The following is a 71,733-nucleotide window of genomic DNA, read 5'->3' on the forward strand; positions in this document are numbered from 1 at the left end:
AGCCATCAGGGGAATGCAAATCACGATGACTCTAAGATAACATCTCACACCACTCAGAATGTCTAATATAAAGAACACCAATGATAGCTTATGCTGGAGAGGCTGCTCTGGTTATTATATATTTTACTTCTCCTTTTCTTTGGGGCCCCATGAGTCTTAAGAGGCGACATTAAAATAGATATCCCATTTAGCACTGAATGTTCCAAGATCTCACACTCTCTACATAATACCTGTGTAGGGGTCTCTGTATTTGTTTCCCTCTGTTTGCAGGAGGATGTTCCTCTGGTGATAGCAGAGGAAGGCACTCATCTATGAGTTTATAACAGAAGGTCTTTGTGAATCATTTTAATTCTACTTCTTTAAATAAGTATCATTTATTTGGTTTTACCCTAGGTCCCTGGGGTATCTAGTCTGTGATTCTTGGTCACCCAAGAACCAGCGATGTCTGGTAGGGATCCATATCATGGAATGATTCCTTAAGTCATATCAGATACTAATTGGTTACTTTCATAAGCTTTGTGCCACCATTGCCCTAGCATATTTTGAAGTTTAGAACAGCATTGTAGATCAAAGGTTTTGTGGATATCTTGGTGTTTACCTTTCTCTTTTGGTAGCTACCAGAGTACCTTCCTATAGCTAAGATGCTAGAATGCAAGAGTGAAGGCTCCACATAGGTGCCAGTTCAACTTCTCTATTTTAAAATTAATATGTAAGGTTGCTTGTTTGGGGGATGTGAGATAGGGGTTGTTTTCTGTTTGTTTTTAAGCAATGGGACCTTGCCATAAATAAATGGACAGTGAAGTATATTCTTGGTAATATACTGGACTATTCGGGGATTATATTTAGATAACTCAATTAGGTATAAACCAATCCTAACGGGAAGGTACATCTGGTGAAAGCTGGGACTGTTTCACCCATTATATGATGACTTCAATTATACTACCTTCATATATGTATATACTTTAGGAAGTGTCTATTGTATTAGGTTTTCATACTGTCCCTCAAATGATCCTTCATTCCAGCTGTCTTTTCTTGTATTCTCTCCCTTTGAAGGACACTAAAAAAGAAATCCCACACTAGTTCAGAATTTAGTATGGTAAAAGATTATCTATTTAGTGGTAGACCCACAGATCATAATCCTCTGCTGGAATATGGAACAGCAATTGAATCCCATCGCCAGAAAAGAGGCCTGACACATGCTTTATATTGGCATATAGTATAAGAGGTCACACCAAAGTGGGTGAATAACTTAAAGGCTACTGGCGGTAGGAATTCCTACAGCACCTATCCCTTTCACTTAAATAAGAAAGTTCTAAGCCTAATACAAAGTTATATAAAATAAGAACAAATATCAGGTATAAAAATTAGAGTTACAACCAGCATAAACATTATCAAGCAAGAAACATGTAATAAATGTTTCAATAATTATCTTATCCTAATGAGTTTAAGTCTTGTGTAGTAAATAACTTGGCCAAGTCATGAGAGGAAAGTAACTCCAACCTATCTAGTCTACAACCCCATCAAAGACCCGAGAAGTGAAATAATATTAATGTGTAAGCAGGAAGTGTAATTAAGCAATTACCAAAATGTCCAACAAATGACAGAGACAACTGGCTACCTGGGCAATCAACCAAAGTCTCATTTGCAACATTAGTGCAACCAACTTTGGCTTAGACCCATAGTAACTGACAGACCATTTTCAAAGGCAGGAAGTTTTCAAAACTGCCTTACCCTGTCTTGGCAAGATTTGACAGTCTTTTTTTCCTGTATCCTGCTTGTCCTGTCCAGTCAGCATGCATTTTGTCAGTGGTCAATGCATGGACAGTTCTTTGCCCAAAGTCCAGTTGTGCCAAGAAGAAAACAAGCTCCAAATGGAGTATCTTCAGTGCTCAACATTCTTATTGGAATAGATCAGTACTGCCTGGAGCAATTGTGTCTTACTTCAACAGAACCCTACGTTATTTAAATGCTATTTTTTACAGCACTTTGAAGTAATTGAAGATTGCCTATCTACGCAGAATACAATCTCTATGTATCTAAAGAACCTGATTAGTCTAACTATCAGAAACATAGATGACTTCATATTAGAATATTAAGCAATCTTTAAACAACTGTTCAACAAAAGAAGACAATTATCTCAAAAATGTAAACAATGTATGAGTATCTTGATTAGAGGTAGAAATGTATATTGCAATATGGTAAATACGATAAATATATCACAAAATTATATCAATATACAAAATGTCTTAAATAGAGGTAGAAGCAGGCTTGTATATAATATGACAAAATAATTTTGTCTAGATATACAAATATTATAGATGAAATAGGAACATATTCAATATAATTTAAGCTTGTATTAATGTACAAGGATCTATACCATTGCAAATTGCCTAAAAATTTTAGTTCGCAATTATTCAATCTATTACTCACTATTAATATGAATGTGAGTAAGCTCACAGTAATCTATTATCCCATCAAATTTACCTTTTTTTCTAAGAGATCCCCGATCCTACACAATTTCCCCTCAACCCCCAACCCTATACCAATTATAATCAACCCCTAAATGATGTCCCTAACCTTGAAGACAAACATTTTTGGAAAAGGGGACATCATCTTCTAGAATTCCTTCCAGCTGTCATGGGGGTGATGTTCTTTCTATGGGATCCTGTGAAAGTAAAATGATGGTTAAGTTTCAATATTACTGTTTGGTATAGTTGCAAATACTCTCTGAGTATTTGGTAGGGTTTTTCTGAGTTTCCTATTTGAAGTTCTGTCCAGAATGTTGTAAAAAAGCTCACCATTTCAGCTAACCAAGTTGGAGCCATCTTGAGCAACTGGTACCCAAAACAGGTCTTCCAGTAGCACTATCAGAATCACGACATCATATCAACCAGGTGGAGTTGTTGTTGTGAGGCCCCATTTTCTTCCTGGAAACTTCAAAGATTACTGCAGGAAAATTTATTGTTCATTGTGGAAAACTTAGATATTATTTATATAGACATATATATTCAAGGAAGGGTACACTAGAAATACAAATAGGTATGAAGAAAAGTAATTTTTTCTTTCTTCTTTCTATTGCATACCAGATGGCTCTTGACATGACACAGAAGTTCTGATTTTTTCTTTTAACAACATGCTTAGATTTAAAGAAGGACAGAGTCATTGTAGAACTCCAACCTCTCCCTCTCTCTCAGGTGATATTGATCACCTGTCCTTACAAGTCATATTCCTTTTTCTTGATGATATTTATTGGATAATTATTTTTCCTTCTATCTGCATCCAAATATCCAGGGTGTCTTGAATTTTTGAAGATGTGTATTTTCATGTAAAGACAAGAACAGAACCTGGCCACAACCCTATATGATTTCCTTACCATCTGTATGGTTGTCACCATTGTAGATGAGCTGTCATTTCTTTTTCTCAAGATACTTCTCTTTCTCAAAGCAAATCTTTATTATTTTTGATGGAATCCATAGTTTTTCTTCATTGTGGAAACAAGAGAAAAACCCCTTCCCCAACCTAGCACATCTCCTGGCTTCCATTGTGAGGTCAAACATCCTTGAAATATACCAGATGATTTAATTCAGAAGACTTTTATATTATCCAATGTCTCTTGGCTGCTTTTGTCCCTTTATAATTAGCATTAAAAATTCAAAGTTAATAAAGCATTATGTAATCTATTTGGGGGGTATTTTCCATTTATTTCTGTTTGTTTAACATATGTTTTACAGTTCAATTTGATCTTTCTACAACTGCCTGACCTATAGGATTGTGTGGTATTCCCGTAATGTGCTTTGTATTATAATAAGCAAAAAACTGTTTCATTTTCTTAGAGACATATGCTGAACCATTATCTGTCTTTATTTGTGCAGGTATACCCATGATGACCATAACCTCTAATAGATGTGTGATTCCTCAATCAGCCTTTTCTGAGCTTAAAGCAGTTGCCCACTGAAAACCTGAATAAGTGTCAGTGGTGTGATGTACATATTTAATTTTTCAAATTCTGCAAAGTAGAACATATCCATCTGCCAGATTTCATTCCTTTGAGTACTCTTTGGGTTAGTCCTTGCAGGTAGTGGTGTTTGGTTATAGAAAGAGCAAGTAGGATATCTCTTTATAATCTCCTTAGCTTGTTGCCATAAAATAGAGAAATGTTTCTTTAAACCTTTGCTATAGACATGATGTTTCTTATGGAATTCTGAGGCCTTCAACACACAATTATTAATCATTCAGTTTCTACATTACCTTGTGCTAGAGGACCTGCAGACCCGTATGAGATCAGATGTTTGTTATGTATATGGGACAAAGCCTATTTCTGATTATATCTTGAATCTGTATGAATAATGAAGTCAATTCTGTATTATCTGATATAAATTCAGAGGTTTCTATATGCAAAATAAATCTTTCTGTATATTGTGAATCAGTAGCTATATTAAAAGGTTCTTTAAAATCCCTTAGCACCATGAGAATAGCATATAATTCTGCCTTTTAGACAGAATTGTAAGGTCTTTGTTCAATCTTACTTAATTTTTCTAATTTTTAACCCGCCTTTCCTGATTTATTTGCATGCGGACGTGGGGCGGCAAGAGGCCAGCTTGCTCTGAGTGCTTGGAGCAAAGCACTGCCTGGCTGCCCTCGGTGGCCCCTGCCCAGGCCTGCGCGTGCGCCCCGCACCGAGCTAGTGAGTGGACGAGTGAAGATGGTGGGTGGCAACAATGCCATCGCCCCGGGCGTGTGTAGCGCCCTCTTCACCGGCTACTGCATCTACTTCGACCACAAAAGGCGGAGCTACCCCAACTTCAAGAACAAGCTCCGAGAACGAAGAAAGAACAGAAGCTTGCTAAGGAGAGAGCTGGACTTTCAAAGTTACCTGACTTAAAGGATGCTGAAGCTGTTCAGAAGTTCTTCCTTGAGGTTATACAGCTTGGTGAAGAGTTATTAGCACAAGGTGACTACAAGAATGGTGTAGACCACCTGCCAAATGTGATTGCTGTGTGTGGGCAGCCTCAGCAGCTGCTGCAAGCATTACAGCAGACTCTTCCACCTGCTGGAACCACACTGCTTCTCACCAAGCTTCCAACCATTAGTCAGAGAATTGTAAGTGCTCAGAGCTTGGCTGAAGATGGTGTGGAATGAGCCAAATATCAACACTATAAAATCTGTTAAAAATGATTTAACCTTTAGCTTGGAAGCTGCTCGGCTCTGGGGGAATAAGGGCAAATGTACTTGTCATGAACTGTCCTACACTGAAGTCTACCAAAGTGAATGTGTGCTTTTAGTAAATCCATTGTCTGTTCTATTTATTTTTTCCAGTGAAAAGTATTTTGATAGGATTTTTCATTTTATAAATATACTGAGTTAACCAAAATATCATGTTTTTTGTTTATTCTTATGACATGGAATTCAAATGTAAATATAGTAAGTACAGTATTACTGAGATTAAAACACCCGGTGATAAATTTAGAAAGATTGGAAGAGAGTAAGAAGGATAGATGAATAATGTCCATTTTTAAAGACTAGTACATTTTACTGTAAGTAATAAAATTGAATAGAAACACGTGTTTGTGAAAACTGAGCATTAAAATCTTACAGAGAAAAAAAATAAAGTGTACAGTCTCCAGTTATTGGAGCATCACGTATAATTCAGGGAGGAATACAAGAAGTTCTCCTTATAAGATTAAGTCTATTGTTTTGGGGATAATTGCTATTAATTTCTCACAAAAAGTTAGCACAAGCTCTTTGCCATTCCATAACTTTTTTTTATTTCATCAGTAGTAAAAGGCTCTATAATCTCTCCTGGGTCTATACCTGCTAATTGATGAAGTCTCAATTTACCTTTTATAATTAATTATCAGAGACATTTTCCAGATAAGTTTTTAATTTGTTACTTGGTTTATGTGGTAAAAAGATCCATTCAAAGATAATGTCATACCTCTGCATTAAAATTCCTGCAGGAGAAATTCTGGAAGGCAATATGACTACAATATAATTAAGATTTGGATTCACCCTATCCACATGTGCCTCCTATAATTTCTCAACAACTGTCAGTTCCTTTTCCACTTCAGCTGTTAATTCTCTGAGACTATTCAAGTCTTTATCACTGTCTAAGGTTTTGTTTAAATGAATTATTAGATCAGATGCTATCCCAACATCTGGTCGTAGACTGGAAATGTTTCCTAACAATCTTTGAAGTCATTAAGAGTATGCAACTGGTCTCTCCTAATTTGTGTGTTCTAATTTTCTGTAAACCTATTATATAAACTTAGCACCATGAGAATAGCATATAATTCTGCCTTTTGGACAGAATTATAAGGTCTTTGTTCAACCTCATTTAATTTTCTGATTTTTAACCTCCCTTTCCTTATTTATTTGCATGCAGATGCGGGGTGGCAAGCAGCCAGTGTGCTTTGAGTGCTCAGAGTGAAGCACTGCCTGGCGGCCCTCTGTAGCCACAGCACCAGCCCGCGCAGTTAAGAGCATTTACTGCTCTTCCAGAAGACCTGGGTTCAATTTCCAGCAACCACATAGTGGCTCACAGCCATATATAATGAGATCTGATGTCCTCTTCTGACATGCAAGCAAACATGCAGACAGAACACAGTATACATAATAAATAAATAAATTCATACATGAGTATATGCAACAATTGTTTATTAAAAATTTCTGCCTCCTCTCCACCTCCCATTTCCCTCCCCCTCCCCCCACTCCCTTCCCCCTCCCTCTCCAGTCCAAAGAGCAGTCAGGGTTCCCTGCCCTGTGGGAAATCCAAGGTCCTCCCCCCTCCCTCCAGGTCTAGGAAGGTGACCATCCAAACAGACTAGGCTCCCACAAAGCCAGTACATGCAGTAGGATCAAAACCCAGTGCCATTGTCCTTGGCTTCTCAGTCAGCCCTCATTGTCCGCCACGTTCAGAGAGTCCAGTTTGATACCATGCTTTTTCAGTCCCAGTCCAGCTGGCCTTGGTGAGTTCCCATTAGATCAGTCCCACTGTTTCAGTGGGTGCGTGCACCCCTCGCGGTCCTGACTTCCTTGCCCATGTTCTCCCTCCTTCTGCTCCTCATTTGGACCTTGGGAGCTCATTCCGGTGCTCCAATGTGGGACTCTGTCTCTATCTCCATCCATCGCCAGATAAAGGTTCTATGGTGATACGCAAGATATTCATCAGTATGGCTATAGGATTGGGCCATTTCAGGCTCCCTCTCCTCAGCTGCCCAAGGAAGAAGCTGGGGACATCTCCATGGACACCTGGGAACCTCTCTAGAGTCAAGTCTCTTGCCAACCCTAAAATGGCTCTCTTAATTAAGATATTTACTTCCCTGCTCCCATATCCACCCTTCCTCCATTCCAACCATCCCATTCCCCCAAGCTCCCCCCATCCTCCCCTTCTCACTTTTCTCTCCCCATCTCCCCTTACTCCCATCCCACCCCCACCCCAAAGTTCCCAATTTTTGCCTGGCAACCTTGTCGACTGCCAATATCTAGGAGGATAACTATATGTTTTTCTTTGGGTTCACCTTCTTATTTAGCTTCTCTAGGATCACAAATTATAGGCTCAATGTCCTTTGTTTATGACTAGAAACCAATTATGAGTGAGTACATCTCATGTTCATCTTTTTGGATCTGTGTTACCTCACTCAGGATAGTGTTTTCTATTTCCATCCATTTGCATGCAAAATTCAAGATGTCATTGTTTTTTTACCGCTGAGTAGTACTCTAATATGTATATATTCCACACTTTCTTTATCCATTCTTTCATTGAAGGGCATCTAGGTTGTTTCCAGGTTCTAGCTATTACAAATAATGCTGCTATGAGCAGAGCTGAACAAATGCTTTTGTAGTATGATTGGGCATCTCTTGGGTATATTCCCAAGAGTGGTATTGCTGGATCCTGGGGTAAGTTGATCCCACATTTCCTGAGAAACCGCCACACTGCTTTCCAAAGTGGTTGCACAAGTTTGCATTCCCACCAGCAATGGATGAGTGTACCCCTTACTCCACATCCTCTCCAGCAAAGGTTATCATTGGTGTTTTTGATTTTAGCCATTCTGACAGGTGTAAGATGATATCTCAAAGCTGTTTTGATTTGCATTTCCCTGATCGCTAAGGAGGTTGAGCATGACCTTAAGTGTCTTTTGGCCACACTGAACTGAACAGGGAATTCTCAACAGAAGAAGTTCAAATGGTAATAATTGTTTTTAATATTTAGAAAACGGAGCAAGAAAAATGACAAATATGATGTAACATGCATGGGGACCTGGCTTGTTTGTTGTTACAGCAACGGGTCTGTAGCATGAAGGCTGGCCAGGCTGCTTGTTGTGGTTTCTGTCTCGCCTGATACCCCACAACTGTTTAGCCCCAAAGAAAATCACACATAGGTCTCCATAAATTATAAGCTGATTGGCCCATTAGCTCTAGCCTCTCACTGGCTAACTCTCACATCTTGATTAACCCATTTTTCTGATCTATGTGAGCCATGTGACTCAGTACCTTTTTCAGTGGAGCAGATCACATCTTGCTGCTTTGGTGATCTGGGCAGGAGAGGGAGGAATCAACTTCCTCCTTTCCAGAATTCTCCTTTTCTCATTTATAACATGATTGACAGAATACAGACAATTCTCCCATACCTATATGATAATCAAGTAATTGTATTTTTTTTTTTTTTTTTTTTTTTTTTTTTTTTTTTTTTTTTTTTTTTGGTTTTTCGAGACAGGGTTTCTCTGTGGTTTTGGAGCCTGTCCTGGAACTAGCTCTAGTCTCGAACTCAGAGATCCGCCTGCCTCTGCCCCCCAAGTGCTGGGATTAAAGGCGTGCGCCACCACCGCCCAGTTCAAGTAATTGTAGTAAATCTATATTTCCAGTAGTCAATAATAAATAAGCTATTTACACACATGACACAAACACATGTCAAATTAGCTATTCAGACAAACAGAAGACAAAATGTACATAAACACTTGGTAGTCACGTTGACATATAACCTCTTGAAGAACATATATACAGTAAAATTCGTGGCTGCCTAGGAATTGAGTGAAGAGCATGAAGAAGGATATTGAGAAGAATCCTGAAGGTAAATTTAGAACTCTGAGGTATGATCAACATCACTGCTAGAGCGGCTTTACAGTATGCACACATATATCAAACTACACAGTATAGATCGAGTATGCTGATTATACTCCATAAAGCCTAAAAATAATTAAAATAATTTTCTAGACCACCTACTTCTACTGTAAAATCAAACAAGCGGATATTAATATAGTAATTCTACCATATCACTGCACATGCCTTAGGAATCCATCTCCCCAGTTGTAAGCAACAAAGGACATTTCCTCTATAACCAAGAATTCTGGCAACTCACAAAAGTTATGTTTTTGAATCATATCACTCTTCTCTTGGGGTTACTACCTATAAAGCAAAGACATTTGGCAAAGATCTCAGGAAGGCATAGGAATCCAGAAAAAAAAATCTATGTTGAATTAATAACCTTGGTTCTAAGTGGTACAGCACTTTATCCTGAAGAATTCTACAAATCTTCTTATCCTACACAGCTATCATGAATAGAACATTTAAGAATGTTCTTACCAAAAATAAAAATTCAAAAAAAGAATTTCCCCTGTAGTTAATTAAAATTAATCTGTAATTCCAAATATTCACATTCACTATTTCCATACTATTGTTTAGCAGCACTTTGGGTTATATATATGGTAGCATATATCCCAATCCTAACCCCAGAGAATACAGCCATATAGGTCTCCTCAATTGTGCAAGGAGATAGCACATACACCAGAAATGAGGCAAATGATGCATTCTGCTCTCAAGCACATGGCAAGTTTTTGCAAAACCAGTTTGTGTTCCTTCAAATAACTCTGAAATCCAGTCAAGTCAGATCCTCCAAATACTTGAAATTATTATCCATGAAGCTTTTTTCAACAATACAAGGTAACACCATAACTGGATTAAGAATTGCTCTCCAGTAACTCGCTGTCCTATTAAAATACAGGACTGTTTACCTCTTTAGTTTGTCAAATCCTAACTGTTTTCAATACACTCTACCCTCCCTAAGACTAAAAGTCACAATTCTAAGGCAATTTTCATTGGAAAGCAGAATAATAGGAGAAAAGTAATTGTTCTGGCTGGATAACATAAAAGATGGGAAAAAAATAGTACGTTACAAAGTTCATAAAGAGCTCGGGATAATGACACATGTCTAAACTCTCAGCTACTAAGAAACTGAGGAAAGGGAAGTTCAAGGCTAGCTTAGGCCAAATAACAGTACTGTCTCAAATCAACAAATAAAAATATTTCACACAAAAACATCCATGAAGTAAATTATCTTTGCAAGCCAAATAAAAGCACATCTCAGACCATCTTGGCTGAATCCATGTCTACCAGTCAGTTATGACAGAGAGGGAAATCTTACTGTTATCACGTGTGCTTCACAATTATCACAGGGACTGGGCTAAGTAAATAAGTTTTCTTTCCAGAGGATGTTGGAAAGACCAAGATGGAAGAGTTCAAGTGATTTCAGCCATATGCACTGAGTGAAAGAACGCTGGCAAGTTACTTGAGCTGGTCAGAAAGTATAACATAGCTCTATCTGAACACTGTGTAGCAAGCACTGCTACAGTCTCCCGGCTGCGTGGATCTTTTGGTGCCGATTCAGGTGGGAGCTTAAACTGTAGGCTTTCCCACACTCGCCGCACTCATATGGTCTTTCTCCAGAGTGAACTTTCTGGTGCCGAACAAGGTGGGAGGTTCGGATGAAATCTTTCCCACACTTGCTGCACACAAAAGGCCTTTCCCCAGTGTGAACCCTTTGGTGTACTATAAAATCAGAGCTTCTACTGAAAAGCTTCCCACATTCAGTGCATTCAAAAGGCTTTGTCTGGGTGTGAATTCTCTGATGTTTAATGAGGGTGTATCTGTGCCCAAAGGATTTCCCACAAGCACTGCAATCATAAGGGTTTTCTCCAGTGTGGATACTTGCATGCTGAACAAGTGTAGATTTGTGTCTGAATACTTTCCCACAATCACTGCACTTATAAGGCCTCAATTCACTGTGAACTCGCTGGTGTACTATGAGGTTGGAGTGATGGCTAAAGTATTTCCCACATTCAGTGCACCTGTACGGCATTTCTCCAGTGTGGATTCTCCTGTGCTGAGCGAGGTTGTCTTTGCGGCTGAAGGCTTTTCCACATTCACCACACTCATACGGTCTTTCTCCAGTGTGGATCCTCTGGTGCTGGACGAGTGTGGCTTTGCGGCTGAAGGCTTTCCCACATTCCCTGCACTCAAAAGGCTTTTCTCCACTGTGGATCCTCTGGTGCTGCACCAGGGTATCTTTGCGGTTAAAACCTTTCCCACACTCACTACACTTATAATGCATTTGTCCAACATGAAAGTTGTCTTCATTCTCATTGCTCCCTGCTATCTTCTGGCTATAGGTGACCTTTCGTTGGGGACCAAGCGGACTGTCCTGAAGGTCCCTCTGCTCCACCTCAAACGCAGAAGGCTTCTCTGAAGAGTAAGGCTCTACATGACCTTTGAAATTCTTAACTAATGAGGCTTCACCTTGATAATTTTGTGAAGAATTCTCTACAGTGTTATGCTTCAGGTTCTGGCAAAAGCTTTCACTTAACCAGAACTGTTTCTCACATGCCCTGCATGAACATGTTATAAGTGCAGTCTGTGTTCCTTCGTGTTCATCCACATCCAAAAGACCATTCAAAATGGGGCCACATACGTCACAAGGGTAAGTTGTCTGTGTGAAGAAAGAAGCTGCCTTTGGAGTGTTAACATATGGTGCTCCAAGAGAAATGCTTGGTTCAGGAAGTTCTTCTTCATCCTTCACTGCACACCAACAATCTGAGGGTGGAAAAAACAGTGAAATCTACAATGTCTTGGTCAGGATTGCTAATGCTGTGATGAACATCTGACCAAAAACAAGCTGGGGAGGAAAGGGTTTATTCAGCTTATTCTTCTACATCATTGTTCATTACCACAGGAAGCCAGGACAGGAACTGAAATGTCACAGGAACCTCGAGGCAGGAGCTGATTCAGAAGCCTTGGAGGGTGCTGCTTACTGGGTTGTTTGGCCCACTTTCTTATAGAACCCAGGACCATCAGTCAAGGGATGGCACTACCAATGAGCTGGCACGTACTCTATGATCACTAATTTAAAAAACTGTCTTACAGATAATTATTACGGAGGCATTTTCTCAATTGAGGTTCCCTTCTTTCAGATAACTTCAGCTTGTGTCATACTGACATAAAACTCGCCAGCACATAAGTCTAGGCTAAGTGTATAGGGAGGTTGACGAGACAAAAGTATAATCACTTTGATAGTACTCTATATAATGTTGGGATCCAGTGATTATAGAATAGAGAAGAGTGTCAGATAAGACACAAGAATGAGGTTAGTACAAGGAGAAAAACTAGTCTCCATAGTAGTTCTCTAAAAATGACTTCTAGAAAGGCTTTGACTGCTAGTAAAAGAGCAGAGTTATGTATAAGTGTATGTCCTGGCTTAGGAATTTTTTTAATGACTGGCTTATATTCAAGGACTATTAAAGGATTATATATGCATTATATGATATTAGTTTCGTCCAATGACCTTAGTTCAGCCGACCCTGGGAAGGACGCAGAGGGAACAACAGAGGAGACCTGCACTAGAGGTGTGGGGAGAAAAGCCCGGGGTCAGAAATTAGAACAGAAAAAAAAAAAAAAAGAAAAAAGAAATTAGAACAGAAATAACAAACGGAGTAGATGGAAAGGAAAAGACCACAAGGAGGCGTGTCCTCTGGCACTGGCATCAAACGGTAGTTTCTGATACTATCTGAAAAATATTTGAAAGCCATGCCCTCTTTTAGTTCTTACTTACTTGAGTTGATCCAAGTCTCTTCTGCTGTGCTTAGAGTCATCACCTCTCAGCCGAGTGCCCAGGACTCTCTTGTTGGCCATATTTCAGGAACCATAAAGGATCTGGAAGACAGAATCACCAGGAAAGGGTAGGTGAGTATAAAACCCACCCATGTAAGACTGGAAGGAAAATACAATAAAATAAAGCCTGCCTTGCAGGGACAGTCCAGTGAGTTCCCCAAACAACGACTATGATGACTGAAATCTTTATCTGCTGATCCAAGAAACACTAGATAAAGGAGACAGATCATGGATCCCTGAAGTGTGCTGCCTGTGGACAAAGTCCCATCGCCAGGGAGAATGCATCTAGGGTATGATCTACTGGGATAACCTTAAGGACCTCGATCCCCAAACATATCCTGGGTAGTCTTCAGACAGCAAGAACTGGGGAGCAAAGTGAGTGGTGGAGAAAAGTTGTTACGTCTGAGGCTTGGCACCCAGAGAACCTATGTGAGGGAATCAGGGAAGACAGTAGTGGCTATGGCCCAACTATGGTAAGGAAAAACCAAGCCCTATAGTTAAAAAAAATAAAAATAAAAAAGTAACAGTGCCAGCCCAGAAGCGTAGGACAGCTCTCCTATCCAGGGAGACAGGGAGACGGTAAGTATACTGCATAGAGTGCATCGTCCCACAATAGTAAAATGTCTCATCTTCATCTAGAAGCTCCCACCTCAAACAGGAAGAATACCTAAATTCATTCTCCTGCTAAGTCACATGATCCTCAGCCAAAAGGAAAATTGCCCTCAAGTTTCCTGTTTCTCCTCTTAAACACTACAAAAAACAATACCCATAATAACTCTCAACCTCAGCCAAATCTTTACTTCTCATGCCTCACCTTTCCCCAGGATGCTGGACCAGAATAGCTTGCCAGCTTTCCTGCTGGTTGTGCTGTGAGACACCTTGCATTTAGCATGTCCAAAACCAATTACTAATCCTTCTGAGAAACTTCATCACTGTAACCTACATTTCTAACCTTTCAGATGTTTATAGAATGGGGAAATGGGGAGGTAGTGAGACAGCTCATCACTCTGTGCTTTCACGACCACATCTGATAGAGCAGGACACTTTGATGGTTTCATCTCCGCACCGATCTCCAGAATTTAATGACTATCTAGAATCCATTTCATGCTTGCCCGACCCTGTGCTAGTCCAGTTACTACCAGAACATTCTAAAGTCAACTGCAATAGCTTCACGGACTGAGTCCCTGCTTCAGTCCTTATCATCCCAACCCCACAGAAGACTTATTTTTAAAATCTTTTTATGATCATCTCTCTCCATCATGCAAAATGCTCCTTAGTTCCCAAATGAGGACACAATTCATCGTAAGCATGTCACACAGGATAGGAACTACTGCTGCAATTTCTGCTGCGGACGGGGCTCAAAAAAGCTGGCATTTTTCGACGGTTCCATGCACGCTGTTCTGGTCGTGTTTTGTTTTGCCATCACATTACCCTTCATTCCACTGCCGGTCAGAAACCGCAGTTCTCCCACCCACACTGGTCACTTGCCTAGCAGCCACTTGCGGATTTGTGATTAGAGGATGACAGGAGATCTGAGAACCTAGGACCCACCTGCGCAGGATTCATGGCCACAGACCTCACCTGCCAGAGCAGCACCAAAGTGGGGCGAGCAGGGACTGCTGCTCGCCTGGCCCTGGAGACCCGATCTCCTAGCTCAGGTTCCAAAGTTTGGTCATAGAGCTGTCAAGATGCCTGACGCGAGGAAGATTCCGGAAGTCCCGCCTAAACGGAAATGCTCCCACAAGGAGCCCTGCATTGTAGGTAATGTAGTTCCTTCGCAGAAATTGCCTCAAAGGTCGCTGACTGCAGCATCAGTTGGGGCTTAAACACTGTGACTTGACTTAAAGTTCCCAGACCATCGCTGGGACAAGCGGGAACTCCTTTATTTGAGAAGGCCCGCACCCAGAGAACAAGGAGTGCAAATACTGAGACAAATTACTTCAGATGTTCCCCTAATGGACACACATATCAAAATCACTAAGGTTATTAACTGCCCACACTTATATTCTTCATTGTTAAAATAAGTAAAATATAAAGCTTTAAGTTAATTGTTCATGTTTCAACGGTGACCTCATGTGAGAGGCACACGCTGAAGAGGATGGATATGGAATTCTAAGCCAACCTGAGCTATCTATCAAGACTTTGTCCCTGCCCCCAACTAAAATTAAATTAAAAACATAAATACTACAGAAATGGATAATTCATGGAAATATTGAGTGTCGCCAGAACGGTGAATATGAAGAGAGTTGTTATACTATTGTGCTTCTTTATGCATCTAGCAAATGTTTGGTAAAGACCTGTATTGCAGGAACTGTCTTCTATGGGAGGAACAAACTTGAAAGTAATGAACCAAGAGGCAGCTCATGAAGGAAACTCCTATTCAAGAAAGAGGAAGAAATATGAAAAATACAATGTTGTATGGAATTCTGGAACGTGATAGGCAAAACAGGGAAGAAAGGAGATAAGTTGGGCATTATGATACACACCTATAAATTCTCTTCAACAGAAAGACGGAGCAAGGCCAGTCTCAGTTATACAGTGAGAGGCTGTCACACTTACTTCCTCTGAGCTGAAACATTACCCCCTAGAAGGAGGAGAGGGAAGAATTTTCATAAGTCTAGGGAGCTAACACAGTTTACAAAGCTCAGATCTGGAAGCTTGTATAAATAGTAAACTATTGCTGGTAAGAGGAGACTCTCTGGCTGTCTGAGCTGTCTGCATGCTGCGCCAGGACCTACAGGGATGAAGCATTTGTGAGTCGTCATCATACTGGGATGATCTTGGTGATGCAGCTGTCTTTGAGTCATGCTGCTCATGTAACCTCTCACCTAGTTCCTGAAATAACCTCAGGAAATTCACTGGTTCATAAACTACATTTTTGAGTATCCTACAGACTCCCTCTATTATCCTCTTCCTCCCCAACACCTCCGCTACTCACTCTTCTCCATTTAAAACCTCTGTTAAACTTTCACAGCAGATAGAAATCGACCTTTTGGACTAGATTATTTCATTTAACAGCCTATGGTTCTGTCCATGTGGCTGAAAATTTCAAGATAGGATTTGTCTTTATAAGTACTCCCTGTTGTATGAATCTGTGTGTAATTTTCCTCATTGGTTTGTCAGTTGATGAGCATTTGCTCTGTTGTGGGTAAAGATGCATACATGTAGATTAACTCCATGATCGATTTAGATTCCAGAGGCCAAATGACTGATTCATATGGCTGAAGTATAATATATAGGTAGATGAATAGATGGATAGATAGATATAGACATATATATGTATAATTTTTATTATTTAAAATGATTTAAAATTCTAAATGTATTATAATCATATTCTTCCTCTCCCCAAATTCTTCCAGATCCTCTCCCATTCCTTAATCATCCTACTTTAATTTCTCTCTAAAAAATGAAAACCCAATACAAAAATCCCCCCAAAACAACAAAACAAACTAAAGTGTAACTAAATAAAAACATATGCGCAAAAAATGTGGAATCCATTATATGTTGGATACTGCTCCTGAGCCTGAGATCTATTCTGTAGAGGCTTAAGTGACAGTTCAGTTGTTAATCTTAGCTGTAGAGGCTAGGTTTTTTTAATTTTTATTTTATATTTATTTTATTAATTCATTTACTCATTAAAAAAATCAACAAATAAAAATACAAATACTATCACTCCAGAATTGGACAAGCCAAGCCAAGTGAAGGAAAAGTGTCTAAGACAAGGCACAAGAATCAGAAATCACTCATTTAGTCACTCAGGAATCTTACAGAAAACATTAAAGTGGAAGCCATGATATATGTGCAGAAGACCTGTTGCAGACCTGCGCAGGTCTCATTCATGGTGCTTCATTCTCTGTGTGTTCTGAGCTTTGTTCATGTTGATTTAGAACACTGGTTCTCAGCCTGTGGGTCATGACCATTGTCAAATTGCTGCCTCCAAAAATATTTAGATTGTGATTCACAGCAGAAGAAAAATTACACTTATGAAGTAGCAATGAAATAACTTTATGATTGGGGGATCACCAAAAGAGGAATTGTATTAAAGGGCTGAAGCGTTAGGAAGGTTGAGAACAACTGGTTTACAGGGTTTTGTTTTCTTGGTGCCCTCCATCTACTCTAGCTCTTATATTTTCTTGCCTCCTCTTCAAGCAGGCTTCTCTGAGCTCTGAGGGGAGGAATTTGATGGAGATATTCCATTTAGGGCTGAGTGTTCCAAAGGCTTGTATTCCCTGTGTAGTGTCTGGCTATGGATCTTTCTAATTTTTACCATCTGCTGCAAGAAAAGCTTCTCTGATGTTGGGTGAACAATGCATTGATCTATGGGTATAGGAGTCACTTTATTAGGAATTTTTTCCTTTTTGTAGATAAGTATTATTTGGTTTTTCCTAAGGTCCCTGGGCTATCCAAACTCAGGCTCTTGGTCACTCAAACAGCGTTTTGTGTGGGTTCCATCTCATGAAGTGGACCTTCAGTTAGGTCAGTTATTGGTTTCTCCCCTAAACTTCATGCCACTATTAAGCCTTGCAGGAAGTAAGCCACTGTAGATAAATGCTTTGTGATTGGTTTGGTATTCACATTACTGGTTTGATACCATGCAGTGTACCTCCCTCTACTAAAGACACTAGAATGTAGGGGTGAAGGTTCTATGTAGGTATCAGCTCAACTCTATGTTCAATATAGGTGTTGTTTTCAGCAGTGGGGTCTTGCTGCCAGTTTGTGGAGAGCAAACAATACTCATGGCAACAGCCTGGGTTGTTTGAGGATTAACACAGGGCCCCTTTGCCCAATAACAATTAGTTATAACCCAAGCCTGGTACAGGAAGCTTTGTTAGAAATGGGCAGCTGGGACTCTGTCTCTATGATTATTTGGTGATTTCATTTACATCACCTTCATATATGTATATGTTTTAGAAGTTTTCACTGCATTAGGTCTCCATACTACCCATCAAATGTTCCTATATCAAATGTCTTTCCCAGTATTTCCCCATCCAAATCCCTCTCCCCTCACTATCCTTACTTAATCTTCCCATTCCAGAACTTTATCCCTATCTATTTCTTTTATTCTATTTCCATTCCCTAAAAAGATCTGCCTGTTTCCTCTAAGCCCTTACTCTAAACTACTCTTTGTGTTCCTATGGATTGTAGCTTGGTTATCATGGACTTAACAGATAGTGTCTACATATAAGTAAAAACACACCATGTTTGTCTCTCTCCATCTGAAATTTCTCACATAGGATGCATTTTTTTCTAGTTCCATCCATTTGCCTGCAAAATTAATGTCATTTTTTTTTAAAAAAAATAGGTAAATTGTATTCTATTGTATAAATATGCCACATTTTCCTCATGAATTCTTTGTTGAGAGACATATAGGTTGTTTCCAATTTCTGGCTATTATGAACAAAGCAGCTATGGACACGGTTGAGCAAGTACCTCTGTAGTAGGATGAGGGATCTCTTGGGTATATGAACAAAAGAGTGGCTAGAAATATAGAAAATTTCCATCTTCCAGAGAACCCATCACACTGACTTCCATAGTGGTTGTATGAGTTTGCACTTCCCCCAGCAATGTGTGAGTGTTCTTCTTACTCCACACGCTCATCATTATGAGCTGTCACTTATGCTATTGATCTTAGTCATTCTGATGGTATGAGATGAAATTTTAAAGTAGTTTTGATTTGCACTTCTCTGATGGCTAAGGATGTTGAACATTTTTAAAGTGTTTTTTTAGCCATTACAATATCAGCCCTTTATTGAATATGTAGTTGGTAAAAATCTTATCCCATTCTAAAGGCTGCAGCTTTCTATGAATGATAGTGTCCTTTGCTGTGCAGACACTTCTCAGTTAAATGAGGTTCCATTTATTAACTGTTGATTTTAGTGCTTTTGCTAAACTCATCCAGCTCACAGGGTCGGGGAGGGGCTTTGGCCTCTTATTCAGGTATTTCCTCACATACCCTCCAATAAAAACTCCTCCTTTGGGGCAAGTCATTCTTAAAATTGGCTATCAGACCAATGGCAAAATTCCTGCAATTCTGCATATTTTGTGTCAGTTTTTAGACTTTTATTTGAATGGAGTATCCATTTCTTCTGTTATGTCTTTGATGCCTGAGATTCTTTATTTCATCTCTTGTATTTTGTTGGTAAAGCTTGCTTCTATGGTTCCTGTTGAGTTCTTAAATTTTTCATTTTCGGATTTCCTTCATTTTGGGTATTCTTTATTGATTCTATTTGCATTCTCATGTCTTGAATGGTTTTACTCATTTCCTTCCACTGTGTTTTCATAGATTTCTTTACAGGGTCCTCTATGCTATTCATAAAGGCTGATTTAAGGTCTTTTATTTGTGCTCCCATCATGTTGGAATATTCAGGCCCAGCTTAAGTAGGGCTACAGGACTCTAGTGGAGACATACTGTTCTTTCTGGCTGTTGATTTGTGTTTTTATGCTGGCTTCTAGGCTTTTTTGTTTGAGAAGACTATAATTCTAGTCGCGGTTATTTGGTGTTATCTTTGTTGGCTGGATGTATTCTCACTTGGATTCTGTTTTCTCACTTGTTCCTAGGATATTGTGGTGTTGTGTATTACCTGTAGAAAAGAATCTGGGGTCCTGGCAGGTGTGGACCCTGTGTGTACTCGGTAAAATATGTTTCTAGGTCTTGGGTGCTGACCCTTAGGAATAGGGATTGACTTGGGGGAGGTCTCAGGGAGCATGAAAGCAAGGATCTGCTTAGTTAGTCCCCTGGGAATGGGGGTAGAGAGTGCATAAAGGACATAGCAGAAGGTCTGTACAGAGCTGAGGATGGCACCAGGGGATTTGACATGGAGAACTGGAGAGAGAGATGAAGATCTATACTTAGTCTACCTGCTTCCCTGATTAGAGCGGCTTGTGTGTTTGCCGGAAGTGCGTGCTGTAGCTGGGGAGACAGAAAAAACAACACGTAGAGGAAGGGTGGTTAGGAGGGAAAGATCTGTGGGATCGACCAGAGAGGCAGTGGTGGTGGGAGGGGGGGCAGCTGCTGCAGGTGTTCTGTTGCCTAGCTAGAGATGATGGTGAAGGACTAGGCTTGGAGGAATGGAGGGAAAAGTGAAGATCTGCAGTTAGCTTCCCTGGCAAGAGTAGCCTGTGTGTTCCCAGGGAGTGGCAGATGACATACGTGTGTGTGTGTTTGTGTGTGTAAGTTCATGATGAGCTTCCATACTCATAGCAACAGCACTAATTTCAATTTACATTCCTGCCTACAGTGTACAAAGTCTCCTCTTTGCTGCATGCATCCTTACCATTGTTTATTTCAATGATAGTCATTCTGATTGGGGTGAGATAGACTATCAGTATTGTTTGCATTTGCATTTCCTTCAAAGTTAAGGATGCCAGCACTCGGGAGGCAGAGGCAGGTGGATCTCTGGGAGTTCGAGGCCAGCCTGGGCTACAAAGGGAGTTCCAGGACAGGCTCCAAAGCCACAGAGAAACCCTGTCTCGAAAAACCAAAAAAAAAAAAAAAAAAAAAAAAAAAAAAAAAAAAAAAGCAAAGCTAAGGATGTTGACCATTTTCATATACTTATTCCCACTGCACTGTTTTTTTTTAATTGATTTATTTTTAAGATCTTTTTTTGTTTGTTTGTTTTCTGAGACAGGGTTTCTCTGTAGCTTTAGGGCCTGTCTTGGAACTAACTCTTATAGACCAGGCTGGCCTTGAACTCACAGAAATCCACCTGCCTCTGCACACACTGTAAATAGATAAAAGATAACCAAACCAATTATAGTGTATTGGAGTGTCACTGTCATAAAACTGTATAGATTTAATCAACCTTTTGTTAATATGTGATGGTCAATCTTAGTTACCTTAAGTGGACTGAAAGATGCCTAGAAAAACTGGTAAAGCACATTTTTGGGAGGGTTTTTTTTAAAAAAAAAACAAAAACAAAAACATTTATTTCTTTTGTGTGTATGCATGTATCGGTCATAGGACAATCTGAAGGAGTCATTTTCCTTCTCCCACCATGTAGACCTCAGAGGCCAAACTCAGGTCATCATCAGCTTGGTGGCGAGCAGGATTACACACTGAGGCATCTCATTAGCCTTTCTTTTTGGTAGGATTTCTAAGGATGATTAGCATCAGGTCAAGAAAGTAAAGGAGAAACGTCCCCTCCCCTGAAAGTTGATGGCAGTGCATCATCAATATAGAACTGAGCAAACAAAGTCAAGAAGGGGGAGCTGCTATACAACTACCAAGCTTGATTGCTCTTGAATGGGCAATTTTTTGCTTCTGCCATGACCTGAAGTCACCAGCTGCAGATCATTCAACATTCATGCATTCATGCATTCATTCATTCAAGGCAGGGTCTGATTAAAGCTGGCTCCAAACTCACAAAGATCCACCTGCCTCTGCCTCCCAAGTCCTGGGACTAAAGGCATGTGTCACCACAATAGGCTTCAACTTTTAAATGGGAGACTCAAACTATAGTGACTCTGTAGGGAGCTCCTTCAGCTTTGGACTGGAATTGAAGCATTGGCCCTATTGTTCTGATTGTTCCAGCTTCTTAGAGACTGGGCAACAACTGATTTTCTAGGTTTCCTGGCCATGGTGGAACTAGTTAGTTAGCCTTTGTTTAAAGCAATTTAATCTTACTCTCCTTTTAACTGTATATCCATTGTCTATTGGTTCTGTTCCCATGAAAACTGTAAAATGATAACAGGTCATAAGGTAAGTTCAATGACATCAAGAAAAGGCAAAATAAAAACAAAGAAAAACAAAACCAAATCAGAAAGTAAAGATATATCAAAATTCAGGACTGGGATGTAGCTTAGCTGGTATTTATCTAGCAAGTACAGAGTTCTGCATTTGTCCTCCAGCAGCACATAAACTGGGCAGGGCTGAACATTTGTGCAATCCCAGCACTAGACAGGCAGAGGCAGGAGAAGTCCAAGATCAGTCTCAGCTAATGAATTCAGGGGCAACCTAGACTACATAAGACTGTCACACACAGACAAAAACTACTTGGCAATATGTATATATCTCTATATGCACAGTAAACTGCAATTCATTTGTAAGCATTCATAGGCTTTCCTCACATAATCCTTACTATTTGCATAGATGAAACTATCCATTACAAAGGCTGAATATATCCTTATGGCCATTTTACATTTAGAGGGATAGATTAAAAAGAGTATTAGGAAACTTAACATGGTTTTAAATACAGATATTAAAATAAAGTGCTTACATATATAATTTTGTTAAGATAATTACAACTCAATTAAATTATCTTTAAAAAGCAAGGGCAGCAATCAAAAGTTGTCATTTCCTAATGATTTACTTACATATTTATGTTCTTCAGGTAACTTGTGACTATTGCATCAATACGATGATAAAATGAACATGCTATTGCATATCTCTTCCCAACTCAATAGTTGATAATATCACTGTGGCAGTTTGGAATTGGCCATGGTAGGACTGCAATTAAATATTCAAACCAGTACTAGTTTGTTGTGAAATGGCTAGACTTAAAAGAAATGTTACTAATGCAGACAACGTTTAAAGAATACAGTGCCTGTGGCTATTACACCGTGAATTAAGGAGAAAAACTGCTAAAATACTGTGGTAGTATTCAAAAACATTTTCCACCATTTACCAAGGACCAGTCTATCAACCACTGAAGAATGAATGAATGAAGTCTTAATACATATTGTTAGTGTACATTTATTTATTAATGAAAAGGACAATTACACCAATTTCCACTCAAAAATACACAAAACCAAAAAGTTTCAAAAACATAAAAGTTGACAAAAAACACATAACAATACTCAATATCATGAAACACAAAAAAAGCAAGTAAGACTATACTCTATGTTACTATATATCTATTTAAATGGATCAAATGGCTCAAAGGAAACACATTATCCATACCAAACACTAGCAAGAGTGTGGACAGTGAGTTCAACAGCTGTCCAGATTAGTGATTCTTAAAACTGTGCATCATGCCCCTTTGGAGGTGAACAACCCTTTCACAGGGTTGCCTAGGACCACCAGAAAACACATAGTTACACTACAATTCCTAACGGTAGCAAAATTACAACTATGAAATAGCAACAAAAATAATTTTATAGATGGGGGGTCCCCACAACATGAGGAACTCTATTAAAGGGTTGCAGCATTAGAAAGGTTGAGAACCAACCATTGGTCTATATCAATCTAGATTAGTCTGACAATTTCATAAAAATGGAAATATTTACATATATTGAATTACTGGCTCAAGAGAAATAAACCATATACAAAATGAGTAATATACCTTTATTCATTGTGGTCTTACATGTAACAGCTCAAGAAAGGATTCAACTTAAGCATCCATCAAAAGCTGAATGGATAAAAACAGATCGATGGGTAGTGTAATTATAAAAAACAAACACAGTAGAGCAATAGAAAGGCTAAGGTATTAAAGAAGCAGCAGTGATGAATCTCAAAATAATTATGTTTTGCCAAAAATATCTAGGAAAAAAAGCAACTTTTGTTTTCATTCACAAACTGTACTGTTGTGAGTCAAATAGTGAGCACTTAAAAGTCTGGAAAAGAGGGAAGATTCTAACAGGTTATGAGGTAAATCACAGGCAAGGCCATCATTACACACGAGTACACGACTTGTCAAAAAATAAACCATAGAGATGACTGCATTTCGCTACGACATTAGTAAACTTTACAAAAAGTGACTCAGAATACAGAACTCGGAACTCATACTTTCTGGAAACCAGGAGGCTTGGTAGCATCATTTTGATGCAACTCTGTCCTCATGCATGGGTAAGGGCAGTCCTTCATTAATGCAAGAAATAATGTCAAGCAGTGATGGCGGCATACCACGTTGCAAATACAGCAGCTGGACTGTGATTACAATAGCTACATTCCTGGGCTACAGGATCTCCATCTCATTTTCATATCTCTAGAACAACAGATTAGCAGTACATAATCAATAAAGATCACACTATCCCACAAAACTTCAGATTTTTTTTTTTACAATGATCTCGACTATTGTACATAAACAGATTTCTAGGTCCTGTGAACATAGCAAAAGACAAAGACTTTTACAAGAGGCACATTCCATCGGGCTGTCTGCAGACTCTTCCATACCCACCGCTTGTATGTCAGTGATAGTTCCCGTCTAGATATGGTCATCCAGTGAGTGACAGCAGCCTGTGGACTGACTGGTATTGGGGCACATTCTCTGTGGACCTTTACGAGCTGCCTCTCCTCTGTTTCATGGGCATTAAAAGGACATCTTCTGAGAAAAATAAAGCAAATTCATTCCATTCCCACAAGTTCAGGAGCTTGTGGCAACAGCAGATCTCGCCTCGGGATGACCACAGGAAGTTTCCAAGTCATAAACTACAGTAACGAAGTCCCTCCAGCTCCCGGGCAGTAATAAAAATTTGCTTTTCTCCTTTGCTGTCCCTGCAGAGGTACACCAAGTTGAGACATCCACACAAACTGTCCATCCTTTCCTAGAAAACTCAGTCTGTGTTTTCCAGCCTTCCCACTAGTAAACTGGACTCTACGAATCAAGGTAGCTTTCAAAATAAGGCATCTATCTATGCACAAAGCAGAGCAACAGGAAGAAGGCAGGGACCAACTGGTAATCGGAAGGTTGGAAACATTCACCGACTGTCATGTGATACTGATTAAAAACTACTCTTTTGAAAAGAAGCAGATAAGCAAAATGTAGCCACCTTCAGCAGACAATAGGGTAGATGTCCTGGTAAAAGCTGAGTTGTAGCCATGCTTTAAACAGCTAAAAATCAGACCGGTTCAGGGCAAAGCAGGTCCCGAGCCTAGCCATGCCTGAACTCCTGAGTAATCTCAAACCCCTGGGTGTGGGCAGAATTAAGATCAACCTCAGAAGATTCTCTAGTGTCATAATACTAAAAGAGGGCATTCCTTGTAAGTCTAAGGCTTTTCTCAAGTATGAACTTGGAGGAGCTAAATGATGCTAGGCCTTGGGATGAAGGCTTATCCACATCTGCTACTTTCATGAGGTTTCTTACGCACTATGACACTTTTGGTGATGAATGAGGCTAGAGCACTGGCTAAAGGAATTGCCACATGTGTCACATTCGTAAGGCCTTTCTCCAGTGTGAACTACCTGATGCTGCATGAGACCAGACTTCTGGCTAAAAGACTTTCCACACTGGCCACACTCGTAGGGCCTTGCCCCTGTGTGGATTCTACGGTGTTGAATAAGGATGGAGCTTTGACTGAAGGACTTCCCACACTCGGTACACTTGTAAGGCCTTTCTCCAGTGTGAACTCTCTGGTGTTTAATAAGGGTAGCTTTTTGGCTAAAGGATTTCCCACACTCGTTACATTCATACGGCTTTGCTCCAGTGTGAATTCTCCGGTGTTGGTTAAGAATGGCACTTTGACTAAAGGAATTCCCACACTCACTACACTTGTAAGGCCTTTCTCCAGTGTGAACTCTCTGGTGTTTAACAAGTGTGGCCTTTTGACTAAAGGATTTTCCACACTGGCTACACTCATAAGGTCTTGCTCCAGTATGAATTTTCTGGTGGTCAACAAGACTGGAGTTCTGTCTAAATAATTTTCCGCATTCACTGCACTCATAAGGCCTTTCTCCAGTGTGTATCCTACGGTGATCATTCAGGTGGGAGGTTTGGCTAAAGAGCTTCCCACAATCACTGCATTCCCAAGGCCTTTCTCCAGTGTGGACTCTCTGATGCTGGTCAAGTGAGTACTTGCCACGGAATGTTTTCCCACATTTGCTGCACTCATAAAGCTTTTTCCCGTAAGAGGCTTTTGGCTGGTGAACGACTGCTTGCTTTTGACTGGAAGGCTTCCCACAGTCTCCTGGCCTATGACTTTTATGACTGTGAGTTTCTTTCCTACCCTCAGTGCTTTCGCTGGGCTTCTTACTGTTGGGAAAGACGTGGGATTTCAGAAGGCTCAGTATGTCTGGCAGGTCCTTCTCAACATCCCAACTGGGGAAGGACTTGGCTGACATATAGAACAGGCATCGTTTCAAGTACGAGGCCTTGTCCGCGTTCTTCTTCAAGGGATTTTCTGTACTAGTATGTTTTTGGTGCTGATCACATTTTGAAGATACCTCTACACTATGTTTCTGCCCAGGTAGATCTGGCAGGTGCAAAATGTCTTGAAGAATTGGGACACACTTTTCACAGAGGTGAGCTTTCGTTGCAGATGGAGTTGTCTCTGATCTCCAAGCTTGGGATGCTCGTGTAGAAACTCTTTGCTCTTCAGCTTCTGTTCTATGACCACAACCTGAAAGAGAATACTGCTGAAATGCACGTTGACTATGCTCGGAGGAGGAAGCCCCATCATCCATAGACGCTACACAAAGCTTCTCCCGAGGACAAGGGAACTATAGGGGTGGCTTAAGGGAGGAGTTGCGTTACCACATCAGGTCACTAAAGACAACAGAATTGGGAAGGCCTGACTGAATGAAGGCCACCAAGATGGTATGAACTACAAGGGAAAGATGTCTAAATCTTCTACCCATGGCCTTAAGCTACTATAACAGTAGCCAGACTCATCAGAGTAGCCTCCGAAGCCCGAGGACTCCCTGCTCAGACTGCAGCAGGATATTCATCTGCTCGTTAAGTCTAAGTGCTGCGGAAGGCAGGCTGCTTGCAAGACCGGAGAACTCGTGCCAGTCAGAAATGAACAGCATGCGCTCAGCTTTATGTGGAAGTCATGGTAGAATCAGCAGAGGGATAGCCCAGTACACAGGAACAGGGCATGAATGGAGGCTACGCGGTGTACCCAGGGGCCAGCGATCATAAAGAAAACAAGTTAGAAAAAATAAAACAACCAAAACCCAAACCCACCATGCCTGGGGAAGAGACTATGAAAATGAGGCTTGGTGGTAGCACTTGCACCTAAACCATGGTGGATACAGGATATTTTTGAAGACAGCCTGGAAGTGTGCCTTCCTCTAGCTGTCACTTACGACACTCGGGCCTCCTATGAAGGAATACTCCATGTTGCATGTTTACTTTTCAAAAGAACATTCCTCCATGTGACCATATGAAACATGGTCCAGAGGAAAGAACAGATATAACAAGTGGCTAGCAGTGATACAGTATCTTACAAGAGATTACCACAGATCTCAGGAAAGGAAACGCTAGCTTTTGAATACTGAAAATGAAGGATCCAGTAAGAATGGTCCATGGTCCCAGAACGGCAGCCTGCCAAAGGCAGCCTGAGAAAAGCCAGTTAGTCAAGGGGAAGGACTTGTGATGCCAAGTCCTTAGGCACAGCCAGAGGCAAGACAATCAAGATGACACCCATCAATTAGGATGACCACAGGATGCCACTCCCATAACTCAGTAAGAAGCAGGTGTTAGTGTTACATAGGGAGTGATCTACTGTGGATAGTAGGCATAGCTCAATGCTACCATGCACAGCTTATATACCCAGAATATGCAGTAATTAGCAGCTGTCCATGTCTGGCTGTGGGAAGGATGAGTCTGTCTCTAGGGCAATAGGGCAGGGGGTCTCAGGATACTAGGGGAATGTAAAAGCTTACCCAGGGAGTTTATAAGTGCAAAGTTCTGCAGCGTAACACTGAGATACAGGAGCCTCTGAGTCTTGTCAAGGAGTCTCCACTCTTCATGTGAGAAGCAAATGGCCACATCTTCAAAGCTCACACAGCCCTGCTAGAACAGGGACAGGTTATTCCACTGTCAGCTTTACCCCATGTGCCAAGAATACCCACTTATTTACCCATTTTCTGTCCTCCCTTCTCCCTACACTCTTACCTCAAAGCAACAGCAGAGCCCAATGCCACTGGTAGCAGTTACAGCCCAACAGTTCCAGCAGAAGACACAATGATACCATCTAAACTAGCACGTAGGGATACATTTGCTCTCGTCAAACAGTTTCTCAGGGGTCCTCCTGACGGTCCCTCTTAGATACAATCAGATGTAAATTCACCCTTCGCCCTGATACCCTGACAATTGTCTGGACTGTCATAAGCAATCCAGGATCCTGCCCCAAAGGCCATCTGTTCTTTGCTTCAATCATCGCTACCCGGGACCACTTGTAGTCACGCATACCACTGTCTTCTGCTGATCTTCACATTCCCTAGACAATCACAGCCTTACTTTTGTTCTTAATCAGTTCTAATAAGTGGTTCAAAACGTCAATGACTCTCTATTCCATATTCATTAAGTCACAGATGCAGATTTGTGTCCCTAAAATTACCTGTCTTCCTGAATGAAATTCCATAGACATAGAGGACCACAACAAAATCTCATTAAGCTTATAGGATGACAAATAGGCACTACTCGTGGTGCCCGGGTTTGGGTGCTCTATCAACACTATCCACTGGGTGGCTTACAAAAACACAAATGTATTTCTCACTGATCTGAAGGCTTGATGTTTGATATCAAGAAGCAGTTATTGGCAGTTTCTGGTGAAGGCTCTGTTCCACGGTTATAGACCACTGATTTCCACTGGTATTTTCAAATGGTGGGAAAGAACATTAGCTAGTTTCCTGGCATGTTTTTATAAGCACACTCACTAATCCCACATAAAAGGCATCTATCCTCATGATCTGATTACCTCTCAAAGGCCCACACACAGATTAGGATTCAACACCTGAATTTTGAGGAGACAAAACCCTTCAGTCCTGGCTGCAGGCCACCTTCTACTTAGTGGTGCTGACACTGTGACTACCTTACTGCTTTACGCCTTAGAGACTTTGACCATACGCTTTATTGTGTCCATTTATCTCCACTTCTCTCATGACTGTGTTTCTAATGTCTATCATTTCTACCTAGGTATCCGAGACTCATTCACAGCCCTACCTTTCCTGAGCTATCGTTACCAACTCCTAATTACAATAAACAACCACCTCTGTGGCTAAATACTGACCAGTGCTTTTTTGGATGTATCCATCTTAAGCTACTTCCCAAATTCCAGATCTATAAGGTCACCCACCCACATGATATCTTCCTTCACTGATCTTTGAAATAACTTAGAAGTAGTGAAAAACAATTAATTAAAATATCCTCAATGAAAATGAACCTGAAACCCAGCTTTAAATACCATCTGACCAAGTTTTCATCCTTCCAGATCTTAAAGTCCTAGAACGGCAGTTCTCAACTTGTGGATTGCGACCCCTTTGGGGACCGAACAACCCTTTCACAGGGGTCCCCTAAGACCATCGGAAAACATACAACTTCAAATTACGACTCATAGCAGTAGCAAAATTACAGTTACAAAGTAGCAATGAAAGTAATTTTAGGGTTGGGTGTCACCACAACATGAGGAACTGTATCAAAGGACCACAGCATTAGGAAGGTTGAGAGCTACTGTTCTAGAGCCTGAACCAATATTTGACTATTACCTTCCTTTCTTTAAAATCTGAGATCCTGCGCAGCACAAATTTCAAAACTAATCTAGACTCCTACCACTTCCTCTACCTTCATTCTGGTCTAGTTACTATTAACACTCACCTGGACTACTAGAGCAGCATCCTCCATGGGCATCTTATTGTTTCCCTCACAACAACTGGGTTCTTCATGCTACTGAAACATGGAGGCTGACATTAGATCACCTCCCTTCCCGCCCCATCCCTGTTTCTAAATGTCCCTTTGATCTCATCACTCTAAAGCAGATGCTGAAATTCATTCTATGTCTGATTCCTACTCTGCTGCTTTCATTCAGTTCCCGTAGAAGAAAACACTTGGGGTGGGGGAATCTATGAATGATCTCCAAGTGTTTACACATTCCAGTGCCTGGCTCAATCTCATTCTGTTGTTTGTTACCATTGGGAACAACTCCAAAGAACCCCCAACACTGAGTCAGGATCCTGTGCTTGGGTTTGTTAAGGGTCCTTTGACCCAAGAAATGGTCATGAGAAATGACAGTCTGAAACATACTCTCCTCACCTGCATAAGGGCCATATCCAATTCTGCAGTAATGGATACCTGTGAGAAGAGAGATATCATGAACAATGGCAAGGACCCAAACCCTTGGGTCTTCCTATACACTCTCCCAACAAGGAACAAAATGACCAGGGGGATGTCTTCGTTACATCTGTTACCTGTGGGGCCCTAATGACTCAATCCGCACAGTGAGCAGCTTTTTGGAAAACCGAAAACCCACACTCAAGTCTGTATGATTTTGTCTTTTCTCTGTACACGAATTCTTATGTCGTAGGGATAAGGATAAACCTCTTCATCTTGCTATTACAGCTTAAATATTCCAGGCTTCAACATCGGTCCAAGAAATTCCACACCCTGGGGCCCTGGCTGTCACACACTCTGCCACGTCTCATCACAGTGGCTTGGCACATAAGAACCCCGAATCACGAACTGGGATTTAGGGAGAAGCGACTTAAATGGACTACCACACTCGGACTTTACAAGATAAGAGGTGAGAGCAAGGGAGTCTCAGATGTCGCAGCACTTACCTAAGCCTGGTGCGTGTGCGCAGCCATCCAACTAGGCGAGCATAGACCGCAGGGAGATGGGGACGGGGACCTGGGCAAAGCTGTCGCCGCCAGTGCCCGGTGTGCGATGAATACTACCCCTAGAACCGCTCCTTCAGCCTCTTCGTCCCCTATCTCTGGACAAAGGGGTCCTGCACACGGTCAGCTATAACGGACCCAAAACCCGCTAAAATGAGCGCCACAGAGAGCAGCCGGAAGTCCCGCCCCATCCTACCAGTAAGAACCCGAAAATGGTACCGTTCCAAATGCTCATTGGTTCAGTTTTCCTCTCCCTGTGACTAGCGCATTCTGGGTAACGTAGTTTCTTCAGTTATGCGTGTGTAAGCTGTGGACCCCCCATCACTTGGAACAAAGGCTAAGCGGGATGCTGGGAAATGTCGGCATGGATGGAAGCAAACAAGCCTTTTCCAGCTATTTGTTTTCTGTTCTGTTTTCCTACTTCGTAGTCTTGGGACACCCCAGTGTTTTCCAATCAGGGTGCCAACAGAATACCCCAAAGGGCTGTAAGTAAGCTACACTGGAGGGCAAAGGGCTGTGTTTGGCTGGAATGGCAGGGCCTGAGGGAGCAGAAACTTCTTCACTTTGTGCCCAAATGTTGGACAGACATCCTGATGGAAGCCAATGCCTAGCCTCCAGAACCGGCTGTGGGCCCTTAGCCTCCCAATCCACAGCTGGAGAATATCTTGGGGGAGTCTCATCTATATCTTGAGGTGTGTTACATTAGAGCCCTCCCTTGGTATTCTAACCTGCCCCCACTTTTCATAATGCTTAAGTTGTCCTTACTTTCTGTCCCCTCAGCGGATGCATTACAGATCACACATGGCTTCTTAAACTTCAAATATACATCCAGAAGCTAGGGAGTTAGCTGAATGTCCTGGATATCACAAGGCGCATAGATGCATTTTTAGAAAAGCAGGATGAGTGTGAGGCCCCCAAGTTCAGCACACTCCCTCTCTTCTGAGAGCAAAGACCTTTGCGAACAGACCCAGCCTGGCACCTGCAGAAGTGGTCAGCTGTAGCCACCAACTTGGTCATAAACTAAGGTGAGATGTAGCCACAGCCCACAACTGCCGAAAGATAAAGCTGAACAGAGTTTAAGCAATTCTGAAACTTTCAGTTTGGGAAAAAGTTGTTTTTCTGCATTTGTGTATTCAGCATCGGCCCATCTCTGGACGAAACAAATATCTGAAGTTGTCCCCTCAAGATGATGATGTACAACATGTGATTCCAGTAACCAGTAGGCAAGAGAATCATCAGTTTTGGGCCAGCCTGGCTACATAGCAAAACCCTAAGTCAAACAAAGCAACAAAAGTAACAACAAATACCAACAGCAAAAGGCAACTCAACAGGCTGAGTGTGGAAGGAACTATGGCCAGCTTGAGCATGGGGAGCATGAAGAACATGGCTCTCGCAGGCCTACTCCTCTCTCCCATTTGCTCTACCTTGCTAAAAGCCATTAGACTGCATTCTTAAAGCTTGCCCACAGGGTCTATTCTTGTATTTGGTCACTTCCTCCTTTTGAGGTTGACTACCAAGGTCCAGGTATCAAAGTACATAAGTCCCAAATATCCCTGTCCCCTTTCCTTCTTCCTCTTCCTTCTGTCTCACATTTGTTTCTTATTTCCTGCCTTCTGTCCTTTTGGGGAAAATAAATTTTCTTTGTGCTGAGAACTTGGCATTGAGGGTCCTGAGTTGATCTTTCTTTTCAAGTGTTCTTTCCGAGTGACTCAGTTGTTCTAAACTTCTCCCAGGCAGCTGAGCTGGATTCTGCTTCTTCTTGGCAGCTAGTTTGGTCTTAATCTTCTTTGCAGCCTGGCTTGTTTACACTTAGGAAGACGGGGCCTAGGGAATCTGCTCAGTGTCACGGATTTTCTGAAGCTCTTTTGACTTGTCTCAGCTTCTTTCCAGTATATGGATGGAATGTTTCAACTTGACAGTTAATAGTCACACAGCAAAGCTATATATGTATCCCTAAACAGTACAAGGAGGTTGTAGAAATAAATGAAGGCTTGGTCACTAGACTTGTGAGGAATGTTTGCAATAGTCAGAGTTCACTTGTTTTGCTGTAAAGCTTTTCCATTTCCTGTTTATCATACCCAGTATTATATTTCCAATTAGGGATCACATCTGGTTCTTACCAAGCCTGAATAAAACCATCATATGTGAATTTCTAGACAGGTCATGTGACTCCTTATACAGCAGGTGAAACCCCCCCTTTACAGTGTCACAGATGAACAAATTCATGCTATCACTAGAAGGGCAGAAACAATAAACCCTTTTCAGTGATCCCGGTTTCACCAAAATGAAAGCATGAAGGCCACAAATTTAGGCCACAAAAACCTACATGCCCAGGTCTTAGACAGAGAACTAGATGAGGGAAGAAATGAGAAATACTTTTGACTCTGCTGTACCTACAAGACAAAATGAGATCCCCACAAAAGCTGTTGATCCATGCAGAGTTCAAATTTGTCTCCTCCCACCGAGAATTTTCAAAAGAATCCCAAAGACTACAGGCAGACCCAACAGTAAACATGTTTATTAATGCAGAGACTAGAGAATGGTAGTCAAAAGTTGGTAAATGGAGGGCTGGCCAAATTAACCACAGTATCAGTATGAGACAACAATTTCTATGCAGGAAAGACAATGCTGGAAAACCCCAACCTATTGAAGACTAGTTTCCCCTGGTAAAAAAATCATGACAGATGTATGTTTCAACCAGTCAGAAAAAAACAAAGCAAAACAATAACGATTCTCCCCTTAAGGCTTTGCTCATGATTTCCTCCAGAAAACTAGGAGATGTATGTTGTGCATCTCCTTTGTATGTTGAGGAGACCAATGCACAATGAGCAAGCTGATAGAGGAAGATGGTTTCTACCAGAGAAAATGGGTTGAGTGCAGCTCAGACAAGGGCCCAAATCACATTAGCATGTATGGAGCAGCTCCTGTAAACCCCATCCATGCCTGAACTCAGACAAGTGCCCGAATCACATTAGCATGTATGGAGCAGTTCCTGTAAACCCCACCCATGCCTCAACTCAGACAAGGGCCCAAATTACATTAGCATGTATGGAGCAGTTCCTGTAGACCCCACCCATGCCTGAACTCACAAGAAATAAAAAAAACCCTGGATATTTGAAAATATAAGTTTCAACTTCAGGCAAGTAGTTCTATATTATAAAGTTAATACTGAAAAAAAAAAACTACAAGAAACAAAAATGAGAACATTTGCTGCAGGTCCGTGTCTTCTTGACAGTATAAACTTCCAAGACTAAAGGATATTAGACCTTGGGCTGAAACTACTTCTGCATGTTATTTTCATGAAGCCTCTCCATGGTGTGAGACTTTTTGGTGGAGTAAGAAGCTAGACTGTTGAGGAAAAGATTTCCCACATTTCCCACATTCGTATGGCCTTTCTCCTGTATGAATTACGTGGTGTTGAAAGAGGTGACATTTTTGGACAAAAGACTTACCACACTGGCCACACTTAAAAGGCTTTAATCCAGTATGAAGTTTCTGGTGTTGCATAAGACCATTGCTTTCTTGAAAAAATTTCCCACATTCTTTGCACTCGAACGGTTTCTCCCCAGTGTGAGATCTCTGGTGTCGAACAAGCCTAGATTTGTAAATGAATGCTTTTCCACAATCGCCACACACATGAGGCTTTTCTGCACTATGAGTTTTGTGGTGTTTGTTGAGAGTGTCTCTTTGGCTAAAGGATTTCCCATTCTCATCACACCCAGGAGACCTTGCTCCAGTGTGAATCTTCCGGTGTTCAAGCAGATTACGGCTGTGTGTGAAAAATTTCCCACATTCATCACATGCACAACGCTTTTCAGTTGCATGAGTTCTCCGGTGTCGAACAAGCGTTGATTTGCACCCGAAGGATTTCCCACATTCATCACACTCATAAGGTCTTTCTCCAGTGTGGATTCTGCGGTGTTCGGTAAGGTTGGAAATTTGCCTGAAGGATTTTCCACACTCATCACACACATAGGGTTTTTCTCCCGTGTGGAGTCTGTAGTGTTTTATGAGGGTATCTCTTTGGGTAAATGATTTTCCACATTCCCCACATTCATAGGGCTTTTCACCTGTGTGGATTCTGAGGTGGTTATTTAAGTGGGAGGTCTGTCGAAAAGATTTTCCACATTCATTGCACTTGTAAGACTTTTCTCTACCATGGGCTCCTGAGGGATGAGTGAAAGAGTTTTTGCGGTGGTGGACCTTCCCACATTTAGTAGACTCAGAAAGTCTTTTTCCAGCACTGGCTCTTGGGTGGTGATCCTGAGTGTGTTCATGGCTGGTGGCTTCTCTGTGTTCACCCCTCGTGGAACACCCTATTCTAGTTTGAGAGCCCTTTCTACATTCAGTGACTAGGTTCGCTTGCTCACAAATGGGAACGGTCTGTGGAGGGATAATGTCCAGTGCATCTGGAAAGTTCTTTTCAACTTCTGCAGAGGGAAAGGGCTTTGGTGACACATGAATTCTGTAGTTCCTCACCAGTGAGGCAATATGTGAGTATCTTTTCAAGGTATTTTCTGAGTTGGGATGATTCTGGTCCTGGGGAAGGTTTAAAGACATACTGATCCAATGTGATTTCTGCCTAAGTTGATTGACCAGGTTCAAAATGCCTTTCAAGACCGGCAAATATATGTCATGTGGGTAAGACTCCTGGTTAGCTGGACTTGCTTTCAGGGTCCTGACCAGTGATAATCCTTTAACAGAAACTCGATCAAGAGGTAGCTTTCCATTCTCTATTCCTTGCCAGCAATCTGAAAACAGAAATTATTATGAAATAATTTTATTGTGGAAAACATGTATTATTCACGTTTTAAAAGATTTTTTTGGAAAATTATCTGTATATTTTATTACTCTTTATTTGATTTTTCTCATACGTTCTCATGTATCCCATGTTCACCTCAAACACATCATGTAGTTATGGATTACCTTGAATTTTTGATCATCCAGTCCCAACAGGTGTGCACCACCTTGCCCTTGTATATGATATTAGTGATCAAACGCACAGCTTCATACATGCTAAGCAAGTATGCTTATAAAGCTAAACTTGTAGCTTTTAAAACTAAACTACACCCATAACCCAATAGGTAAAGTGACTTTATTTTTCTAATTCTTATTTTTTAGATTTTCAGAGTGCCAGGAATCACCACAGGGCACGATATCTTAATCTGTGAGTTGCAACTCCTTTGGGGATGGCATATCAGATATTGACATTATGATTCATAACAGCAGCAAAATCACAATTTTGAAGTAGCAGTGAAATAATTTTATGGTTGGGGTGGTCACTACAACATGAGGAACTATATTAAAGGGTCACAATATTAGGAATGTAGAGGGCCACTGCCCTGGGGCTTTCCCTCATCAACTGAGGAATATATCTACAGCTTGATTTCTGGATATCTTTAAAAATATGAATAGAAGCAAGGCATGAGGGCATGGCGTATTGATATGAGGAAGAGAGAGTTTGATGTGAGTGAGGTGAGGAAGGGGCTGCCAGGGACTGTTAGGTACCACAAAATATGGAAACCTCGTGAGACAAAGGACACAAGACTGAATTCTATCACAAACAGGAGAGGCAACGTATTCCTCAGTCAACAGCATTCAGTAAGACCTTATTGTTTGGGGACATTGGGATTATGTACTGAAGACTGAGGGGATGTCAGACGTGTTTAAGGAATATTGAACCATCTATGGACACTTTACAGGGCATGTGTATCAGTACTGGAAAATGTCACAGAGGAAGCGGTACAGAGCAACAGGTAACAAGTCTCCTCCTCTCACTGGGAAACTCATCAGGGGCAACTGTCCTCCAGGACCGAACTACACTGTAAAGCATCCAGGGCCAGCTCCATGTCCCTTATCATGCATCTGCATGGAACCCGCATGAAGCAAGTTCTAAGAGAAACACAAGGCAAAGCAGATGAGCCTCCAACACCGGCTCAAGAGACTCAGCTTACTACATGCCCAGGATGTAACATTCTTGAAGGAGGATTTTGGCAGGACCTCATAGTCCTGTATAAATAAATATTGATCAGGACACTGCTTGTCATTTCTGACTCTGGCAGTCAAGAGGAGCTATCATTTAAGAAGAGGTGCAGAAATTGAGAAACAAAACCCCACATATTTAGGTTACAATAACCATAAGAGGAAGTAGATAAACATGAGACTTATTTTACTGATACAGGGTACCTGATGCCCAGACTCTTAAGGCAATGTTTGGAACAGTGCACATGGCTAGTCCCTTCAAATATGAGAAGATAATAGAAAAGTTAACAGAACCAAAAATCTTGCTCTGGAAATGGCAAAGCTATCTGTACTGGAAAAAATTGATACTGGCAAATTCATGGATGTGTATGGGGCCTTACCCAATGAAGTTACAAGTGCAAAGTTCTCTAGCATCACATAAAGGTACAGCTGCCTCTGAGCCTCATCGAGGAGCCTCCACTCTTCCTTGGAGAAGAAGATGGCCACATCCTCAAAAGTCACAAAGTCCTGCCACAATGAGAACAGACGTTTCCATTATCAGTTCTCTTAGAATCCCAAGTTATCGATCCCTTCCTACAAGTAATTCTGCCCCTTTTGTTATCCCAACCATACAGGAAATAATTGGTGATAACACTGCCCATTCTCATGATGGTTCCATCCATCACTGTGCCCTCTGAAAGCACCAACTGTGGGAAAGACAACATGGGATGACATTTCAAATATGGTCATGGTTTTTTATAGCCCACAGTCAGTTTCCAAGGCTTTTCAAAGTTGTGCCTTTCTGACAAAAGAATTTTGGAGCTTATCGACCGTTCTATAGTTTTCAAGGCTACAGCCATGGATCCATACTCCCCCACACAATGTATCATTTCACTCTTTACCATACTTCTCAGAAGCCCCCCTTCCCACTTCTACCTCCACCTTGATCCCTTTCCAGGGGCTTCTTTCTGTTCCTCTTCATCACTCAGAACATGACATCCAGTAAATCAGAACACAGACCCTTCAAATGCCTCTCCGCCACCAGCTTACTCATGGAAGGGTTCCTTCTGTCTCTCTGGGACACAGTTAAACAGCTCTATGTCATGGCATCACAGCCTCTCCCTCTCAAAGCTGCAAGATAAACTTATTATCCAACTGAGGACTTGGCACCTAGGTACTTAAATGGTGTGGAATTTCTTGCCAGCTCTTCAGAATTTGTAACTCAGAGATGACCTTATTCCAGAGGATTTCTCTGCAGGCTTGTCCCCCAAATGCTATGCAGGGTAGCTGGAACTTCTACTCCATTACCTTGAACCATTTCTTCATAATGTCCTTAAGGCCCTATGTCTTAAAAGGAAGCTCCTCTTTCTCTTGAAATCCCAACTAAAGCTGTCCTTATTGTGATCTATGTTCCTTCTCATCTTCTCCCACCTCACAGCCCTATTATACACATGTGGCCACAAGGTCCTCTCCCCAGGAATTCTGAAGGGTGACTGGTTTCAGCTTCATCTCCACAGACATGTAACTCCTAACCTGCACTGTGTTACAGCACAAAGGGTCCTTGGCAGCTTGATACAGGATCCCTGATGGTCCACACTGTCAGAGGCAGCCCTAGTTCTGTTCTCAAGTTCTCTGGGTTAGTCTATTTTCATTAACATAACAACATATATAAGGCAAGCTCCTTTATAAAGGAAAGAAGTATGTTTTGCTTTGTAACTGAGGTGCGAGGTGCGAGGTCTTTTTGGTGATAGCCTCCTTGCTGCAGGCAGGGTCCTGAGGCAGGAGAGTAGCATATGATGAGATAAGAAGTAAGGAGGCCATGTGTGTGTGACCTCTTCTATAAAGACATCTGAATTCAGCCATGGTGAGGAGGACAACCTTAATGAGTTAATTTTATTCTAATCACTCCTTAAAGATTCTAAACACTTCAGCCAGATAAGTTTCTAGTCTATTAATACCTGACACTTAGGATTATATTCCCTTACACGAAGTCATGGGGTTGGGCATGCAACCATACAGGAATCACAGTAGATTACTTGACTTCCACATTTCAACTTTAGCCAGCCAGGAAAACCTGCAGATCTCAAACACACATCATCTTCAACTATATCGAGCCCGATGTACCCTCTCTATAGTCACTGCCTTTCTCTTCTCCTGACCCCACTTAGTGGCCTGTCACAATGTCCTTCTACATGAGACCCTGTGACTCTTTCCGATTAATGCCTATGCCCCTAAAAGTATGACCTACCTGAACCTCCTCAAACACACTAAGAGTGACTACAGAATTCCGCTAGATTCCTAATGCTCCAGCCCTGTAATATAGTTCTTCATGTTGTGGCGACTCCCCAACCATAAAGTGATTTTGCCAGCCACAGGTTGAGAGGCACTGCTCTGGCACCCCTCAAGACCACCGACAGATGTGGGGGGAGTGGATCAGCCGTGGCAGGTTCTCAGGCCAGATGAGGAAGTGAGGATCCTCTCCCCCTCCTTCTACAGACAGCAGGAATGTCAACAGTCCCCTGGCACCGCCACTGTCATGGTGTTGCTCTGTCACTGTACTGTTTTGCTCATTCACTGGCATCGTTAAGGGACTAAGAGATTTTGTAGATCACCATATCAATTTCTGTTCCATAATGGCCAACAACCATAATACACCCATAAGAAATTATCTAAGAGGTAACACTTCCACACCTCATTTGCTCTGGTTTCCAGCACACAATAACCAGTCCATATAGCTCCCCTGTACTGTCTGTTCTGGGTCTGCAGCAGGCCAAGTTTGGTCACGGACTCCAGAACACAATCCCTAGGGCAAAGAATGGTACCAGCCCCAGTGACGCCCTAGAATGGTCACGTGAACTTCTGAGCAAAGGTAGGTGGTGAGAAGCCATTACCCATGGTCGGGGCTCCAAGTGCACATGCCTCCTCATTTCTCTGCCTTCTCTGCTCAGCCCTTAAGCCAGGTGACCTGGGAAGAACTCGATGATGGACATCTCTCGGCCCTTAAATCCCCAATGTTCGTTCTTACATTATGAAAATTTGCACACATTTCAACTTTTGCTGGGCTTCACCTGACCCTTTTCCAAACGGTTCTACCTCCAGATAGAAAGCATAGAAAACTTCAAATAAGCCGAAATCGGACACCGGCCACCAGCTTCTGGCTGTGATTGCACCCAGCTCAGCACGCTCCCACAGCCTGATTCTGGATTCGGAAATGGGAGCCCATCTGTATGTATGGCACTGTTTTGAACACAGAGATTTCTACTCTGCTGATGACCCTGCACTAAGCTTTAGGGTGAAGGGAAGCACAAGCGACACAGCACTCACATGAGCTGGGTCGCTGGGGGTGGCCACCGCCATCGGATTCCGCTGGTGCAGCGGGAACAGCGAAACCAACGCAGCTCCTCAGTCCAGCCAGAAGGGAGCGGGGACAACGCTCCGCTGGAACCCAAAGCCGCACAGCTAGCACGAGCAGCGTGGGAACATGAGGATGAACACGGCCTTGTGAACTACTGTTCCCGGAGCAGTGCAGCAAGTTCCCTGGTGAAGGGATGGACGCAGAGACGTTGGCCTAGGAGCCTTTCAATGGCATTGGCGAATTGCATTCTGGGCAACGTAGTTTCCAGAGGATCCAGGCTTGTGCTATTGATAACCAAGAGAAATCTTGCCAAAGTAACTCTCCAACCTCATAAGCATAGGAAACAGGAAGTGTCTTTCCTCCCTCCCTCCTTCTTCCCTCTTTCCCTCCCTCTCTTTTTTCCTCCCTGCCTTTCTTCCTTTCTTTCTCTACCCATTTCTCCCCCTTTATATCCATTCTTTCCTTCCTTATTTTCTCAATTAAATTAAATTAAATTTCTTATGTAAAATTTTATATATTTATGGAGTTCAGTGTGATATTTTAGCACACGTAGATACTTGTATTAGTCAGAATTTCTATTGTTGCGATAAAACACCATGACCAAAATAAATAAATAAAATAATAGAAATCAACCTTGGGAGGAAAACATTTATTGAATTTTACACTTTCATGTAAATCCAACACTGAAAGAAGTGATAGCAGGAACTCAAGTCTGACAGGTACCTGGAGGCAGGAAATGGAGCAGGGGCCATGGAGGAGGGCTGCTTACTGCCGTGATCCCCATGACTTGCTCAACTTGCTTTCTTACTGCATCCAGGACCACATATACAGGAATGACACTGCCCACAGGTAGCTGGGTCCTCCATCACCAATAGTTAGTCAATAAAATGTGCCATAGCCTGTCTATGTGTACAAACAAACTTTGTACACTGTAAATATGTATGGTTCTCATTGTTAATAAAATGTTGATTGGCTGATGGCTAGGCATGGTTTTCAGAGCAGAGAGAATGCTAGGACTAAGAAGAGTGGAGTCAAAGGAGTCACCAGCCATATAGGAAGAAAGCAGGATATGCAGAAGAGGTTAAAGCCATGAGCCTTGGTCAGAACATAGATTGATAGAAAGGAATTAATTTAAGTTGTAAGAGCTACTTAGTAATAAGCCTGAGCATTTCCAGTTAATAAGTCTCTGAGTGCCTATTTCAGAAGCGACTGCTGGAACAGAGATGATCAAGATCCTAACGAAAAACTCTGCCTACACTGATATTTTTTAAATGAAGTTATGTCTTCCCAAATGATTCTAGATTCTGTCAAATTGACATGAAACTAGACAGTACAACACCAATTTAAAGAAATCAGAGTAATTAGTCTTTCCATTTCTTTATTATTTTATTTATCCATTTACTTTAGAGGCTAGGTTTCACTTATTGCAGGCTGGACTCATACTTGCTATGTGACTGAGGATGACATTGATCTTCTTGCCAATATGTCAAGAGTGATGAGTCTCCATGCCCAGTGGGACTGAACTCTGGGCTTTGAGCATAGTAGGAAAACACCCTAACAACTGAGCCACATGCTCAGCCCTCATTTATTTAGTTTTCATAGAGAATTCTGTGTAATTTAGCCATATATCCTTTTGTCCCCAGTCACTTTCTTTTTCCTGCTAGTCTCCTTCCTTCACTCCCCTTCTGCTTTTGTGTATACAAGTATTTACATATTCATAAAATGATAGCTGTTTACATTAATAACTGCCTTAGACATTTGTGTCTCATGACTTCTTCCCTCTTTGAACAGGCTTGCACAAGTATAGAAGTACTCATGCCTTTAATGGACGTGAATTGAAGGTTTGTCTATAGCCTTACTGAAACTGGTTCCATTCTTTAATTTTTGCAGTATTTTCTGTACCGAGGTAGACTCTTTGCTGTTGAGCACTAAAACTCTTAAATGTCATTTTGTCTCCAAGTTGGCTTCATCTTCACAGAGCTGTATGCATCTGTTTCATGTTCATCCGCTTCAGATGGACATATTTTTCCACGGAGCTTTCCACACATGGTAAATTCCTCACACAAATGAGAGAAATGTAGCTTTTCCTAGCTGTTGGCTGGGGTTCCATCAGGCTATCACTTCAGTATATGAGACACTGGTATAAAAGCCCAAGTTCTATAGCAGCTGTAATCATTGCATGGAGGCAAAGGGATCTCAAAGTTTAAGGTCTTCCTAAGTGGCATAGCAAGTTTGAGTCCAGCCTGTGATAAGTGAATCCTAGTTTCCTAAGTAGATAGATAGATAGATAGATAGATAGATAGATAGATAGATAGATAGATAGATATAAAGAAATGAGGAGCTTAATTACTCTGATACTTCTTAAAATCAGTACAGTATTGTACTAGCTACTTCCTTGAAATTTGACATAAGATAGAGTCATTTGGGAAGAGGGAACATCAATTGCAAAAATACCTGCATAATATTGGCCTGCATAAGACCTTGGGAGTGGAAGGCACATACAGTCACTCTTCAAGATAGGATGGAAATGCCACCATGAGCAGTGTGGTGGATTGTCCATTGAGACACAGTCACCATCTGAGAGAGTACAAAATTACTACTCTTAAGATCTAATGGTCATCAGTCCCTCCTGGAGTCAAGGACTCTTGCTCAGGAAATCCTCAAAACTCCTGCCTATGAGAATCTGGATAGAGAAATATCCTGAGGGTCACTCTGGAGTTATGGAGACTGCCTACTAGCGGTCAATTGCCTGGAATCCCTTTGTTCTACTGAATAGGAATCATGGCTAGACCAAAGGAGTCTGAAAGCACTAGTTTTCAGCAACATTTAAATATTTATTTTCCTTTAATTTTTTTTTACCTGTTTATCAAAAGATCTGGATTGCATGAAGGAGGCAGTGTGAGCCAATATACTTTAGATATCTCATGGCAAGCATCAGAGAAATTCCACTTAGAGGAATTGTGGCAATTTGTTTGTGATGTGGAAGCTACCAAGGACATGTCGTGCCGTGAGAAGCCCTTCTTGGACATAGATCAATCCAAAGGCTCCTAGTTTCTGAGGGACTCCTCTGGGAAACACTACAAAGGAATTGGCTAAAGCCATCTAGTTGAGAAGCAGGTCTGTGGGTCTCACAATTTGTTTAGTAGGCAAAGTGAAGTTATGCAAGCCAAGGACACAGAAGTTTTCTGGGATTTCCACTCCCATCTCTGTAAGGAAGATAATTCTTGTATCCTACTTGGAAAGAATCATCACTTCAGTATGCTTGATGTAATGGTTTTGAGTTTTGCTTAAAAAATAGTTTGATAAACATAAAAGATTGCTACTAAACTAAAGTATTCCTAAGTATGTATCAAGTCGGAAGCCTTGACACATTAGGGCATATTTGTATTAATAAAGTTAATTATATTAAAAAGCATCCCTTCCTCTTTCCATTCATTCTCATTCCTCTCCTTCCTGCTTAACTGTGTACCTTGCTTTGCTACTTCCATACAAGGACACTCTTGTAATATGAATTGACTCTCTTTCTCTAGATCTATAGATATAATAAACTTGCACTTCTCCTAGTATTCCCTAAATATTCATGGCTTTCTAGTAAAAATAAATAAATAATATATGGATTTTAGGCTTTGAAAAACAGAAGAACATTTAGGACTAGTGAGATGGCTCAGCAGATGAAGATGATTTCTACCAAATCTTAAAACCTGGCTTAAATCCTGGAGCCCACCTGAAGGAAACAGAGAACCAACTTCTGCAAGTTTTCCTCCTGACCACCACATGTGTCTGAACACACACTCTCACACACACAAACTCTCCCCCGCCAATAAACACACACATCTAACTAGATACGTGTGATCAAAATGTAAGAAACCATTCAGCATACTAAATACATAAATTCTGTGTTCTCTTTTATAAGCATATATTGGAGCTTTACCATGTAATTGAAAATTAAGTAATTTAAATCCTTCGTAAAAACTACAATTGCAGTAATTGAAAATCAAGGGGAAACTGTATGTGTACATCTAGAAGAGTCACTGTTTGTAGCAGACTAAGTATTTGGTGAAGATAACAGATCTAGAGGTGGCTGGAGGAGAACGTTTATAAAAATTTACATTATGCTTTTCCTTCATACGTGAATGCATTGTATTTTGTTCAAATGCATCCTTTACTCTCTGCCTCCCTTCAATTCTCCCTACCATCTTTATACACTTCCCCTTCTCTACGTAAGTGCACATAACCTATTAAATTCAGTTAGCATTAAACACATGCTCATGGCTGTAGAATTGCCAGAAATACCAGAGGCAACCTATTCGGAACCTCACATCTGAAGATAGCTCACTTTGTCTTCCCCAGTAAATTGTAGCTTCTCAGCTAGAAGTGGACCTTGCAACCCCCTCACTGTCCATGCTGAACCAGTAACTAGACAGATCTCATGTCAGCAAACACAGCTGTTGAGATGTCAGGAATGTAACTGCCTGTGTATCCAGATGATACCGTTTGCGAGTATTATTCTCTGATCTCTGGATTTTACAACCTTTGCACCCCATCTTCCACGAAGTTCCCTCAGCTTGAGGGGAGAGGATGTGATATATATCAGAATTCCACAGTGAGTCACTCTCTCTGCATTTGGATCATTTGTGTTCTTCATGTTAAATTCTATCAACTCCAAAATAGGGTCCATGAATGAGAGGTGTGAAATGGACAGGGCAGAGATACGATTATAAGGATAAGTATTTCAAAGGCAGTTAGAGGCTGTGTACATTAGAAAAATGATAGTAGTGGGAGAACATGATCTTTTTTCCTATCTGTGGACACTGATATGCATATCTCATAAGAGAAGAGATAAGATGAAATCTAGAAGTAAAATAGTTCAGTTAAAACAGAACCAGTAAGTGAATTGATGTGGTGGAGAGTTCTTATGCAGCACAGCAATTCTACCTCCTTGGCTGGGGAAGGGGATTGAGAGAGTGAGGAGATCCTGACAGGTATCATGCAGGAGACAAAACTATAAGAAGAGATAAGAATTAAAACATAATGCAGATTGACTTTTCCTTTTTTAAATTGATTTTTATTGAGCTCTACATTTTTCTCTTTTCCCCTCCCTGCCTCTCTCCTCCCCTTTCACCCTCTCCCAAAGTCCCCATGCTCCCAATTTACTCAGAAGATCTTGTCTTTTTCTACTTCCCATGTATTAGATGTATGCAGGTCTCTCTTAGGGTCCTCATTGTTGTCTAGGATCAGAAAGTCTAATGCCATACAGTTCATTGCCAGCATATTCAAAACACAGTACAATTTGGAAATGGTTTCCAGGCCACAAATAAATCTTATTGTAGGTGCACAATAAAGCTTAAGGTATGACTACGTAGAAATTCTTCCACAAAATATATGGCATCAGAGTGGTTTCTATAGCTAAAAACCTAGAATCTAGTGTAGTCTCAGACTGATGATGGCACAGGGGTTAGCAGAATGAAGTACATTGGACAGCTCCCCTAAAGATGGGCAATGGTCCAGGGAGGGACAAGTCTGGAATAATTAATTATTCTGGGGAATCTGGGTGAGGTTTGCCTCCACATAGAGCCCAAAGGTCACCAAGTATAACAAAATCCACTCTCAGCTTTCTGGATGGAATGAAGGCATTTTATTTGATCTCCTCCACTGAGGAGACACCCCTGTGTGATTAATATTCCTGGTTCTCTAAGTCCCTCTCTGTGAATATAAGAATATTTGTGACCCCAGAACTAGAGGAGGAGACTCTGCCCAGTCTAGCTACCTAAAGGAGACTCTCTGACCAGTTGAGCTTCCTGCAAATCATGTCACTACCACCAGGGTTGAAGCTCCTGTCAGTTCCTACCCATGTTTTGGGGCAGACTTTGTAATGAGGCAGCTGCTCTATTAAGTATCCCTTCACCCACACCCCCCTAAGCAACCCCCACTAAAATTTATTGGCTCTTTCAAATGGGCTTTGGGAGAATTGTTGCTTTGGTTTGTCACAAATTTGATTTCTTGGGTGCGACATAACACATTATATCTACCTAAGAAGAGTCTCACACAATGTTCAAAATGAAGAGAGATACTGGTTTGTAGATTCTTCCAGAAGAGGATGCCCTCACTCTTCTATTGATGACAGGTATTTATGCTTGGCAGGACAGCAGGCACAGAATGACAGAATAGGATCAAATGTGTGTAAACAAATGACACTAAGATCCCAGGGACCTTCAGACATAGGAACTAGACATCTAAGTTCTAGATAAATGTCTTGATTAGAAAATAGTCATAGTAAAAGTTGGACAATTCAAATTCTTCAGTCAGAGACACTGAAAAGTGTAAAGTTTATGAGAGTGAAGACCAAGCAGAGAGATAATGAAGCCCTAAAGAATGGAAAGATCACTTTGCTGGGTACAAGTTTGTGGTGAGAGACTTCCTGGTGGTGACATGACACACATAGGTCTATTCACCCTAGAAAGGGAATCCATGACAGATAAACGTAGCCATCAAACCAAAGTCCAAGTTGATAAACTCGTAAACTTTTATTGGTCTTCTTTACAGGAGTATGGCTGCAGGGTTTCTTACAGGAGTTGTCGTCACTCAAATGCATCTGCCTCACAGAGAAGTCTATCCTCACACAGGTGTGATGACTCAAGGAATCTGCATACTTGTATCTCTGCATGACTTTGGAGCAACTCAACACTTCCGAGAATCTCTTTAGGCAGATCAACAGATCAGAATTTCCTCTAGTAGATTAAAAAATATCTTCTATAACCTGTGGAGAGTCCCTCCTGTGTCTTGTTTGTTTGAGTTTTCCTATATTTCTGAAATGTGTATACTTCCAGTGTCTCTAGTGACCTTCTCACTGGAAGGAATGTTTCAATAAGGAGGAAATTGCTCTACAACACAGTTGTGCTCAGGGGCAATCTTCTCACTAAGTATAGGGGTATGCTTATATTATTCCAAGTAACACACACACACACACACTCACACGTGCACGCATGCATACACACATGCATAAGCACTCATGCAACACACTTTTATTTTTACTGTTTTCAATGATCTAATAATTGTGTAGACTAGACTTTTTATGAAAGTATAAAATCTTCACAAATAACTGAATTTACAGTCAGTATACTCAGTAACAGTGCAGTTTGTGTGTGGGTGTGGAGGAGGCAGCTAAGTGTTGTGGAGCCCACATGGGCTAAACTAGGATTGAGAGTACAAACACAAGGAAGTGATATTGTTTGCCAAATACACATTGTACAAATGATTGACAACAATGAATTCAGAATTAGAACACTCTACTAAAAATTGCAAAAGTAAATGGGAACAACAATTAAAATGCTGAAAACACTTTAAAGGAACATGCAGTGGGCAAGAAGACATTGAGGTTTATTAAGAGAATAAAATTGAAATTTTACTTATAGAGCACCAGCAGTCTTTTAAAATTATATCAAAACCAGGCATGGTGGCAAAAACCTTTAATCCCAGTACTTGGGATATGGAGGTATGGATCTCTGAGTTTGAAGCCCATATGGTCTACAGATCGAGTTCCAGGACAGCCTGGACTGTATAAATAAACTTTGCCTTGAAAAACTGATATGTATATTAATCTCAGTCCCTGTGTATGTGCTATCAATGCTAGTACAGGTGAAGCAATAGTTGTGTGTGTGTGTGTGCAGTTTATATATGAATATGTGCACTATGTATACTACATATATTATGTATGTAATACCTAGTATGTACATATATGATTCCTTTACTAAGTGGGTTGACAAAGTATTAAAGTTGAAAGGAGAAAATGGGGAGAGATGGCAGAATACTCTCTGAATAGGTAGGATTATCCAAGTGAACAGAGTTCTGTGATATACTTACCAGGTGCCTTCCGACAGAGAGAGGAAGATAACGAAAGTAGCTGATAGTTCCAGCTCCTGATGCCAACTGAACAGTTATTTCGTGATTGATTAACATTAAATTTTGTTCAGTTTGTGCCCCAGACTGATGGCATTGACCCTACAGTCAGTGCTAGTCAAGGTCTTTATTAAAATCAAGAATAGATACTGCTGGGTACCATGCAATAATGACTTCATGTCTTATCCAGATCCGCGGTCTAATAAGTGCATATCTGTGTGTTTATGTTGTGTGTGTGTTTAGGTTCCCCAGTTCAAGTGCGTGTGGAGGCTTTAGGTTGAAGTTCAGAGTTTTTCTCTATTATTCTCCATCATGGGATTGAAGATAGGGAATCCAGTGAACTTAGAGATCAACATTTAACATAGATTGACTAGCCAGTGAGATCCTAAAGTCCACCAATTTCTGACTACCTGGTGTTATAGGCTTATATTGCACACAAATCTTCTAATGTAGGTGCTGAGGATCCCAACTGTGGTCCCCATGGTTACTCTAAAAGTGCTTTAATAACTGAGCCATTTCCTCTGTTCACAATCTGCAAGGTACCTCTAGAGAAAATATCAGTTAAATTTTGAGGTAAATGACTACAAGAAGACAGGGTCACAGTCTGCCATTATTTATGCAGAGAACTGGGGAGCCTTTTAGTTCCTGCTACTATTAAGAATGCAACAACAAAATGTCAGGCTTGAAGAACAAAAGATGCCAGAATCAGATTTAATGAATTAGGACATCAACATTAAGCTTGTCTTACCAGACAAGGCACTGTTACGGCTGATACTGTTGAGTGCTTTTTTACTTAACCACTGTCAGCATGCTTATTACTCATAAAGTTTTTTGATGTGTGTTCTTTTTATTTGATATGTATGAATGCTTTACTTATATATAAGCATATATGCATATTAGAAATGTATGAATATTTTCCATATATATATATTTATGCCTCATAGGCACATGGAACTCACACAAACACACATACATACACATACACACACACATACACACACGAGTTCCATGTTTGTGCCTATGAGAATCAGAAGAGGACATCGGAGTCCCTGGAATTGGAGTTACAGACCATTATGAGATATGATGTGGGTGCTGGGAATTGAACGTGGGTGCCATGGAACATTTTGCCTTCATATGTATGTGTGTGCCAAGTGCAAGCCTGGTGCTCATGGAAGTCTGATGAAGCCAACTGATTCCCTGTAATTTGGATAATGTATGATTTTGAGCCACCATGTGGGCGCTGTTACCAAACCGTGGTCTCCTGCAAGAGCACCAAGTGCTTTTAATTGCTGAGCCATTTCTGCAGCGCTATGATGTATGTAATTTTTAACAGCACAGTCCCTTCAATCTCCACTTCTTAATGTATCTTTTGTATTTGTGAATGCTATAAAGCTGGTTGTCAATTTTGAGTTAATATTAAAAGAAAATTATTAAACATATTAAATCCATAGAGTTGTACTGAGCAAAAAAATATTTATTAGTTGTTGAGTTGCCAGAACTAGAGGTGATTCACGGAAGATGGCTGTTTGTAAATAGGACCAAAGCATTTACAAACAGACACTGGGAAGCAATGAAAATAAGGGGCTCAGAGAGAGCTTCTTGTTCTGTCCCAGCAGGAAGTTTTTGTATATGACGGATTTGTGAACTACTTTTGGCTGCCCTTGAGTGACTAAAACTCTATTTCAGTGATTGGTTGCAACTCAGCTGTTTGTTACAAGTGCAGATCCCTAAGTGGGATGATAAACTTGAGTTGTACAAAAGTTGGACCTCACTTCTACAGGCCAGCTCTCAAGTGCATGAGCTCAACCCAATTTTATCAAAAAATGCCATTTACTTATATCAAGATTCAAAACTGAGCCATATGCTTGTGGAATGCAGAGAAGCCAGACATACTCACGATGTCAAAGAAATGGCTACACTGTGCCGGAATGAGGGTGGTGGACATACAAGTGAAGTAGGCCTGCTAAATACAAGCAAAGTGACCTGTGGGGCTTTAGAACTTTGTTTATTTATTTGTTAGTTTGCTATTGAATTTTAACTTTCCCTATGTAGTCCCAAATCTGAGTAATTCTATTGCTACAAATTGTGTCAGAAAAGAAGAAAAATATCAAAATATAGCTAAGGAAACATCCTTATCCTGTTTATCAAGGTTTCTGAAGGGTAGCTTGGCTTCCCGTTCTTAAAGTTTTGGGTCACAGTTCTGTATTTACATGTGTTCTTGTCATTCCCTGACTGTATATTCAGTAAGTTTGGGGAAGACTTACTTCAGGGAAATTAAAATTCTGTCTCCATCTTCCCTTCTCATCCTCAGTCCCTCCTCCTTAGAACCCATCCCTCTGCTCCTGCAATCTGGACTCCCTCTGTGATCCAATGCCCCAGAAGAGGAGCACCCCCTCCAGATCTTCAGCATGTCCCTCTGCTATTCATTTCATAGTGAAAATGTTCCTGATGGTTCTGATGTGAAGAAGTGTTTTTCAGGGATGAAGTCAACTCCCTCAGCAGAGATTGTCATGGTTGCCTCCTGTGGCATCCTCCTGACCTCAAGAGAGATGAGGTGTCAGCATATGAACATGTCACTGTGTGTCTGTGACTATATGGAGAGAAGCTATCTGTCCCTCTGACTATTGAGATCCTATCCAGCATCTGCCATCATAGAGGCATCTCCTTTCACAGGTGGGACTTGATGTGTTTCCTCAGGCTTGCAGCAGCTAGACAATCTGCTCCCAGCTGTGTGGGTGCAGCTCTTTGAGCTTGTCTCTCTTTTTCAGGGGTGGAATGCTGCATAGAATGAATACTGACAGAGCTGTGGATCCTTTGAGTCCTGAGGACTCCATAGGTAAAGGAAATCTTCTTGAGTGAGGCCTGTGTACCTAGTCTCCTCCCGAAAAAAAAAAAAAAAAAAAAAAAAAAAACCTTTGGCAAGGAGGATTTCTGTAGGAACCCGAGTCAAAGAGGCAGGTGGAGAGGTCTTTGTATCTAAAATGCTTTATCACAGTATTCAAGGGATATAGAAAGAAAACCTTCCATCAACACACATAGGTATTCTGTGAACAAATATTAGGTATGCTCAGTGAAATGCAATGCCTGGCATAATCTCAAGATTAAAAATTTTGCTGAATAGCAGAATTTACAGATGCACGAACATTTGCTTTCTTTGCAAGCTGCCTTTTTGACTCAGGGTCACAGAAGCAGGTGACAGTTTTCTTTAGGAAATACTGGTGCCAAGAGGCACACTGACAGAAGGCTATTTTGCCTTCTTAGAGGGCAAGAGCAGTAATAGCGATTTCATGTTGTATTTATGTGTGTAAGAATGGACAAAATTAAATCATATGATTCCAATTTTAATCCATTCTAATGATTCTTTGAATTTCATAATTTAGCATCACTTTGGCAGGGTTAAATATGTATCTACTGCTGTGGTTTCTACTTTGCAGGACTGTGATTGAACTCTATATTCTCCTATGAATCAATGTACACATATATTACTTACATTTTCCTATCCTGAAATTATTATGCACTGTTCATATAGGTATGCATAAAATTTCACTTTCCATATTTAGACAACTATGATATAATAGGAACTATATTCTTGGTGTTAATAATATTGTAATTTAGTAAATGGGGAAAGTTCTCATTCCAATATTGAATCAATTTTTACAATTATTAAGTTGAACATTTGTATAAGATTGATCTGTTTCATATGTGATTGTCATTGTTACCTTCTGATATTTCCATTTGATACATGATATTTTCCAATAGTATATTTTAGGAATTAAGGGCATATTAAAAATATGCAGGAATTTGTCAACTGGAGCCAAGAATGGCAGTGTGAATGACATAGAAAACAATTTTGCTCCATACAACCTAGAGGAAATATTTTCATTCTGAAGTGTAATTGAGTCTGGTATGTCTGCCATTTCCAGTGGTGGAACCTAAGGAATCTGCAGTGTCACAAAACTCATCCTATGGCAGACTGCTTCATCACTAGAAACCCCAACCCAAGACTTCTGTTAGCTGGAAATCACACTTCATTTGTATAGCTGTGTGAAAAGTGGGGACAACCAGCAAGTACAGTACTAACCTTGTCTTTCAATACAGTCCCGTGTCTGGTATCTGGCAGAAAAAAATATGGGAATTCTTTAAGGTTTGGAATACTTTGAAAATGTCTTTTCTTTTGCAATGTGCTTTGGTGTGTTACCTGTATGTATTTCTCTGTGGGAACGAGAACTATACACAGTTGTGAGACGCCATGTGAATGCTGAAAATTGGACCCAGGTCCTCTGGAAGAGCATCCAGTGCCCTCCACTGCTTCAGCCCCTAGAAACTTATTCAAATACACTTCTTGGGGGCTCTAGAGAAGGCTCTCTGGACTAAGAAGGCACACTGCCTCTATAAAAAACTCAAGTTTAGTCCCGGTACTCATACGTGGAACCTCAGCACTGTCTATAACACTGACTGACTCCAAAGGCACCTTCACTGAAGTGAATATTCCCACACAAAGGCACAAGTCTAACCACATAGTTATATTTTATCTTAGTATCTGAATGGACATTAGTGATTATTGGTTAGCATGGATTTTTTTTGTACACTGAAGAAAATATTCCTACATGTCTATCCTGAGTTCTCAGGACCAAATACTGAGTGACATTTTTATACAATGACAGAATGATATCAAGAGATCTGGCCATGGGGATCTTCTTCCTATCCCAGACTTCACTAGGCTTCCTGGGGAACTTAGCCTTGCTTTGCTGTCTTATTGTCTCTTCCTTCAGTGGGATCAGGAGAAGGCCCACAGACCTGATTGTCAAACACCTGACCTGTGCCAACATCTTGGTTCTTCTCTGCAAAGGAATCCCTCAGTCAATGGCTGCTTTTGGTCAGACATATCCTCTAGGTAACATTTCATGCAAACTGGTCTTTTATTTGTATAGAGTTGCCAGGGGAGTGTCCCTTGGTTCCACATCCCTGCTGAGTGTCTTTCAGGCCATCACCATCAGTCCCAGCAATTCCAAGTGGGCACAGCTCAAGGTCAGAGCCCCCAGCATCATTGGTCCTTCCCTGGGCTTGTGCTGGGCCCTGTGTCTATTTGCAAATAGCTTAATTATTGTGAGACTGACTGATATGAAGGATAAAGGAAATCATACTGAATTAAGACAATTTTTGCACTGTTTAATAGTAAAAGTTAACAAACAAACTTCCACATTATATGCTATTCTATTGGCTTTCAATGATGTTTTGTCTTTGGGACTCATGATGTGGGCCAGTGGCTCCATGGTGTTGATCTTGTTCAAACATAAACAGAGGGTCCAGCATATCCACAGATCCCTGTCTAATAAATCACTTCATGAAACCAAAGCCACACAAAGAATACTTATCCTTTTGAACAGTTTTGTGGTCTTTTATGTAGCCTCTGTCATTTTAATGATGTATTTTTCTGTTCAGGATGGAGGAGATACATGGGTGACCCATGTCAATGTGGCCGTCAATGCTTGCTTCCCAACACTCTGCCCCTTTCTCCTTATTGGACAATACACCAGGAATTTTCACCCCTGCAGTACATGAGTATATCAACAACTATTTTTTCTTGTGTATCAGAGCATTCTAAAACATAGACTTTTATATACTAATTTATATTCAGTATGACCCCTTGTCATCAGATTGCTTCTGTAGTTATAATGTCTCCTAACATTCTTTGGAACACAGGTTTTAATTCAATTGCTGTCAACTGTTTCAAGTTAGAGCATTGAAGCAGTAGAGTAATTCAAGATTTGAGGTGTAAAGGTTGTGAGTACTGTGATGATTTATAAAGTCTGATTATCATTCCATGATCTGTTGTATAGACAAATTTAATCAACACTGATTTGTAGATAGACCATTGTTCTGAGGAAGAATGGAGCCCTAAACTAATTCAGAATAAATGAACACTTCTGTAAGATGCCCATGAGAGTGGTGAAATTAGGGCACCCTTAGAATTTGTTGGTGTCACACAGCACACAGAATTCAGGGTGTGACTAGGGACTGACTGTCTTTCTCATGTACTGATGCTCAGTGACCAACTTGGTGAAAATGCCAGATAATATGTGGAAATGCTAGTTTTCATATTTATGTAAATATTCAGATATGAAATGATCAGAAATGGGGAAATTATTTAAAAGCAGCTTATTGATACAGCTAATTTGAAATATTTCTCATTTATTTTTATGTGTTTTGCTTTCAGGTATGAATGTTTACTATGAGCATTCCTGGTATGGTGCAGTTCAGATTATGGTGTAAATAGCCTTGGTATTGGAGTGATGAACTACTCTGATTTGCCATGTGGGTTCTTAGAATGAAATTGAGCTCCTCTGTAAGAGCAAGTATTATTCTGTACCATGGAGCCCTGCCCTCAATAGTTGACTTCTAAGCCACAAGATTCACATAATAATGACTGTCAAGAGCTATAGATTGAGGGAGTTTCCAACCAATGACTGTTCTAGCCTGAAACCCATTCCTGGAGAGCACGCCCACTCCTGATGATGCCTAGAGCACTAGGACCTTCAGGCGGAATGACCCGGAGAACTAGGATCGCACCAAACACATTTGGAGAAAAAAGTTGACAATATAATGATGCCTAATGATATGCTGCTATATTCATAGACTAGTACCCAACGCGGTTGTCGTCAGCGAGGATTCATTTAGGAACTGACCTACAGCCGAACATTAGGTGGACCCTGGAGAATCCTGCAGAAGAGGGAGAGAAAGAATTGTAGGACCCAGAGGGGTCAAGAACACCACAAGTTAACCTACAGCATTGAATAACATGGACTCATTGGGGTTCATGGAGACTGAATCAACAACCAAGAAACCTGTATGGCTTTGTAAATAAAGAGCTGAGCTAATTTTCTGTCATTTGAATAACCAGTCATGATTAACCTTCCCAACTGTTTTCATGTCTTGAACACACCTAAACCCTTTCCAGGGAAATCTCAGTTATTTTTTCTTTTCAATATTCTATCGGTATCACAGAAACACAGCTCAGTGTAATAAAACTTTTCTTTAAGGCAAATCTAATGAAACTACTGATTTTCAAAAGTATGAACTCACTTTCAAAGTTTTCAATAAATCAACTTTGAGTTTGGCCTTATTAAAAAAAAACCTGTATGGGACTCAACTAGGCCCTCTGCATGTATGTTGCAGTTGTGTAATTTGGTTTTCTTGTGGGACTCATAACAGTGTGAGCAGGGAGTATCTCTAACTCTTTTATTGGCTTTTGGGACTGTACTCCTCATACTGAGTTGCCTTGCCCAGCCTTTAATACATGGGGAGGTGCTTAGTCTTACTGCAGATCCATATGCCATGTTTTATTGATATCTGTGGAAGACCTGTCCTTTCATGAACAGAAATGGAGGGCGAGTGGATTGTGTGGTAGGGACAAAGTGGTGTCAAGAGGGAAGGGACTGAAAGGAGATGAAGGAATAGAAATTACGGACAAGACGTAAAACAAATTAATATTTTAAAAAGGGAAAAAAGAAGTATAGATTCAAACTAACTAAAAATAAGATTGTTCCTCAAAAGGTAGGTTTCTCATGTTATTTATAATAAAACAATAAACCAATATGAGCTAGAATTCTTCTATATTGAGGAATCTTGACCTATATAAGAATATCCAGGGAAGTGTGTGTTGCGCACATATTTGTTGGTTAATTATGAAGGACTTGTTTTGAATTTATTTTTGTAGTCTTCTAGAATTCTCTGTGATCACAAATATATACTTACAAAACATTTCCTCTACCATCCTTCATTTTATCTCTGTTTCATGCTGAAATATGAAAGTGTAGAGAATATCTTAGCAATTTGGGTATCCAACTTTGTTTGCCCTAAATTCACTTCTTCATGAACAATACAGCTATCAGTGTTTGAGCCTACTAAGATCCACACCTAAAGAGTTTTATGTATATCTTCTATAAACAATTACATATGTTACTTCTCTTATAAAATCATTAAACACTGAATTTTTATTGGTACATATTCTGGAGCATAAACTGAGATCTATGGACAGAAAGCTGCAGCTAGCTGTATTACAGTGCAAGCGTTATAGAGCAAATTTCTATCATAGTAAATATTTATTGGAAGGAGTAAGCCTTAGTTTGGTTGTTAAGGGTGCAGACTGGTCTTATAGTAGACATGAGTCTGGTTCCCAGCACCCACGTTGCTCATATCACAGCTGCCTGAAACTCCTGTAAAAAAAACCCGTTGTATCCTGTGTAGTATCTTTGTTATAGTTTCTATTGCTCTCAAGAGACACCATGATCATGGCAACTTTTATAAATAAAACGTCTAATTGTGGTGGCTCATTTACAGTTTTAGAGGTTCAGTCCATTATTAATATGTTGGGGTGAATGGTAGTGGGAAGGCAGATGTAGTGCTAGGGGAAAAGCTGAGAGTCCTACATCTTGCACTGGGTGGTATTATGAGCACAGGGAACATCACAGCCTACCTCAAGTAACAAATGTCCTTCACCAAGACCATGCCCACTCCAGCAAAGCCACACCTAATAGTGCCACACTGTATGAGATTATGGGTGATCAATTACTTTCAAACTACCAAATATAGGTAGCTTCAATCTTCTCAGAAACTAGTGGTAAAATATAAAATAGTGGAAATGGGTTCATTTAAGATATAAGAGCTAGCCGGGCGGTGGTGGCACACGCCTTTAATCCCAGCACTCGGGAGGCAGAGGCAGGCGGATCTCTGTGAGTTCGAGGCCAGCCTGGTCTACAAGAGCTAGTTCCAGGACAGGCTCCAAAACCACAGAGAAACCCTGTCCAAAACCACAGAGAAACCCTGTCTCAAAAAAAAAAAAAAAAGATATAAGAGCTAGCTAGCAATATGCTTAAGCTATTGGCCAATATTTTAAATAACGTAGTGTCTGTGTGAGTATTTAGGATCTGAGCAGCGGCTGTGAACAAATGAACAACCTTCAACAACAATGTCTTTCTTCAATACCTGAAACATCAAGCAACTATATCCTGACTTAAGTATTCTGTTATTTAGTTTGGACATACAGTGATAACACCTTAGACCAAGTATCTTGAATGAATTGACACACTTCCTGTGTCAATCCTCCTTTTATATCCTTGAAGGAGCAGGAATAGGTTTGATTTCTCTGGTCTTTGGTCAACGTGGAAAGGATCCACTTCTGTGGGCCATCTCAATACCCCAAACACCAAAAGACCATACTCTAGGTCACGATAGATATCTTGTTTGTTGCCACATCTTATGTTATAATCTGTTTTTTTTTTTTTTGGCCTGTCACCTTGGTACCCTGTCCCTTTAAGAGACAAGTTTTACCCACTCCCAACGTCTCCCTTTCTGCTGAGGCAAGAAGATCTCCTGCCTTCTCTCCAGCCAGCACTCTATCCATCTTTCTTCTGAAGAGGTAACTACTGCCTCTCTCCATTTCACTTTCTCTCTTCTTTCCTCTCTCTTCCCTCTCTCTTTCCTCTTTCTCTGTTCCCCCTTCTCCCTCCCCTTCTCCCCTCTCCTCCATAACTGCCAGATGGCAAAGCATAGGCCCTTCCATGTGCACTTCCTGAGATGCAGAAAGCAATTCCCTCCAGGCAACCAGTGGCAGCTAAATGAGCATGTTACTTTAGGATCAAGAAGAAAATACCTATGTGTTCCAAGGACCACTTCTATGGCATCTGCATGTGTATTTGACAATGTTACAGATGATTCTGGTTTTAATAATTATACTAGCACATTTATTCTTTGTGTTCTTTTTCTCCTTCCACACCAGTGGCTTCTGGAAATGTGGACGTGCTCTTCTGAAACAGTGAGTGTGTTGTATGATAATATGAGTCTTCCTGACCTGATAGAGTGGGCAGGCATTAAAGCTGTAAAGCAGATTATGGGGAAAAACCTGACTGATGAAAGAATTGAGGAAATTGGGAAAATGTGGAAATTGTTCTTTGCCTTATTATAAAACATGGCTAAAGAATTATACTGAAACAGAAAAGAACTTGGCTATGATAAATAAATTTTCTGAAGAACCTAGGGTTTAGGGCTGACTGCCTATGGCCTTATAAATCAAAATTGGTATTATGAGGAACAACAATGAGACCAACTGGACGTATACTTCTGTAACTGCAAGAAGATAGCCTCTGAGGTGAAAGCCTCAGAATTTGTTTTATGATAAACTCAGCTAAGAATTAAGAATATAGTTGCTGGCAAGAGACTAGTGAACTGGGAAAAAATTATGTTGATGATGTTCTGATTTCAAAGAATCTATACTTCTTGGGAACTGCAATGATTAACCTGTGATGAGAAAAAAAATCATTTTCCTTGTGTAAAATTTACAATAAAAGACTGTGGTTTGAAACTCAGGGCAGAAGAAGAAGAAGAAGAAGAAGAAGAAGAAGAAGAAGAAGAAGAAGAAGAAGAAGAAGAAGAAGAAGAAGAAGAAGAAGAAGAAGAAGAAGAAGAAGAAGAAGAAGAAAGAAGGAGGAGGAGGAGGGGGGAGGAGGAGGAAGAGGAGGATGACGAGGAGGAGGGTGAGGAAGAGGAGGAGGGTGAGGAGGAGGAGGGTGAGGAGGAGGAGGAAGAGGAGGAGGATGAGGAAGAGAAGAAGAAGAAGAAGAAGAAGAAGAAGAAGAAGAAGAAGAAGAAGAAGAAGAAGAAGAAGAAGAAGAACTTGTCCTAGAGCTGATAACTTGTCAGCTTACATCAGAATCTTGTCTTAGTGTACTCATTTTGCCTTCCAGACATCCTAGATTTGAGACCCACTTCTCTGCTGAGGCTGGTCCCTGGCACATAACCCCTTAATCTTGTACTGTTCCCAATACCCACTAAATAAACTATACCCAAGCACTCTCTAGCATGGAATATGTGTCTGTCTCTCACCCACCAAGAAGACTCACTAAGACCTTGGCTGGCCTGCCACTGCCCCACCTGGGACCACTGCTGCCACCCCTTGTGGGACTGCCCTTGGGACACCAGTCTTATAAATGATAACACCTTAAGACAGACCTCTTTTCATTAACCTTGAAAGAGGAAGAGTAGGCTGAATTTCTCTGACTTTCAGTCAAGGTAGAGAGGACCCACTTCTGTGGGTCCCTATACAGACCATGATAGGGCTATACACAGAAACACCTGATATGAGCTAGTGGGATCTCACTAAACTGAATATATCCCATTACTTGCACCAGTTTTTCAAGAGCTGAGCAGTGCTACATACAGTGAGACAGATGGGAGGCAATGCCATATTAACCTTTGTAATCCACAATCATAATACATTGTCCATCTTGCTTCCTCATCTTGTAACATTGTCATAGAACAGCTGTATATCTGTGTATAACATACAGGAAAAGCAAGGCTGACTCTCCGTCTTAATACTGACCTAGTAGTCCTGCCACAATAGGAGTATCCTCAGGCATTACAGGTTCCTGCATAGGGACCTTTCTCTGTTTCTCCAAGTCAAGAACATGATACTAAAAGGTACTGACCCAGATAAACAATCTCTAAATCTAGAATATTCTACTAATGGAGCAAAATGTACACATCAGACTCCAAGAGGAAAATTGTTCACTTTCAGGGCAAGCATTGTGGCTCTTACCTTGACTTCTCCCTCAGTCACTGTTTTAACACTTTGATGGATCCTGGTTTTAAGTCATTCAAAGACACAGAAGCACTGATTAGGCTCTGTGGTAGTTTGAAAGAAAATGTCTCCCAAAGGGAGTGGTATTGTTAGGAGTGTTGCCTTGTTGGAGGAAGTGTCACTGTGAGGGTCGGCTTTGGGGTCTTCTCCCATGCTTCTCTCAGTGTGATAGTCAGTCAACTTCTTGTCCCCTCTGAATTAAGATGTCTGACTCTCAGCTCCAGCACATCTGCCTGCATGCCTGCTCTGCTCCTACCATGAGGATAGTAAACTGAACTATAAATAAGGTCCCTAAATTAAGTACTTCAATTTAAAGAGTTGCCATGGTCATGGTTTTTCTTCACAGCAACAAAAACCCTAAGATATATGTTGATACCAGGAGTGGAGTGTTGCTGTGACAATGCTTTTGTTTGATGAAATATGGATTTTGGTAATTTGGTTTAGTAAATCAGTGGAATGTTTTAGGCACTGATTAATAGGTATAATAAGAATATGGAAAACAATGGTACTGATAATGACTGGAACTATCAGAAGCTGCCTCAAGAAGTTTCAGAGAAGAACTTCAGTATGTTACCTGGAAATCATTCTTGTGGTATTTTTGGGATGAAAGTGAGTGTGTTCTGGTTTTGCCCAATGAGTCTTCCTGAAGCTGAAGTGAAGAGTTATGGATTGAATGTGTCAGAAGAAATCTGAAAACATGCTAGTATAGACTCTGTCATGTGAATATTAGTGATAACTCTAATGAAGATATATAATTAAAATCAGCAGGCAAAGCAAGGTAACTTATAAAACATAAATTTTAGAAGAACAAGAAATTGGAATGGAGCTAAATCCTCTGTTCAGTGATAAATAGATAAAGAAATAGAATACAGGGGGTCGTGACTGAGGCAAGATCCTTCACAGCTAAGTTTCCAACTTGTAAAAGCAAACAAATAAAAAGCTTAGAGCTTGGTGGGTTGGGGCACATGTTTAATCCCAGCACTGGGAAGGCAGAGGCTGGCAGATCTCTGAGTCTGAGAACTACTTGGTCTACAGAGCAAGTTTTAGGACAGTTGAGCTGTGAAAGACAGAAAGCTGGTTAAATGTAATTGAATGAGGGGAATATGGACCAGCCCCAGCAAGAAGAACTTGGTAGCTTTGTCCATGTGGTTCTGGCTTTTGTATAAGGAATAATAAAAAGGAACTATGAAACAAAGTCACTGAGGCCAGGCATGTGTCTGGCGTGTCCCTGACTGAAGGCCTTGTAGAAATGACGTTTCATGAAGCTGTTTATTTGAGGCATTGCTTGCTGCAAGAAACCAAGAGGTTAGAGAAGCCAGAGTTGTTAGATACCTGCTGAGGCAAACTGCTAACAAGGAGTGGAACCAGCCAGAGAGGAAAAGTGTGCTTCAATAAACAAATGTGATGGAATTGGAGTTTGAGGAGCATTTTAACATCACACGTGGAGAGGAAGTGTTTAGAGTTTTCCCAGCTTGTTTTTGGCCTCGCTTTGGTTCAGAATTTCCTCTTTATGCCCCTTTTCCTGTGTTTTGGAATGGTTATGAATATTCTTTGCTGTTATATGTTGAAAGTATGTGATCACCTTTTTGATTTTGATTTTTACATTGACCACAGTTAACAGATCACCATCAGCCAGAGAAGAGACTGGCCTTTGAAACAAGTTTGGGACTGTTAAAGACTATCGAGTCTTCTGTAGTTGGACTGAATGTATTTTTGCATTATATTATGGCAATAAACTTTTGCAGGCCAGGGAATGAAATATGGTAGTTTGAAAGAAAATGGCTCCCAAAGGGAGCTATATAGTATTAGGAGGTGTGGCCTTGATGGATGAAATGTGTAGGGGTGGGCATTGAGGTCTTTTCCCAAGCTTTGCTCAGTGTAACAGTTAGTGGACTTCTTGTTGACTCTGAATCAAGATGTAGGATTCTCAGCTCCAACACCATGTCTGCCTGCATGCTGCCAAGCTTAACATGATGATAATAGACAGATTCTCTGAAACTATAAGTGAGCCTACCCAATTAAATGTTTTTGTTTATAAAAAATTCCATGGTCATAATATCTCTTCATAACAACAACAACAACAACAACAACAACAAAAACAAGTTAAGAGAGGTTTGCTCTCATTTTCCTCCAAGAAGCAGTTTGATATAAATTTTGTTAGCCCTATACAAAACCATTCCACATATGGATCTACTGAGGCAATTTTATCTCACAAAATCATGGCCCATTTTGTGAATTTACAAATCCATGGGATCACAAGAAACCCTGCTCTATGGTTCCAGTTGAATTGACATCCCTCTTAATTCTGCACTGAACTCAGTCCTATCTAACTCATTTAATTGTTTGTTGAACATCATCTCTCTCATGCCCAGTTCTCCCAGGAATGCATTTCCTTCATTGTTTTTGAATTACCTCACTGTCTTGAGTTTTTTACAACTAATAATCATCAACATCCCTATGAAAATCCCTTAAATAATATGTACCATCTTTAAGCAGTAGCATTTATGCCTAGAAAGTGTGAGTAGTGATGTTTTTATTTCTCACTTTCATCCATTTCCCTTTGTTCAGACATTAGAATTCATGCTTATGAGGTATTGGCTATGACTCACACTTCCCTTCTGTTGCAGAATACTATTTTAAGGTGTGTTACTTTAGTTTATGCTCTGAAACATTTGTTTAATGATGCAGAGATGTGTTTTATGAAATAAAATTTACCTGTAGTCAGGAGGTTGCATCATCAACTAGCTGACCGGAAGTTGTAGGGAGGAGCCAGGTGTTGAAGAATTTTTAAGGAGGGGTGAAGAGAAACATGAGAACTTTCAGGGAGACTCAAGGAAGTGAGTTAGGTGAGCTGCTTCCTATTCAGTCTCTCTGAGGAACAGAATCCTACCTCAACCACTGAATCTTGAGTTCTTTAAATGGATAGAGATTTAGATAAGTTCCTTTTGTAGGTTAGAAAGAGGCTGTGTCTGAGGGAACAGAATTTGCTCATATTGTTGCTCTTGTGACCTAACCCCTGCTGGTAGCAGCGGACTTGCAGTTGCTTACTAGGATAGCCATGGCTTAATAGGCAGCAAAAATTAAAAAAGAAAACAACACCCTTACTGATCTCTGTCTAATTTTTACAAAGTGTTCTGAAATTGTGGCTTCTAGAATAGTCTAGTTATACAGATTAGAGGTGTTCTTTCCCTTTCATACTGTCACTGTTAGTGGCCAAGTCAACACTTCTGGCAGCCCCATTCTTCTCTTTAAAAACTATCATGTCTCTAAGGCTTATGCAACATCATGGAATAAGAAGGAGCTGAAGCAGAACAGGAAGAAAGAAAGAAACAAAAAGAAAGAAAGAAAGAAAGAAAGAGAGAGAGAGAGAGAGAGAGAGAGAGAGAGAAAGAAAGAAAGAAAGAAAGAAAGAAAGAAAGAAAGAAAGAAAGAAAGGGAGGAAGGAAGGAAGGGAGAAAGAAAGAAAGAAAGAAAGAAAGAAAGAAAGAAAGAAAGAAAGAGAGTGAAAGAGTGAAAGGGGAAAAGAGAGAAAGGAATGGAGGAAGGAAAAAATAAATAGAGAGAGACAGGGAAGGAAGGAAGAAGGAGAAAGAAATGAAAGAAAAGAAAGAGCCGGTACACATTTTCCAATAATGAGAAGTTCATTGCACCCTTGAGCTCTCTGTAGCTGAGGTCACTTATGCAAGACTTGCATTTAAACGGGCCCTACAAGGTTATATACTTAGTGTGAGGCCAGAATCTTCTATAAGAAGAAGCCTGTCTCAAAACATCAAAAATCAAAACATACAAAATAAAGATTGGCAGGGAAAGTATTCAAATGAGAGCAAACAGAAGCCTCTTTGTCAGAGGTTGCTATACACAGGAAATTTGTACCATCTCTTACATATTCAGACGTTTAAAGCAGTCTATGGAGTGGTACAGTCTGGCAGTGACAAAAGCAAGGTATTTCTGTTAGTGATTGACAGTTGCTGGCATGTGAGTCCAATATACGTGCCAGCTAAAAGCAACATTATATATGTGGAACCTTTTATTTTAGTATTGCTCACTTAATTTTTATCTTATTTAGATGAAGATTGAAGTAATAATATTGTGAAAAGTTTTCACAAAAATAGGAAGACTTTCATTAACAATTCAAGTCCCCATCATTTTATCAATGGGGAATTCAGTTTTCTAGATGGAAAGTTTTCAGTCAAAGTTCTGTATTCATTCTGGTGAATCCCATTTCCTTCAATACCACACCTTCATGCAGAACAGAGGAATCAGGTTTTGATTGAGTTGTGAAAAATTTTGCTTTCGCAGGCATTCATTAAAGTAGAAGGTGCTCTACATGTTTTAAAGGATAATTGTCAGCAGAGCATGTAAATATTTGGCAGAGGACAGACATGAGCCAGACCATGGTGGTAGTAAGACTCTTGCAGGCTGACTGACTAACAGCCAGAATGCTTCTTTATTTATACAGAATTCAGTAAGCAAGAATAGAGTCATGTAGCTTGAAAACAGAAATCGTATCATTTTTGCTTTTAGACATGTTTTTAACATTTTCTCTTACATATCTTGGGTCATAAGTTTAGCCATCATCAATAAACTGTGACAGAACAGAATTACCTTTTAAAATCATTTTCCCGCAAGTTTTGACATCATTGGTAAAATGCTAATTTTTTTTATTCTTTTTTAATTAATATTTCCACTTGCTCCCTGTTTCCCATTTCCCTCCCCTCCTCCCAAATATTGCCTCCTCCCCCCACTCCCCTCCCCCTATCCCCACTCCTCTTCTCCACCCCCCACACCATTCCCCCTCCCTCTCGATACTGAAGAGCAGTCCAAATTCTCTGCCCTGCGGGAAGACGAAGGTCTTCTATCTACGTCCAGGAAGGTGTTCGTCTAAACAGGCTAAGCTCCCAGAAAGCCAGTTCATGTATTAGGATCGAAACCTAGTGCCATTGTCCTTGGCTAATTTTCATAACCATTTTACCCTTAACCATACTTTTTGTTGGGCAAAGTAATTTTGGGGGTTGTTCACAGCAACTTTTGGGGGGTCTTGTTCCATTAAACCACATTAGTCTGGAAGAAATCCACAGGTTCTCATCTTCTGTGGAAACAAAAGAAGAACTTCTTTTCCAAAGCAACATATCCTTAGACACAAATTTTGAAGACCTGTGAAGTATATATTTTGGTTTAGCATAGCAACCCATACAATAAAATGTCTCTCTATACTTAGCTTTCACAGTCAAAAAATTCAAAGAAAACACAATAATATGCATATTCAAGACTCTCTGTGTATCTTTCGTCTTTATGTGACTTATTTTTCTTACTTTATTACTTTTTCTACATGTTTAATATTTTTTATCTTTACTCCTTTAATATATGACTGTCTGTACTCTTTTATTTTACATTTACTGTCTCTTTACTCTTTTTCTTATCTCTTCCAAGTCTGTGTACATTTTTTAAACACACTGTGTCTCCTTTAGAGGTCTTTTATGTCTGAATCTGTCCTATTATGTATCTGAAATCCTTTACTGTCCAGGAGCACTTCTTAAAATGCTAAGCTGTATTACTAGGACCAAAGCTCTTTTTCCTTTTGGTTCCACCTAGCCCAGCATGGCTGAGGTCCATTCAGTGCCTCTGAGAGCCATTCTCTCCACCCTAGATCTAGGGTCGGGTTGCAGCAGGTTTGTGTTGTCATTAAACAAATTGTAGCACTCCGCTCTCTAACTCCATTTAAATGCTCCATAGCCAGACCTTCTAAAAGAGTTGGAGTTTTGTGCTAGCAGCATGGTCCAACATTTTGCATAGATTGAGTAGCCAATGAGATACTAGAACACACCGATTTCTGACTGCCTGGAGTTACAAACTCATGTTGCACACAAATCTTCTAATGAATATAGGAACTGGGGACCCTGACTATAGTACCCATGAATATCCCGAAGCATTTTACAAACTGAGCCATTTCCTCTGCCCACATTCTGCAAAGTACCTCTGAAGAAAATATCAGTTAAACTTTGAGGTAAATAACACAGTACTCCGGCACCCACATGATGTCTCACAATTGTCTATGACTTCAAATCCAGGGACTCTGATGTGCTCTCCCCTCTCTCATAGTCACACACATGTAGCACTACACACACATACACACACACACACAGAGAGAGAGAGAGAGAGACATTTACACACATATATATGCAAACACACACATGTATATGAAAAATACTCTTGCACATCAAATAAAATAAAAAACCATATACCACAAAATGTATGATTATAAGCTTGCTGACAGTTGAAAATTTATAAAGCACTCACCGATGTTACTAAAAACACTACCTACTAGACAAGTTTGAGGTTAATGTCCTAATGCATTAAATCTTGTTGTGTCACTTTTTCTTCTTCAAATCTGACATTTTGTTTTTGTATTCTCAAGGATTCCCCAGTCCTGTGTATATGTAATAGCAGAGGGTGAGGTTGTGAGTGCTATGGAATACTTTGAACCTGGATGCTGCGGAGTACTTTGCCAACATATATATGAAAGCACCAGGTGCGTGCCCAGTGTTCATGGAGGTCTGGAGAATCCATTGAATGCCCTGAAATTTGCATAATGGAGGATTGTGAGACACCATATGAGTGCTGTGACCCAAACCTTTGACTTCTGCAAAAGCAACAAGGGCTTTTAATTGCTGAGCCATCTTTCCAGCTCCATGATGTGTCTAATTTTTGACAACATAGTCCTTCATTTCTCTGCTTTTTTCTATGTTTTTTTTTGGTTTTAGTTTTTGAATACTGTAAAGCTTGTTTGGATTTCGAGCTAATGTTGAAAGAAAATCATTAAAAATTAAATCCTTAGAGGTATAGAGAACAAAGAAATATTTGTAACGTTTTCAGTTCCCAGAACTAGAGATGATTCAGGGATGTTTTCTCTTTGTAAACATAGGACAACAGCTTCTACAGATACTGGGAAGCAATGTAAAAAAGTTGCTCAAAGACAGATGCTTGTTCTGTCCCAGCAGTTACTGTATCTAAAGGATTTGTGACCTACCAGTGGCTACCTATGAGAAACTGAAACTCTGTTTCAGTGATTGGTTGCAATCCAGCTGTTTTTTACAAGTGCAAATCTCTCTATAGAGTCAGAAGTTTGTTATGTACATGAGTGGGACCTTAATTCTTTGACAATGTCTTAAGTACATGAGTTTCTGATGAGAGCATTCAAAATTTATCTAATGCAAGTCACTTATATCAAGATTCAAAACTGTGGAATGCAGATGAGTCATTAACACTCACAATGACGAAAGAGTATCTACATTGTGCTTGAATGATGGTGGGCATATGAGTGCAGAAGGCATGCTAAGTAAAAACAAGGTAACCTATGGGGAGTTATTTGTGCATTGATTTGTTTGTTTTAACTTTCCCTGTGCAGTTATATGTTTGTGTAATTATATTGCTATCAGTTGAGTCAGAAAACAAGAAAAGTATCATTAAGGAAGAATCCTTACCCTACTTATCAAGGTTTCAGAATGGTAGTTTGGCTTCCTAGTCTAAAAGTTTTAGGGCAGAGTTCTGTATTTCCATGTGTTCTGGTTGTTTCCCTTTTGGATATTTAGTAAGTTTGTGGACAACTAACTCCAGGGAAAATAAAATTCAAGCTTGATTCCTATTTTCCTCCTCACTCCCTCTTCCTTATAACTCATCCCACTGCTCCAGAAATCTTGACTCCCTCTGTGATCCAATGCCCCAGAAGAGGAGCATCCCTTCCAGATTTTCAAAGATCCCTCTGCTGTTCACATTGAAAACATTCCTAAAGGTTCTGACGGGAAGAAGTGTTTTTCAAAGCTGAAGTCAACACCTTTAGAACACAGTGTAATGCCTGTCTCCTGTGACATCTTCTTGATCTTAGGGGAGACGGGGTCTCAGCATGTAAACATGTCACCCTGTATCTGTGACTATATAGAGAGAGGCTGTCTGCCCCTCTGACCTTTGAGGTCCTATCAAACATCTGTGATCACAGAGGCATCTACTTTCATAGGTGAGTCTTATTTTCTTCTTTCAGTCTTGGAGAGAAGCAAGATAACCTGATGCCATCTGTGTAGGTGCAGCTCTCTGAGCTTGTCTTTCTCTTTCAGGAAAGAATGTTGAACAGTACGAATACTCACCGATCTATGGATCATCTGAGTCCTGAGCACTCCATGGGTAGAGAGAATGGGCTAGAGAGACACCTGTGTATTTAATCTCCTTTCCCTAAAAGTCTTTGACAAGGGAAATTTTCTGTAAGATCCCTAATCATAAGAGGCAGGTAGGGTTTTTGCATCTAAATTGATTTATCAAAATATTCAAGGGATACAGACAGTCATCCCTCCACACAAACTTTTCTTTCTACAAATACTATGCCTACTCAGTGAAATATAATGCCTTGTATAATCTCACATGCTTGAGAACATAACCTAAAGATATGAAGTACCTGGATTTCCTTGCAAGCTGCCTCTTTGACTCAGAATCACAAAAGCAGATGGCAGTTTTCTTTTGGAAATACTGGTGCCAATTGGCACAGTGACAAAAGTCCATTTTACCTTTATGTTGTGAATTAAATGCACATGTTATTTATGTGCATTTGAATGTGGAAAAAATTAAATACCTACGTTCTAAACTTCACCCCATTCTAATGAGGTTTCTCTGACTTGCAAATTTTATCACCATTTAGTCAGGGCTGAATATTCATATTTCTACTTCTGTGGTTTCTATCTTACAGAACAGTCCTTGATCTTCGGATTTGCCTTTCATCAATGCATTCATATATCACTTATGTTTTCCAATCTCAAAGACAATATTGCATGCTGTACGTATAGGTATGTACAGAATTTCATTTCTCATATGCTTAGACAACTCTGAGAAAAGAGACTATACTCTGGTTGTAAATTATAGTGTAATTTAGTAAAGAGTGAAAGTTCTCATGGTTGTCATCCCAACATTATATCAACCTTCACAATTATTAAGTTGAATATTTATATAAAATTGATCTGTTTCACATGTGATTAGCATTGTGACTTTTGATATTTACATTTGGTACATGATATATGCTGGTAGCATATATTAGGTATTAATGGCATATTTAAAAATGTGCAGGAGTTTGCAGAATAGAACCCAGAATGACAGTGTGACATTAATTTAAAATCAGATTCAGAACCTCCAAAGTGAATAATTTTGCTCCAAGCAAATTAACGGAAATTATTTTCTTTCCAAAGTGCTATAGGCAGTGGCACATCTGCCATTTGCCAGTAGCAGAACCTAGGGAATCTGTAGTGTGATAAAACTCATCTGCTGACAGTTGTGTCATCATTAAAACCGCTGTAGAAGGTTGCTGTGAGATGGAAATGACACATCATCTGTGGAGCCGTGTGGGAAGTGGAAACAACCAGAAGCACAGTACTAACTTTGTCTTTAAAAGCATTCCTGTGACTGCTGTCTGGTAGAAACAACTGTGAATACTTTGAAAACATGTCCTTGTTTTTGTAATGTGCATTGGTGTTTTACCTGTATGTATGTCTGTGTGAGAGTGTGGAACGCTTAGAACTAGAACTATGACAGTTTTGAGCTTCTTTGTCGCTGCTGTGTTTGAACACAGTTCCTGTTGAAGAGCAGCCAGTACTCTTAGCCGCTCCAGGCTCTAGATACTTCTTATTCAAAAGCACATCTTGGGACCTGTCAAGGAGGCTCTGTGGGTTAAGAAAGCCGTGCTCTTACTGATGACTCGAGTTTAGTCCCAGCACTCATACCTGGCAGCTTAGTGCTGATTGGCTCCAAAGGCACCTGCACTGAAGTGAGTATTCCCACACAGAGACTCAAGCACTTCCACACAGTAAAATTTTTTAAAACTCTTAAGCATTTCATCTTAATATCTGGATGGAAAGCAGTGATTATTGGTTAGCATAGACTTTATATACAATGAAGAAAACGTGTCTACCCTGAGTTCTCAGGATCAGCTACAGACTGACATTCCTATAAGACAACAGAATGGCATCCAGAGACAAGGCTGTGGGGATATTCTTTCTGTCCCAGACCATACTGGGCATTCTGGGGAACTTAGCCTTGCTTTGCTGTCTTAGTCTCTCTAACTTAAGTGGGAACAAGGCAAGGCCCATAGATCTGATTATCAAACACTTGAGCTGGGCTAACATCTTGGTGCTTCTCTCCAAAGGAATCCCTCAGACAATGGCTGCTTTTGACAGGACATATTCTTTAGACAACAGTTTGTGTAAACTTGTATTTTACTTTCATAGAGTTGCCAGGGGAGTATCTCTTGGTGCAACATCCCTATTGAGTGTCTTTCAGGCCATCACCATCAGCCCCATCAATTCCAGGTGGGCACAGCTCAAGGCAAGAGTTCCCCGCATCATTGGTCCTTCCCTGGGCCTTTGCTGGACCCTGTATCTTCTTATAAATAGCTTCCTTATAATGATAGTGACTAATATGAATGATAAAGGAAATCTTACTGACTTTAGACAATCTCTGTACTGTGTAGTAGTAAAACTTTCCAAGCATTCTTATATAGCATATGCTATCATATTGGCCTCCAATGATGTTATCTGTTTGGGACTCATGATGTGGGCCAGTGGCTCTATGGTGTTGACCTTGTTCCAGCATAAACAGAGCGTCAAGCATATCCACAGATCCCTGTCTACTAAATCATCCCCTGAGACGAAAGCCACACAAAGAATTCTTATCCTAGTGAGCAGTTTTGTGGTCCTTTTCGTAACCTCTGTGACCTTAATGATGTATTTTTCTTTCCAGGATGGGACAGATACATGGGTGGTCAATGCCAATGTGGCTATGAGTGCATGTTTCCCTGCACTCTGCCCCTTTCTGCTCATCAGACAATACACCAGGGATCTTCATCCTTGCAGTACTTGAGCATATCAACAGCCAATTTCTGTTGTGTAGTCAGAGGACTCTAAAACATAGACTTGTGTATATTATTTGAGATTCAGTATGATCTCTTGACATCAATCACTTAAATTCTGGAACACAGTGTTGTATTGATTGCTGGCAACCCTTTTAATTTAGAACATTATAGCACTAGGTTAATATTTGTGGTGTAAAGGTTGATGTGGTTATTGTGACAGTTCATAAATCTCTGACTATCATTTACTGATCTGCTGTATAAACAAATGTTGTAATAGGAGCGACGGGGCTGCGTCCCTGGCACCCAACTGCCCGCATGGCTTTACCCGAAATAATTACATGGAAACTGTATTCTTTTAAACGCTCCCTGACCCATTAGTTCCAGCCTCTTATTGGCTAGCTCTTACATATTGATCTAACCCATTTATAATATTCTGTGTAGCACCACAAGCTGCCTTACCAGGGAAGATCTTAACCTGAGTCTGTCTGGAGTGAGAGAATCATGGCGACTGCCTGACTCGGCTTCTTTCTCCCAGCATTCTGTTCTGTTTACTTCACCCACCTAAGGGTTGGCCTATAAAATGGGCCTAGGCAGTTTCTTTATTAATTAACCAATGAAAGAAACAGATAAGATACAAGTCCCACCTCCATCAAACAAAATTTGTCTAGGCTGGTTCATAGATAGACCATCATACTAAAGGAAGAATAGAGTCCCAGCTGATTCTGAGAAAATGAACAGTTTGGTATGACTGAAGAATCCAAAAATGCAATGTAGACATAAAGAATCCAGAAATATAGAAATTAGAAAATGTATGTCTAAACACAGTTTGAAAAATAATGATAAAATTGATGACCACTGTTGACATTTAACAAACACCTTCTGCCTTAAGAGAAAATGCACATGGGTAAACTTTTAACAATTGTCTTCTGCCTCCCAGTTTTTCAGCTAGGCTTGTATTGCAGACAAAGTTTAGCTTCTAACCATTGCCTCAATGGGACCCTCTGCACTGTATTCCTCTACTTTTTAACTGTCCCCCTACATGATTCTACTCTCTTACTTTTAGTCCTTCAGGAACAGTGAAAAGTGACTGTATCAGCCACAGGCTTTTACAAATATCCTAAGTCAACATGCTACCATTTTATAACCAAAAGCTGTAAAAGTTAAAATGTAATGTGACTTTAAACCTCACCTCAAGCTTGTGAAAACTCTTCAATGCATACCTGGTGCTTGGTTTTACTATAAGAAGAGCCCCCAAACCAATCCCCATTGCCCTAATTTTTAGAAGTCTGGTATCTGGCTGTAGTCTCAGCTATACCTGCTTATCTTTGTGTGACCCATTGTGATTCTTTTCTTCTTCTTTTTCTGGAATAAAGTTTGCTTCTGGTTTAATAGACTTTGTTGGTCTGTCCCCCATCAATGCATGAGCCTGGACCCAATATTTTTGGTGCTGGAGTCTAGGACTTTGCACACTTCTGGTTCTGGAGGGGGTACACTCCAGTCTCAGACAACCTTTATTCTACTGGTTTTGGCCAAGTGGTATGTTTTCTCTGGTCTCTTGTGTCCAGAAATAGAAAGGCTC

At 40.5% G+C, this 71,733-nt stretch overlaps 5 protein-coding genes and 1 pseudogene across 6 annotated transcripts; 3 read left to right on the plus strand and 3 right to left on the minus strand.

Moving 5' to 3' along the window:
- The first annotated feature begins 4,702 nt into the window (after nt 1-4,702).
- On the plus strand, nt 4,703-5,255 carry LOC130870510 (mitochondrial import receptor subunit TOM20 homolog; annotated as a pseudogene).
- A 2,196-nt stretch (nt 5,256-7,451) lies between these two features.
- Znf134 (zinc finger protein 134) lies at nt 7,452-14,620 on the minus strand. Of its 2 annotated transcripts, none has more exons than XM_057758632.1 (3): nt 14,518-14,620; nt 12,878-12,978; nt 7,452-11,862 (listed from the first exon to the last, which is right to left on the minus strand). In XM_057758632.1, the coding sequence occupies exons 2-3, from the start codon at nt 12,915-12,917 to the stop codon at nt 10,619-10,621; spliced, it is 1,284 nt and encodes a 427-aa protein (XP_057614615.1). In that variant the 5' UTR covers nt 12,918-12,978; nt 14,518-14,620; the 3' UTR covers nt 7,452-10,618. The 2 variants fall into 2 exon arrangements, with proteins under 2 accessions (XP_057614615.1, XP_057614605.1); XM_057758622.1 differs by having other exon boundaries at nt 14,488-14,620.
- Nucleotides 14,621-22,712: 8,092 nt separating this feature from the next.
- On the minus strand, nt 22,713-30,577 carry LOC130866946 (zinc finger protein interacting with ribonucleoprotein K-like). The gene is made up of 4 exons (XM_057758611.1): nt 30,369-30,577; nt 29,845-29,883; nt 27,477-27,603; nt 22,713-26,209 (listed from the first exon to the last, which is right to left on the minus strand). The coding sequence occupies exons 2-4, from the start codon at nt 29,857-29,859 to the stop codon at nt 24,954-24,956; spliced, it is 1,398 nt and encodes a 465-aa protein (XP_057614594.1). The 5' UTR covers nt 29,860-29,883; nt 30,369-30,577; the 3' UTR covers nt 22,713-24,953.
- Nucleotides 30,578-32,978: 2,401 nt separating this feature from the next.
- LOC130869840 (zinc finger protein 416-like) lies at nt 32,979-39,900 on the minus strand. Its single transcript, XM_057762296.1, has 3 exons — nt 39,711-39,900; nt 36,788-36,914; nt 32,979-35,176 (listed from the first exon to the last, which is right to left on the minus strand). The coding sequence occupies exons 1-3, from the start codon at nt 39,741-39,743 to the stop codon at nt 33,723-33,725; spliced, it is 1,614 nt and encodes a 537-aa protein (XP_057618279.1). The 5' UTR covers nt 39,744-39,900; the 3' UTR covers nt 32,979-33,722.
- Nucleotides 39,901-52,302: 12,402 nt separating this feature from the next.
- On the plus strand, nt 52,303-53,199 carry LOC130868368 (vomeronasal type-1 receptor 4-like). Its single transcript, XM_057760617.1, has one exon. It carries the CDS (start codon nt 52,303-52,305, stop codon nt 53,197-53,199), a length of 897 nt encoding a protein of 298 aa, XP_057616600.1.
- A 16,066-nt stretch (nt 53,200-69,265) lies between these two features.
- On the plus strand, nt 69,266-70,162 carry LOC130868379 (vomeronasal type-1 receptor 4-like). Its single transcript, XM_057760622.1, has one exon. It carries the CDS (start codon nt 69,266-69,268, stop codon nt 70,160-70,162), a length of 897 nt encoding a protein of 298 aa, XP_057616605.1.
- Nucleotides 70,163-71,733: the final 1,571 nt, after the last annotated feature.

This window comes from Chionomys nivalis, chromosome 2, assembly GCF_950005125.1.
Source record: "Chionomys nivalis chromosome 2, mChiNiv1.1, whole genome shotgun sequence".
Classification (NCBI taxonomy): Eukaryota; Metazoa; Chordata; class Mammalia; order Rodentia; family Cricetidae; genus Chionomys; species Chionomys nivalis.

Excerpts from the sequence above, each read along its gene's own strand:
- Znf134 (XM_057758632.1), bottom strand. The coding sequence starts at position 12,917 with ATGACTCTAAGCACAGCAGAAGAGACTTGGATCAACTCAA. Across the intron at positions 11,863-12,877 it reads AGAGACTTGGATCAACTCAA|ATTGTTGGTGTGCAGTGAAG; the intron begins GTAAGTAAGAAC and ends TTCCACCCTCAG.
- LOC130866946 (XM_057758611.1), bottom strand. Across the intron at positions 26,210-27,476 it reads TGCACTTATAAACTCCCTGG|GTTGTGGTCATAGAACAGAA; the intron begins GTAAGCTTTTAC and ends ATTCTCTTTCAG.
- LOC130869840 (XM_057762296.1), bottom strand. The coding sequence starts at position 39,743 with ATGGCGGTGGCCACCCCCAGCGACCCAGCTCAT. Across the intron at positions 36,915-39,710 it reads CCCCCAGCGACCCAGCTCAT|GACTTTGTGACTTTTGAGGA; the intron begins GTGAGTGCTGTG and ends TCATTGTGGCAG. Across the intron at positions 35,177-36,787 it reads TGCACTTGTAACTTCATTGG|ATTGCTGGCAAGGAATAGAG; the intron begins GTAAGGCCCCAT and ends TTCTGTTTTCAG.
- LOC130868368 (XM_057760617.1), top strand. The coding sequence starts at position 52,303 with ATGATATCAAGAGATCTGGCCATGGGGATCTTCTTCCTATCCCAGACT.
- LOC130868379 (XM_057760622.1), top strand. The coding sequence starts at position 69,266 with ATGGCATCCAGAGACAAGGCTGTGGGGATATTCTTTCTGTCCCAGACC.